Source organism: Hyla sarda, chromosome 8 (genome assembly GCF_029499605.1).
Source record: "Hyla sarda isolate aHylSar1 chromosome 8, aHylSar1.hap1, whole genome shotgun sequence".
Classification (NCBI taxonomy): Eukaryota; Metazoa; Chordata; class Amphibia; order Anura; family Hylidae; genus Hyla; species Hyla sarda.
The window spans coordinates 15,712,568-15,784,656 of NC_079196.1; the positions used below are offsets into that span (position 1 = coordinate 15,712,568).

The following is a 72,089-nucleotide window of genomic DNA, read 5'->3' on the forward strand; positions in this document are numbered from 1 at the left end:
TCTGAGGATCTCATCTCTGTACCTAATGGCAGTCAGGCTACCTCTGGCAAGTACATGGAGGGCTGTGCGGCCCCCCAAAGAAATGCCACCCCACACCATTACTGACCCACCGCCTGCTGGAGGATGTTGCAGGCAGCAGAACGTTCTCCACGGAGTCTCCAGACTCTGTCACATGTGCTCAGTGTGAACCTGCTTTCATCTGTGAAGAGCATGGGGCGCCAGTGGTGAATTTGCCAATCTTTGTGTTCTCTGGCAAATGCCAAACGTCCTGCACGGTGTTGGGCTGTAAGCACAACCCCCACCTGTGGACGTCGGGCCCTCATACCACCCTCATGGAGTCTGTTTCTGACCGTTTGAGTGTACTGGCCTGTCTCCTGATGCACTGGCCTGTCTCCTGGTAGCGCCTCCATGCTCTGGACACTACGCTGACAGACACAGCAAACCTTCTTACCACAGCTCGCATTGATGTGCCATCCTGGATGAGCTGCACTACCTGAGCCACTTGTGTGGGTTGTAGACTCCGTCTCATGCTACCACTAGAGTGAAAGCACCGCCAGCACTCAAAAGTGACCAAAACATCAGCCAGGAAGCATAGGAACTGAGGAGTGGTCTGTGGTCACCACCTGCTGTACCACTCCTTTATTGGGGGTGTCTTGCTAATTGTCTATAATTTCCACCTGTTGTCTGTAATTTGGAGTTACATTTTGGTGTTTAGGTGTTCCCTTTATTTTTTTGAGCAGTGTAGTTTTCTATGGGATCCTGCTGCACGGTGCACATGGTGCAAAACCCGATTCAATCCTCCTCAGAAACAATTGGCACGTTAATAATTTTGGCAGAACCTGCTTGTAAATGCGTTGCCATCCATGGTGGCGGCATCTTTTCTTTTTTTTTTTTTTTTTAAATGATCCGGTACCAGAAAGTTAAACAGTAACTTACTGCTATTTAAAAATATTAACCCTTCCAGTACTTATCAGCTGCTGTATACTACAGAGGAAGTTGTGTAGTTCTTTCCAGTCTGACCACACTGCTCTCTGCTGCCACCTCTGTCCATGTAAGGAACTGTCCAGAGCAGGAGAGGTTTGCTATGGGGATTTGCTCCTACTCTGGACAGTTCCTGACATGGACAGAGGTGGCAGCAGAGAGCACTGTGCTCAGACTGTAAAGAACTACACAACTTCCTGTGGAGCTTACAGGAAAAGGATTGAGATTTTTTTTTAGAAGTAATTTATAAATCTGTATAACTTTCTGGAGCCAGTTGATATGAAAAATGTGTTTTCCATCGGAGTACCCCTTTACATCGTCCTAAAGTTCTTCCAGTTCTTCTGCTTAACTTCAAGAAAGAAGATAATTAAGCGCTTTTAATTAACCCCGTACATCCCTCCGGCAGTACAAAGGTTAATAAGGAAGGGGTCAAGCAATGAGAACTGGTTTTTGGAGGAGGTTGCACAGGAACGTGTGGGTCCTGCACACATCAAAGTGAAGCTCCTGCGCCACAAGGCTTCGCCGCCTTTCATCAGGCCCCCCCATCCTCCACGTGCTGAGGGGGGGGGGGTGGGGGCTCACAATGGAAATTGGCTTTTTGTGAAAACTTGTGGCCTGTTGTGAGGGGCGAGGGCACGACTAAAGCGTAAATAAAATATGTCACCAGCAAATTGCTGAGGGGAAATGGATCAGAGGCCTCTCCTTTGATCAGGGGAACACAGGACGTGGAGGGTCACCGGCTATTTTTGGCTGGGTTCTTTGGTTCATTGCTGAACGGCTTTGACTTTGATCTGAGGGCCATGAATACAATAAAAACCGCCAGATGGGCCGGGGGGTACCAACTTTATCCCGTGTACCCCTGTAAAGTGAGAGCGCTGCTCCGGGGGGGCGAGTCAGGTGTGAAGGTGGGGAGTATGTCAGGTCAAGTGCGACACATGCGCAGCCAACGCGCTTCAGATCTCTGGAGGGTTCCACACGAGCGTATCGCAGACGCACGTCACGCTCTGACCGCGCTTCTGGTGACCCCAACTGACACGCAAAACACGGAAAGCAAATAGGTGTCCACGACAGGCCTGTGTGAGATCGGCCATAGACACGCTGTAAAAAAAAATAAAAGTGTCACAAGTGAGTAGATACACCTGTTAGGTATCACATCGGGCAAGCTTAGATACACCTGTGACAGTATCACTTGTGATAGGCTTAGTTACACCTTCCAATGCAGTGTTTCCCAACAGCCTCCAGCTGTTGCAAAACTACAACTTCCAGCATGCCCAAACAGTCTTTAGCAAAATGTCCCAACCAGGGTGTCTCCAGCTGTTGCAAAACTACAACTTCCAGCATGCCCAAACAGCCATTAGCCAAATCTCCCAACCAGGGTGTCTCCAGCTGTTGCAAAACTGCAACTTCCAGCATGCCCGAACAGTCTTTAGCAAAATGTCCCAACCAGGGTGCCTCCAGCTGTTGCAAAACTACAACTTCCAGCATGCCCAAACAGCCTTTAGCAAAATCTCCCAACCAGGGAGTCTCCAGCTGTTGCAAAACTACAACTTCCAGCATGCCCGAATACTCTTTAGCAAAATCTCCCAACCAGGGTGCCTCCAGCTGTTGCAAAACTACAACTCCCAGCATGTCCGAACACTCTTTAGCAAAATCTTCCAACCAGGGTGCCTCCAGCTGTTGCAAAACTACAACTCCCAGCATGCCCAAACAGTCTTTAGCAAAATGTCCCAACCAGGGTGCCTCCAGCTGTTGCAAAACTAAAATTCCAAGCATTCCTGAACAGCCTTTAGCTAAATATTCCAACCAGGGGTCCTCCAGCTGTTGCAAAACTACAACCCCCTGCATGCCCGGACAGCCGCTGGCTGTCCGGGCATGCTGGGAGTTGTAGTTTTGCAATTTGCAACACCTGGAGGCACCACTGTTTGGGAAACATTGACGTATACTGTATGCGACTATATAGTCCAACATGCTGGGAGTTGTAGTTTTGCCACAGCTGGAGGCACCCCTGGTTGGAAAACACTGACTTAGAAAAATAGTAAATTGCCCGGACAGCCTGTCTGATCAGGTGGTGTATCTAAGTTCATCATTTGCGATGCTACAAACAGACGTATCTAATCAGCCGGCGAAATTTATAATATTTTATACTGTATTAGAAGTATCCAGGTTTATAATGTGCAGTGTGATACTGTCTGATCAGCTTGTGTATCTAACTTAATTTTTTGTTGTTGTAATACTACAACAGGTGTATCTAATCAACCGATGACATTTAAAGGGGTTATCCAGGAAAAAACTTTTTTATATATATCAACTGGCTCCAGAAAGTTAAACAGATTAATAAATTACTTCTAATAAAAAATCTTAATCCTTTCAGTACTTATGAGCTGCTGAAGTTGAGTTGTTCTTTTCTGTCTAAGTGCTCTCTGATGACACGTGTCTCGGGAACTGTCCAGAGTAGAAGCAAATCCCCATAGCAAACTTCTTCTACTCTGTGCAGTTCCCGAGACAGACAGAGATGTCAGCAGAGAGCACTGTTGCCAGACAGAAAAGAACAACTCAACTTCAGCAGCTGATAATTGTTGAAAGGATTAAGATTTTTTAATAGAAGTAATTTACAAATCTGTTTAACTTTCTGGAGCCAATGATAGATCTAAATGTTCCATATATGATATTGTTTGAGTAAATCTGTGTTTTCCAAACAGGGTGCCTCCAGCTGTTGCAAAACTACAATTTCCGGCATGCTTGCATATGTAGTTTTGCAATAGCTGGAGGCACCCTGGTTGACAAACACTGCTCCGACCCATTGCTCTCCAGTTTGTCCGGGCATGCTGGGAGTTGTAGTTTTTCAACAGCTGGAGGCACACTTGTTGGGGAACATTGGGGTAAATAGACAATATTGCACATGATAGGCATAACGGGACAGAGTATATTATAGTCTTAGATACACAGGCTCAGATACTGATCTTAAAGGGGTACTCCGCCCCTAGACATTGCAGGGGTCCCGCCACTGGGGACCCCCCGTGATCTCGGCTGCGGCACCCCAGACATCTGGTGCACGGAGTGAACCTCGCTCCGTGCTGGATGACTGGCGATGTGGGTTGGAGGCTCATGACGTCACGGCCACACCCCCTCAATGCAAGTCTATGGGAGGGGGCGTGACAGCCGTCACGCACCCTCCCATAGACTTGCATTGAGGGGGCGTGGCCATGACGTTACAAGCGGGGAGTGACCATGACGTCACAAGCCTCCGGCGCTGCACCTGCACTCTAAATGAACGCCGGGTGCAGCAGGGAGATCATGAGGGTCTCCTTTGGATAGGGGATAAGATGTCTAGGGGCGGAGTACCCCTTTAAAGGGGTTTTCCAGGAAGAAAAAAAAAACAGAGCTGCTTTCTTCCAAAAACAGTGCCACACCTATCCTCAGGCTATGTGTTGTATTACAACTACATTCACTTCAACAGAACTGAGCTGCAATACTTCGCACAACCTGAGCAGAAGTGTGGAGCTGTTTCTGGTATAAGGCCTCTATGCGTTTCTACTCCTGGATAACCCCTTTAAAATGCATCAGACAAAATACAATAGCCTTAGATATATTTTCTCAACTGACGGTATTACGTATGATCAGTACGATGCAATATGTGGTGGTTTAGCGATGGCTAAATTCGCCATTATCGCCTAATACAGTATATAAAAAAAGAAGGTTGCAGCAGCACTCTTGGTCAAAAAATGGAGGTTCTTAGCGCTCTTTTTGATCAAAACGCGGAGGTGGCCTCTTGTCGGATGGGACCCTAACATGCTTAATGCACCTCCGCTGCTGCGACCTTCTTTTTTGTATACTTTGTATTCGCCACAGCAGCGTGCACCCATGTATTAACCCCTTAAGGACGCAGGACGTAAATGTACGTCCTGGTGAGGTGGTACTTAACGCACCAGGACGTACATTTATGTCCTATGCATAACCGCGGGCATCGGAGCGATGGCCGTGTCATGCGCGGCTGATCCCGGCTGCTGATCGCAGCCAGGGACCCGCCGGCAATGGCCGACGCCCGCGATCTCGCGGGCGTCCGCCATTAACCCCTCAGGTGCCGGGATCAATACAGATCCCGGCATCTGCGGCAGTTCGCGATTTGAATGAATGATCGGATCGCCCGCACCGCTGCTGCGGGGATCCGATCATTCATAACGCCGCACGGAGGTCCCCTCACCTTCCTCCGTGCGGCTCCCGGCGTCTCCTGCTCTGGTCTGAGATCGAGCAGACCAGAGCAGGAGATGACCGATAATACTGATCTGTTCTATGTCCTATACATAGAACAGATCAGTATTAGCAATCATGGTATTGCTATGAATAGTCCCCTATGGGGACTACTCAAGTGTAAAAAAAAATGTAAAAAAATGTAAAAGTAAAAGTAAAAAAAAAGTGAAAAATCCCCTTCCCCAATAAAAAAGTAAAACGTCCGTTTTTTCCTATTTTACCCCTAAAAAGCGTAAATTTTTTTTATAGACATATTTGGTATCGCCGCGTGCGTAAATGTCCGAACTATAAAAATAAAATGTTAATGATCCCGTACGGTGAACGGCGTGAACGAAAAAAAAAAAATCCAAAATTCCTACTTTTGTAATACATTTTATTAAAAAAAAAATTATAAAAAATTAATTAAAAGTTTTTCATATGCAAATGTGGTATCAAAAAAAAGTACAGATCATGGCGCAAAAAATGAGCCCCCATACCGCCACTTATACGGAAAAATAAAAAAGTTAGAGGTCATCAAAATAAAGGGATTATAAACGTACTAATTTGGTTAAAAAGTTTGTGATTTTTTTTAAGCGCAACAATAATATAAAAGTATGTAATAATGGGTATCATTTTAATCGTATTGACCCTCAGAATAAAGAACACATGTAATTTTTACCATAAATTGTACGGCGTGAAAACGAAACCTTTCAAAATTAGCAAAATTGCGTTTTTCGTTTTAATTTCCCCACAAAAATAGTGTTTTTTGGTTGCGCCATACATTTTATGATATCATGAGTGATGTCATTACAAAGGACGACTGGTCGCGCAAAAAACAAGCCCTCATACTAGTCTGTGGATGAAAATATAAAAGAGTTATGATTTTTAGAAGGCGAGGAGGAAAAAATGAAAACGTAAAAATTAAATTGTCTGAGTCCTTAAGGCCAAAATGGGCTGAGTCCTTAAGGGGTTAAAGGGGTACTCCGTTGGAAAACTTTTTTTTTTTTTTTTTTTAAATCAACTAGTTCTATTAAAAAAAATCTTAATCCTTCCACTACTTACTAGCTGATGAATACTACAGAGGAAATTATTTTCTTTTTGGAACAAAGTGCTCTCTGCTGACATATCTGTCCATTTTAAGAACTGTCCAGAGTAGGAGAAAATCCCCATATAAAACATATGCTGTTCTGGACAGTTCCTAAAATGGACAGAGATGTCAGCAGAGAGCACTGTGCTCGTGATGTCAGCAGAGATCTCTGTGTTCCAAAAGGAAAATAATTTAGTCTGTAGTATTCACAGCTAATAAGTACTGGAAGGATTAAGATTTTTTAATAGAAGTCATTTACAAATCTGTATACCTTTCTGGCACCAGTTGATTAAAAAAAAAAAAAAAAAAAAAAGTTTTCCACCGGAGTACCCCTTTAACGGCGCAGGACGTATATTTACGTCCTGCGCCGGCTCCCGCGATATGAAGCGGGATTGCGCCGTGATCCCGCATCATATCGCGTCGGTCCCGGCGCTCATCAACGGCCGGGACCCGCGGCTAATACCACACATCGCCGATCGCGGCGATGTGTGGTATTAACCCTTTAGAAGTGGCGGTCAAAGCTGACCGCCGCTTCTAAAGCGAAACTGAAAGTGACCCGGCTGCTCAGTCGGGCTGTTCGGGACCGCTGCGGTGAAATCGCGGCGTCCCGAACAGCTGACCGGACACCGGGAGGGCCCTTACCTGTCTCCTCGGTGTCCGATCGGCGAATGACTGCTCCGTGCCTGAGATCCAGGCAGGAGCAGTCAAGCGCCGATAATGCTGATCACAGGCGTGTTAATACACGCCAGTGATCAGCATAGGAGATCAGTGTGTGCAGTGTTATAGGTCCCTATGGGATAACAATGATCAGTATAAGAGATCAGTGTGTGCAGTGTTATAGGTCCCTATGGGATAACAATGATCAGTATAAGAGATCAGTGTGTGCAGTGTTATAGGTCCCTATGGGATAACAATGATCAGTATAAGAGATCAGTGTGTACAGTGTTATAGGTCCCTATGGGATAACAATGATCAGTGTGTGCAGTGTTATAGGTCCCTATGGGAGCTATAACACTGCAAAAAAAAAGTGAAAAAAAAGTGTTAATAAAGGTCATTTAACCCCTTCCCTAATAAAAGTTTGAATCACCCCCCTTTTCCCCCCAAAAAAATAAAACAGTTTAAAAAAAAATAAAAATAAACATATGTGGTATCGCCGGGTGCGTAAATGTCCGAACTATAAAAATATATCATTAATTAAACCTCACGGTCAATGGCGTGCGCGCAAAAAAATTCCAAAGTCAAAAAAGCGTATTTTGGTCACTTTTTATGCCATTAAAAAATGAATAAAAAGTGATCAAAAAGTCCAATCAAAACAAAAATCATACCGATAAAAACTTCAGATCACGACGCAAAAAATTAGTCCTCATACCGCCCTATACGTGGAAAAATAAAAAAGTTATAGGGGTCAGAAGATGACATTTTTAAACGTATAAATTTTACTGCATGTAGTTATGATTTTTTCCAGAAGTGCGACAAAATCACCTATATAAGTAGGGGATCATTTTAATCATATGGACCTACAGAATAATGATAAGGTGTTATTTTTACCGAAATATGCACTGCATAGAAACGGAAGCCCCCAAAACAATGATTTTTTTTTCCGTTTCGCCGTGCATTTTTGGGTAAAATGACTAATGTCACTGCAAAGTAGAATTGACGATGCAAAAAATAAGCCATAATATGGATTTTTAGGTGGAAAATTGAAAGGGTTATGATTTTTAAAAGGTAAGGAGGAAAAAACGAAAGTGCAAAAACTGAAAAACCCTGAGTCCTTAAAGGAGTAGTCCAGTGGTGATTCAGTGGTGAGCAACTTATCCCCTATCCTAAGCATAGGGGATAAGTTGCAGATCGCGGGGGGTCCGACCGCTGGGGCCCCGACCGCTGGGGCCCCCTGCGATCTCCTGTACGGAGCCCCGACAGCCCGCGGGAAGGGGGCGTGTCGACCTCCGCACGAGGCGGCGGCCGACACGCCCCCTCAATACAACTCTATGGCAGAGCCGAAGCGCTGCCTTCGGCAATCTCCGGCTCTGTCATTGAGATGTATTGAGGGGGCGTGTCGGCCGCGGCCTCGTGCGGGGGTCGACACCCGCTATCTCGGCGGAGAGCCGGGGCCCCGTACAGAGAGATCGCAGGGGGCCCCAGCGGTCGGACCCCCCGCGATCTCAAACTTATCCCCTATCCTTAGGATAGGGGATAAGTTTTTCACCACTGGACTACCCCTTTAAGGGATTAAGTAGTTGTGCTGGCCATTTTTTTTGTGCGTGTTTTTGCTGTGCAAGTTAGGGGGAATGGCACAGGAATGTTTCACAGGAGGTTTTTAAATTGATAGTGGATCCAGCATGTCACCCAGTCAGAGGCCATATGCCCAGCGTCACGCCCCCTCCCATAGACTTGCATAGCGGGGGCGGGGTGTGATGTCACACGGGGGCGGAGTCGTGACGTCACAATGCTCCGGCCCCTTGGTCGGCACCTGGCAGTTTGTGAGCTGGAAATGCGGCGTGCAGCTCATCAAAGAGGTGGATGCCGAATGCAAGATTGCGGAGGGGGGTCCCCAGCAGCGGGACCCCCGCGGTCAGACATCTTATCCCCTATCCTTTGGATAGGGGATAAGATGTCTAAGGGCTGGAGTACTCCTTTAAGCATGTTAGGGTCCCATCCGACAAGAGGCCACCTCTGCGTGGTGGATGGGGGACACATTTTGATCAAAAAGTGCGCTAAAAGCTTCAATTATTTGACCAAGAGTGCTGCTGCAACCTTCTTTTTTGTATACTTTGTATTTGCCACAGCAGCGTGCACCCATGTATTAGGCAGTAGTGCTGGCTATTTTTCTTTTTTCTGTTTTTGCTGTGCAAGTTATGGGGAGTGGCACCCTCTGTAGCTGTGCACCCCTCCTTGTTTCACAGGAGGTTTTTAAAGGGGTACTCCGCTGCCCTGCTTCCGGAGCTCCGCACCCCAGCATCCGGAAGTTTATTGTTCCGAACGCTGTGTGCAGGCTTCCGTGTTTAGGGCCTGCCCCATCATGACGTCACACCTGCCCCCTCAACGAAAGTCTATGGGAAGGGGGCAGGCATGATGTCACAAGGGGCGGCCCTGAACACGGAAGCCCGCACACAGCGTTCGGAACAATAAACTTCCGGACGCTGAGCAGCGGAGCTCAGGAAGCAGGACAGCGGAGTACCCCTTTAAATTGATAGTGGATCCAGCATGTCACCCAGTCAGAGGCCATATGCCCAGCAGAGGTGAGTGGATTAAGCATGTTAGGGTCCCATCCGACAAGAGGCCACCTCCGTGTGGTGGATGGGGGACACGTTTTGATCAAAAAGTGCGCTAAACCTTTTTTAGATGTACCCTTATGCTGACCTTTGTAAGCGTGAGCACCACTGAATATCTGCTGATTTTTTGACCAAAAGTGCTGCTGCAACCATCTTTTTTATATATTTTGTATTTGATTTGCCACAGCAGCGTGCACCCGTGTATTCGCTAGTTGTGCTGGCTATTTTTCCTTTTTGTGTTTTTTATTATCGCCTAATGCTGCCGTTCCTTGTTATGATTCTAAGGGAATTTTCTTGCAGATCTTCAGGAGACACAGATCAGTCACCGACAACCTTGAAAAGTATTTGAGAGGTTGCGTTAATAGCGGCGATTGTCCGGGGGGCACATCATTGCTGTCTATCCATCCCCGGCACCTGCGCCACTTCGCCATAACGTGTTGGGCACCCTTCAAGCCCGAGAATCCCGTCTGAAGCCGGCGTAATTATTTTTAATGGCGCAGAGACAGCACTTGTGAAGAACACACCTTGGGGCTGGTGTAGATAAAAGCCAGAGATGTCTGCACAATGTCAGGCAGGGACAGGTAAAGAAGCAAGATTGATATGAAATTTACTAAACATTCCAGGTAAGTAGGAGCTAAGATCACGAACGGCGAAATAAAGAGACAGCGCCTCTCATGTGACCTCATTCAGATCCCTGTATCTCCTCATTTGTTCACCCATCAATAGTGACTGGTACACAATGGGGCGATTCTTACCGCCAGGTGTTTGTGTTTAATACTGTCAGGTGAGACGGGCGTGCTTACCGCCATGGCCTGTCAATCACCGCCACGCTAAGCGCAGCTATATAAACTCATAATCCGGGCACTGCTCTATTCCTAACCCCCAACGTCTCCATTTTTTTTTATTCTAGATCATTGACCAATGAGATTCTGGGCCTGAAGATCCCACCAGAGCCGGTACTGAACGCCAACACGGTGTGCCTGACGTTACCGGGCTTGACCCGTCGCCAGATGGACGTCTGTATGCGACATCCAGATGTGGCGGCGTCGGCCATACAGGGGATACAGATCGCTATCCACGAATGTCAGCACCAGTTTCGGGATCACCGGTGGAATTGTTCCAGCCTGGAGACTAAGAATAAGATTCCGTATGAGAGCGCCGTGTTCAGCAGAGGTGAGGGCGATGTGTTTAACTACAACGCTAGGCTGCGGTTATCTACATGGCTACCATTGTCTTCAATACCTATGTCTATTATATTGGATAACTTTCCAGGATAAACTGTCCTATGTGTACATGAGGAGCGGCATTATGTAGACTAGTTGTTGACTATGTAGACAAGTTGTAGACTAGCTGCTATGATGTCTCCCATACACTGCACACACAGAGGAGGGAATCCTTCTAACCTGTTTCTCTATAGCACACACTCAGAAGCAGAAACAGCATGGATGATATTATAAAGCAGTACTGAGCAGTTTCAGCTGTTACTTTAGCACTTGGAGAGGTCTTATACTCATTTAAAGGGGTACTCTGGTGGAAAACCTTTTTTTTTTTTTTTTTATAAATCAACTGGTGCCAGAAAGTTAAACAGATTTGTTAATTACTTCTATTTAAAATTTTTAATTCTTCCAGTACTTATTAGCTGCTGAATACTACAGAGGAAATTCTTTTCTTTTTGGAACACAGAGCTCTCTGCTGAATCACGAGTACAGTGCTCTCTGCTGGCATCTCTGTCCATTTTAAGAACTGTCCAGAGTAGGAGAAAATCCCCATAGAAAACATATGCTGCTCTGGACAGTTCCTAAAATGGACAGAGAGGTCAGCAGAGAGCACTGATGCTTGTGATGTCAGCAGAGAGCTCTGTGTTCCAAAAAAATAACTTCTTCTGTAGTATTAAGTACCGGAAGGATTAAGATTTTTTAATAGAAGTAATTTACAAATCTGCTTACTTTTCTGGCACCTGTTGATTTAAAAATAAAATTAAAAAAAATAAAAAGGGTTTTCCACTGGAGTACCCCTTTAAGCTCATGTAGTATCTCTGTCTAGCCATCTGTCTGTTTGATTTTCTCTCTCCAGCCACTCCCCTCTCCGCCCCGTTCTTCTACTCCCTCACCATTGACTTCTAAGTGCATCATTTAACCTGATATCTCAGTGATCATCAGCTGATCATCTTGCATCCCAAGACTGACTAGAAGAGTTTTCAGAAAGAATTATAAGTCTAGTAGTGCAAGGAGAATGGGATGCAGGAGAGGAGACTGATAAGGGGAGGAAAGAGGCATTTGTTGAAATGACAGTGGCCATTTACGGCTATGTTCACACTGTATTTATTTGATTTGTTGGAAATATTAATCGGGAATGGTACATCCAAAAAGTTGAAAAAGAAAGACGCAGATCACTCACCACACTTCCAATGCTGCGTTCTTTATTCAAAAATGTTGAAGGTGGCTATACATAGACGGATGGAACGGCAGGGCAGTAGGTGGTAAGGAGCCCCGTCCGGAGCCGGACGGGGCTCCTTAACACCTACTGCACTGCCGTTCCATCCGTCTATGTATAGACACCTTCAACATTTTTGAATAAAGAACGCAGCATTGGAAGTGTGGTGAGTGATCCGCGTCTTTCTTTTTTTTACCTTTTTGGATGTACCGTTATGCTGACCTTTGTAAGTGTGAGCACCACTGAATATCTGCTGATGTGAATTAACGCTTAGCCTACTGACCGCATAAAGGAATTAATCAGCCATCCCCAGAGCAGTGCCAGGCATAATCAGCCATCCCAGAGCAGTGCCAGGCCTAATCAGCCGTTCCCAGAGCAGTGCCAGGCCTAATCAGCCGTCCCAGAGCAGTGCCAGGCCTAATCAGCCGTCCCCAGAGCAGTGCTAGGCCTAATCAGCCGTCCCCAGAGCAGTGCCAGGCCTAATCAGCCGTCCCCAGAGCAGTGCCAGGCCTAATCAGCCGTCCCCAGAGCAGTGCCAGGCCTAATCAGCCGTCTCCAGAGCAGTGCCAGGCCTAATCAGCCGTCCCAGAGCAATGCCAGGCCTAATCAGCCGTCCCAGAGCAGTGCCAGGCCTAATCAGCCGTCCCAGAGCAGTGCCAGGCCTAATCAGCCGTCCCAGAGCAGTGCCAGGCCTAATCAGCTGTCCCAGAGCAGTGCCAGGCCTAATCAGCCGTCCCCAGAGCAGTGCCAGGCCTAATCAGTCGTCCCCAGAGCAGTGCCAGGCCTAATCAGCCGTCCCCAGAGCAGTGCCAGGCCTAATCAGCCGTCCCCTGAGCAGTGCTAGGCCTAATCAGCCGTCCCAAAGCAGTGCCAGGCCTAATCAGCCGTCCCAGAGTAGTGCCAGGCCTAATCAGCCGTCCTAGAGCAGTGCCAGGCCTAATCAGCCGTCCCAGAGCAGTGCCAGGCCTAATCAGCCGTCCCAGAGCAGTGCCAGGCCTAATCAGCCGTCCCAGAGTAGTGCCAGGCCTAATCAGCCGTCCTAGAGCAGTGCCAGGCCTAATCAGCCGTCCCAGAGCAGTGCCAGGCCATTCTTCTTTTGTGTCTACATTAATCGGGAATGTTTCTCACCATAGTGAGTGCCAATCTATCAGATTGGAATTTGTTTACCGCGTGGCTTGAGCCACATAAGTCTTGATGGTTACACACAGGCGCGCGCACCTTTCGGGTACAATGACCGGTGAGTTGGTGGTTATGGTTTTGTATACTAGACTGTCTATAAGAAAAACTTTCTTTCTTGTCCATAGCAACCAGCCAATGCTTTCACTTTACCACAGCAGATTGAGAAAGTATAGCAGCGCTGTGATTGGTTGCTATGGGCAACAATATTGATAAGTGAGGCCCAGTCTGTATGTCATGTATGTATGTCATCCACCGCTCCTTTCTGACCGCATCTCTCTCCCACATGGCGCTACCATCACAGCCGCGGCCCTCTGAGCCGGCATCAGTGTCAGCGACTTCATTCTCTGCAGCAACAAGGTACTGGCTGGATGTCCCCTTCATGTCTGATGCTCCCTAGTCAGTGTCTTCTGTCACATAAGGGGAGATTTATCAAAACCTGACTAGAGGAAAAGTGGTGCAGTAACCAATAGCAACCAATCAGATCTCTGCTTTCATTTTTAACAAGGCCTGTGAAAAATGAAAGCAGCGATCTGATTGGTTGCTATGGGCAACTGGTGAACTTTTCCTCTGCACAGGTTTTGATAAATCTGGCAGCATGGTGCCAAGGACTAGAGGCCTGCATTGGGATTGGGATCCCCCGGGACCCTCCAACCCAAAACGTGCAGGCACGGGCGGTCAGGAGGTCCCGCAAATCCCGCAAAATCCAGCACCAGTCTCAATAGAACTCAAAATGAGACAGTGTACTACAGACTAGGCTGCAATGCTCTGCACATACCCCCACCTGTATAGGAATGTACACACACACACACACTGCTATACACATTGGGGTTATGTGCAGACTGCAGAGCATTGCACCCTAGGGTCTTCTACAGACCCTAGAGTGCAATGCTCTGCAGTCTGCACATACCCTATCGGAGCTCCTATGGGAGCTATAACAAAAAGTTAGAAAAAAGTGTAAAAAAAATTAACCCCTTCTCTAAGAAAAGCTTGAATCCCCCGATCCTTTCCCATTTTTTACATAAAATGTGGTGGCCCAGTACAGGAGTTGCACCCCTGCACCCTAGCTGCCCTGTCGGGCAGCCTCCATACAGTGACCCCTGGGCCCTCCCTGCACCTGTTCCTTTGTATATCTGCTTCTTTGCTTGTTATATAGAGTATTGTATCTAAAATGTGTTATGCCTTTAAGACCTGTTGTCATGTGATTGTAACCCAGTGAGGTACCAGTGACCATGTGACCGAAGGGACCTATGGGACCCACATTTTTTTTTTTAAGTCTTTGCTGAGTTGCAGTAAGTTCAAGTCTTAGGTGTGTGTCTGGAGTCCTAAAGAGGCCTAAAGTCTACCACACAGCCACGGATTCTAAAGTCCATTGCCCCACAGGTCAAGTCAAAGCCTGGTAAGCTACAGAAGGGGTAAAGTCAGTCACAGACTGTCATAGTCAAGTCAGTCCAAGTCAATCTGTCTTCAGTCAGCGTGGCTCTGCAGAAAATTGTCCCAGCAAGCCCTAAGGTCTCTGAAGTCACTGGTCACCTCCGTGGGCCCAGCCAAGCTGTATAGACTGTTACACCTGTCTGACTCAGTAAAGCTGCCGCTGTTCCTTAACTTGGCATCAGAGTCATTATTTGCCCCTGTGCCTAGCCCAGGATCCAGCGGTATTCCTTCAGGTGGTGTAGAGGATAAACCACGCCCTGGCGTCCCGAACACAAGGGGTTAATGCCATCTGCCCCTAGGGTTATTCTATGTGCCCTCATCACACCCTCAAAACAAAAATAATGTGAAAAAGATAAATAAATAAACGTATGTGGTATCACCACATGCACAATGTTACAGTGGGGATCAAAAGTTTGGGCACCCCAGGTAAAAATTTGTATTAATGTGCATAAAAAAGCCAAGGAAAGATGGAAAAATCTCCAAAAGGCATCAAATTACAGATTAGACATTCTTATTATATGTCAACAAAAGTTAGATTTTATTTCCATCATTTACACTTTCAAAATAACAGAAAACAAAAAAAATAGTGTCTGCAGAATTCATAGCATGCACTGCCCCCTTTACAAAGCTGAGACCTGCCAGTGTCATGGATTGTTCTCAATCATCATCTGGGAAGACCAGGTGATGTCAATCTCAAAGGTTTTAAATGCCCAGACTCATCTGACCTTGCCCCAACAATCAGCACCATGGGTTCTTCTAAGCAGTTGTCTAGAAATCTGAAACTGAAAATAGTTGACGCTCATAAAGCTGGAGAAGGCTATAAGAAGATAGCAAAACGTTTTCAGATGTCAATATCCTCTGTTCGGAATGTAATTAAGAAATGGCAGTCATCAGGAACAGTAGAAGTTAAAGCAAGATCTGGAAGACCAAGAAAAATATCAGACAGAAGAGCTTGCAGGATTGTGAGAAAAACAATTCAAAACCCACGTTTGTCTGCACAATCCCTCCAGAAAGATCTGGCAGACACTGAAGTTGTGGTACACTATTCCACTATAAAGAGATACTTGTACAAATATGGTCTTCATGGAAGAGTCATCAGAAGAAAACCTCTTCTACGTCCTCACCACAAAAATCTGCGTTTGAACTTTGCAAATGAACATATAGACAAGCCTGACGCATTTTGGAAACAAGTTCTGTGGACCGATGAGGTTAAAATTGAACTTTTTGGCCGGAATGAGCAAAGGTACGTTTGGAGAAGAAGGGGAACAGAATTTAATGAAAAGAACCTCTGTCCAACTGTTAAGCATGGGGGTGGATCAATCATGCTTTGGGGTTGTATTGCAGCCAGTGGCACAGGGAACATCTCACGAGTAGAAGGAAAAATGGATTCAATAAAATTTCAGCAAATTTTGGGTGCTAACTTGATGCCATCTGTGAAGAAGCTAAAGTTAAAGAGAGGATGCCTTCTACAAATGGATAATGATCCTAAACACACCTCGAAATCCACGGGGGATTACATCAAGAGACGTAAACTGAAGGTTTTGCCATGGCCTTCACAATCTCCTGACCTCAACATAATTGAAAATCTATGGATAGACCTTAAAAGAGCAGCGCATGACAGACAGCCCAGAAATCTCAAAGAACTGGAAGACTTTTGTAAGGAAGAATGGGCAAAGATACCTCAAACAAGAATTGAAAGGCTCTTGGCTGGCTACGAAAAGCGTTTACAAGCTGTGATACCTGCCAAAGGGGGCAGTAAAAGATATTAACTCTGCAGGGTGCACAAACTTTTGCAGATGCAATTTTTTTGTTTTCTGTTATTTTGAAAGTGTAAATGATGGAAATAAAATCTAACTTTTGTTGACATATTATAAGAATGTCTAATCTGTAATTTGATTAGTGTTGAGCGGCATAGGCCATATTCGAATTCGCGAATATTCGCGAATATATGGACGAATATTCGTCATATATTCACGAATATTCGTGTTTTATTTTCGCATATGCAAATATTCGTGTCTGCGAAAATTAACATATGCGAAAATTTGCATATAAAAAAACCTGTGCACGCAAAATTTCGCATATGCGAACATTAGCATATGCAAATTTTCGCATATGCGAAAATGTGTGCACCAGTCTCACACAGTAGTATTAGAGCCCTCTTTACACCACACAAGCTGGAAGCAGAGAGGGATGATCACTGTGATGTGTACTGTGAAAAAAAAAAAAAAATACGAATATTCGTAATTACGAATATATAGTGCCATATTCGTGGATATTCGCGAATAAAATTCGTATTGCGGATATTCGCGAGCAACACTAAATTTGATGCCTTTTGGAGATTTTTCTATATTTCCTTGGCTTCTTTATGCACATTAATACAAATTGTTACCTGAGGTGCCCAATCTTTTGATCCCCACTGTAATTAAATTGCACGGTCGATGGTGTACACATATAAAAATACTAAAGTGCAAAATTGCGCATTTTTATATGCCATAACAATATAATAAAAAGCAATCAAAAAGTCCCATCAAAACAAAAATGGTACCAATAAAGACTACAGACCACGGCGCAAAAAATTAGCCCTCACACACACTGTATACGGAAAAATAAAAAAGTTATAGGGGTCAGAAGAGGACCATTTTAAGTACACAAATTTTGGTGCATGTAGTTAGAAATTTTTTTAAAGTAGTAAACTAAGATAAAACCAATATAAATTGCACACTGCTATACATAGGGAGTATGTGCAGAGCATTGCACCCTAGTGTCTGTACATTCCTATGTTAGCGGGAGCGGGCGGGATTGGACACAAATGTTGTGGGAGTGGGCGGGAGTAGAGAAAACACCCTATGGGCGAGGGCAGGATTGGTCAAAAACATCATCGGGAGTGGGATTGAAAAACCAGTCCCGCGCATGGCTCTACCAAGGACTGCACGTCCCTGCAGCCAAGCTGTGTAACGCTCCACCGCCAACCGTAGTGAAAGCAGCAAAAATTGGTCTACAGGCGGTCTCTCTTGTCCATAGCAACTAATCACAGAGCCGAATATGAAATGAAAGTGTTTGGTTGCTATGGGCAACAGAGACCGTCCTTATTTTTGAACTTTTTCCTAAATATCCTCTTGTTGCGGTAAGGGTATGTTCACACTGAGGAAAACAACCAGGAAAATGTACTCGTTGAAATCTTCAGAATATTCTGTGTGTGAATGTACTTGCCGAAATCCTATTAAAACCAGTGGGTGTCAGAATGATGGCAGAATCAACGTAGAATTTAATGTAGTATAGGCGTCAGATTCCGTATGGATTCCTCCTCAGATTACTCAGTGTGAACAGACCCTAACTCTACCAAAAAACATCACATACTCATCAGTCTCACAGCGCGCACAGCACACCCGTCACATTATAGAGAATCCCTGCAGATTTCCTCAGCGCACCCATATGTGATGTCCCAGTACGGGATATAGTCCTGTACAGTACTTAGGCCCTGTCAGGTTGAGTCCCTCTGTGTCCTAGGGGCCCTCCTGCAGTGTCTCCCCCCATAGTAATATATATTATGTATAGTGTTATGTGTGTTATGTATTAAGGACCTTTGAGTTAGTCACATGATAATGTGTTCACATGATGTGTTTGTTACCCAGAGAGCACCAGCTAACCAGGTGACCTGCAGCTTGACCTATGGGCTTCTGGCTCATCCCCCCCTTTATAAGAGGGGCAGCCATTACAATCTCTCTCTTACCACACGCTTCCTGCTGAGGAACAGTAAAGACCAGACGTCTCAGGGTCAGTGTCCAGCACATCTGGAGGCCTCAAGCCTAACCTACAGCCACATGTCAGTAAGTCGTCATCTATGTCTGCTGTCACTACCTACAGTCAAGACAAGTCTATAGTCAAGTCTTTTATAGTCAGTGTGGCTGTCCTAAAGTCTATCAAAGTCACTACAAGTCCCAGCAAGCTGCGAGGTCCTTCTGTGTTACCGGCCACCTCTCTGGGATTCTGGCCTAGTGTAAAGACTATTTCCATCTGTCTACCTCAGTAAAGCTACCGTTAACCCTAACCTGGCCTTGGACTATTATTGCCCTGCCTAACCTTGGGATAGCGGTGCTACAATTTGGCTGGTTACCGGGAAAACCACGCCCTGGCGTCACGAACATTTAGGGGTTAATAACATCTGCCCCTGGGCTACAAGATCTGCCCCACTCACCTCATCTTCACACCCCGCCACCACACATCTATTTCAATGGGTTTTGCGGCATTTACACAGAGGACGTTTCGCAACTTCTCATGAGGAATTAGGCTTCTGGAGAAATATGAAATATGTTCAATCTTCTGGCGGAATCCTCCGGGAAGTTCCATTTTTCACTGGGATTGCGCTCGTGTCTGAGGCAAATTGCCGCGTACATGAGCGATTCTGGATTATTTCTTCTCCATATTTCCTCAGTATGAACAGACCCTATAACTCTGTAAATGACAAAAGTGCCCGAAACCCTGAGGCTATGATCACATGACGGAATGTCTCGGTGCGGACACTCCGGACAATGCGGGGCTCCGGCATAATATGCTGGTGCTAAAACTTCACAGGAATGCGCCATCTCATCGGCGGCTATGCATTCCGTGCGGACTCCATGCGCACAAAGTATGAACGTGTTCATTCGTTGTGCGGACTCGGAAAATTTTATTTCTGTGCTGGAAACATCTGGCACGGAAATTCCGCCTTGTGCACAGAGCCGCAGAATCCCGTGGAATTCAATGGGACTCTGCTGCACGGAATCTCCATGCCAGATTCCAATACAGAATCCTGCAGAAAAATTCCGCTGTGTGAACATGACCTTTAGGGTATGTTCACAAGGCGGAATTTCCGTACGGAACAATTCAGCTCAGAATTTTTTTTTTACAGGAAGTTAAAGGGGTACTCCGCCGCTCAGCGTTTGGAAGAAACTGTTCCGAATGCTGGAGCCGGCGCCGGGAGCTCGTGATGTCATAGCCCCGCCCCCTCATGACGTCACACCTGCCCCCTCAATGCAAGTCTATGGGAGGGGGCGTCACGCCCCCTCCCATAAACTTGTATTGAGGGGGCAGGGCTATGACATCACGAGCTCCCTGCACCGCCTCCAGCGTTCGGAACAGTTTGTTCCAAGCGCTGAGCAGCGGAGTACCCCTTTAACATTGGGGTGAATGGAATTTCCGCTGTCCCGCTCACACGCGAGATTTTTGACTGCAAAAATTCTGCATTCCTCCAGATTTCGCAAAAAGAATCAACATGTCAATTCTTTTTTTGCGGAATTCCGCAGCATAGTCCCTTTCCCATCTGGAATCTGTGTGTTCGGCGCAAGAAATTCTGCATAAATTCCGCATAATTCCATGCACGTTCTGCGTGGAATCCACAAAACTGCAAAAAATCTGCTGCCAGCTTGGCAGAACGGAATCTAACCAGAAGCATGGAAATGATGACGTATGAACCCAGCCTAGTGGCCCATGCGCACTGCAGAATTTCCAAACCGAAATCTGCTAAAAAAATTCCCGTGCAGCAGCCACCCATTCTGCTGCACTGTTCACATTGCAGAATTTCTCCGCTGTGGAAATTCCGTACCTACCAAAAGAATGAACGTGTTTATTGTTTCGGCAGAGTCCGATCGGAAATGCATTGGCGTCTTTAGAGATGGTGGATGTCTGAGCGGTCCTGATTCAGTCGGTCGTCCGCACCAGATGGACTCTCTGCCCGGAATAACTCCAGGTGGAGATTCTGTAGTGCGAATTGACGCGTAACAAATTATACGTTTGTTGCAGCCCAAAATCGCTGTATGGCGCTGATGGCATTGCAGCTAATCAAAGAAATTGTGGTCTGTGTTGCGAACAACTAGTCGCAGCGACGTGACCTGATATTCGCCAGAAATGGATCTATGATGGATTTCTGGTTGCGGTCACAGAAACTTTTTCCCCCCCCCCAATGACTGTGATGTAGGCGGTGCAAAATGGCGATTTTGGGTGGCAGTGGAGCATGTATATACCCCCATATACAGTATGGGGGAGATATATCAAAACCTGTGGAGAGGTAAAGTTGCTCAATTGCCCATAGCAACCAATCAGATCGCTACTTTCATTTTTAACAAGGCCTCTGCAAAATGAAAGAAGCGATCTGATTGGTTGCTATGGGCAACTTTGCCTCTCCACAGGTTTTGATAAATTTCCCCCTATTTTGTATCTCCAAGTGTCGGCTGCAACATAACTGTGGCCCCGGGCCTGAGATTGGACGTTTCCCAACGATTTACATGGACGGCGCAAATCACTTCCCGCACTCGTAACGGTTTTCGTCAATGTAAATGTTGCAGGATGACGCAGCTCCCTGAGGAGGATGGAGTCATTCCAGGACAAAGACCTGTGACATGCCGGAGTGGTAGGCGACTACAAAGAGCGTCGTTCTTTGTGGACCCAATTCCAAAACTACAACTCCTAGCATGCCTGGACAGCCGTTGGCTGTCCGGGCATGCTGGTAGTTATAGTTTTGCAACAACTGGAGGTCCACAGTTTGGAGACCACTGTATAAAATTAACTTAGTGGGACGTAAGAGTGGGGAAGTAGCTGAATATAGCAACGGCCCCTGGGCACAAGGGCCCCCAGCATTATATAGGGTAGGTGGGGGTCCCATTATATAGGTGGGGGTCCCATTATATAGGGTAGGTGGGGGTCCCATTATATAGGTGGGGGTCCCATTATATAGGGTAGGTGGGGGTCCAATTATATAGGGTAGATGGGGTCCCATTATATAGGTGGGGGTCCCATTATATAGGGTTGGTGGGGGTTCCATTATATAGGGTAGGTGGGGTCCCATTATATAGGGTAGGTGGGGGTCCCATTATATAGGTGGGGTCTCATTATATAGGATAGGTGGGGGTCCCATTATATAGGTGGGGGTCCCATTATATAGGGTAGGTGGGGGGTCCCATTATATAGGGTATGTGGGGGTCCCATTATATAGGGTAGGTGGGGGTCCCATTATATAGGATAGGTGGGGGTCCCATTATATAGGGTAGGTGGGGGTCCCATTATATAGGTGGGGACTCATTATATAGGGTAGGTGGGGGTCCCATTATATAGGTGGCGGTCCCATTATATAGAGTAGGTGGGGGTCCCATTATATAGGGTAGGTGGGGTCCCATTATATATAGTAGGTGGGGGCCCATTATATAGGTGGTGGTCCCATTATATAGGGTAGGTGGGGTCCCATCATATAGAGTAGGTGGCGGTCCCATTATATAGGTGGCGGTCCCATTATATAGGGTAGGTTGGGGTCCCATTATATAGGGTAGGTGGGTCCCATTATATATAGTAGGTGGGGGTCCCATTATATAGGTGGGGGTCACAACATTATATAGGGTAGGTGGGGTCCCATCATATAGAGTAGGTGGGGGTCCCATTATATAGGTGGAGGTCCCATTATATAGGGTAGGTGGGGGTCCCATTATATAGGTGGGGGTCTCATTATATAGGGTAGGTGGGGGTCCCATTATATAGGGTAGGTGGGGGTCCCATTATATAGGTGGCAGTCCGATTATATAGAGTAGGTGGGGGTCCCATTATATAGGGTATGTGGGGGTCCCATTATATAGGTGGGGGTCCCATTATATAGGGTAGGTGGGGTCCCATTATATAGGTGGGGTCCCATAATATAGGTGGAGGTCCCATTATATAGAGTAGGTGGGGTCCCATTATATAGGTGGGGGTCTCATTATATAGGGTAGGTGGGGTCCCATTATATAGGGTAGGGGGGGTCCCATTATATAGGGTAGGTGGGTCCCATTATATATAGTAGGTGGGGGTCCCATTATATAGGTGGGGGTCACAACATTATATAGGGTAGGTGGGGTCCCATCATATAGAGTAGGTGGGGGGCCCATTATATAGGTGGAGGTACCATTATATAGGGTAGGTGGGGTCCCATTATATAGGTGGGGGTCTCATTATATAGGGTAGGTGGGGATCCCATTATATAGGGTAGGTGGGGGTCCCATTATATAGGTGGCAGTCCCATTATATAGGGTAGGTGAGGGTCCCATTATATAGGGTATGTGGGGGTCCCATTATATAGGTGGGGGTCCCATTATATAGGTGGTGGTCCCATTATATAGGGTAGGTGGGGTTCCGATTATATAGGTGGGGGTCCCATAATATAGGTGGAGGTCCCATTATATAGAGTAGGTGGGGTCCCATTATATAGGTGGGGGTGTCATTATATAGGGTAGGTGGGGGTCCTATTATATAGGTGGGGTCTCATTATATAGGGTAGGTGGGGGTCCCATTATATAGGGTAGGTGGGGGTCCCATTATATAGGTGGGGTACCATTATATAGGGTAGGTGGGGGTCCCATTATATAGGTGGGGTCCTATTATATAGGGTAGGTGGGGGTCCCATTATATAGGTGGGGTACCATTATATAGGGTAGGTGGGGGTCCCATTATATAGGTGGGGTCCTATTATATAGGGTAGGTGGGGGTACCATTATATAGGTGGGTTACCATTATATAGGGTAGGTGGGGGTCCCATTATATAGGTGGAGGTCCCATTATATAGGGTAGGTGGGGTCCCATTATATAGGTGGGGTACCTTTAAATAGGGTAGGTGGGGGTCCCATTATATAGGGTAGGTGGGGGTCCCATTATATAGGTGGGGTACCATTATGTAGGGTAGGTGGGGGTCCCATTATATAGGGTAGGTGGGGGTCCCATTATATCGGTGGGGTACCATTATATAGGGTAGGTGGGGGTCCCATTATATAGGGTAGGTGGGTGTCCCATTATATAGGTGGGGTACCATTATATAGGGTAGGTGGGGGTCCCAGTATATAGGTGGGGGTCCCATTATATAGGATATGTGGGGGTCCCATTATATAGGGTAGGTGGGGGTCCCATTATATAGGGTAGGTGGGGGTACCATTATATAGGTGGGTTACCATTATATAGGGTAGGTGGGGGGCCCATTAAATAGGTGGGGTACCATTATATAGGGTAGGTGGGCGTCCCATTATATAGGTGGGTCCCATTATATAGGGTAGGTGGGTGTCCCATTATATAGGTGGGGTACCATTATATAGGGTAGGTGGGGTCCCAGTATATAGGTGGGGGTCCCATTATATAGGATATGTGGGGGTCCCATTATATAGGGTAGGTGGGGGTCCCAGTATATAGGTGGGGGTCCCATTATATAGGATATGTGGGGGTACCATTATATGGGTGGGTTACCATTATATAGGGTAGGTGGGGGGCCCATTAAATAGGTGGGGTACCATTATATAGGGTAGGTGGGGTCCCATTATCTAGGTGGGGTACCATTATATAGGGTAGGTGGGGTCCCATTATATAGGTGGGGTACCATTATATAGGGTAGGTGGGGGTCCCAGTATAGATTTTTCCGAGTGTTCCTGGCCGGACAGCGGACACATTCCTGTGTGGCAGACACACCTCTCACTTATGACCTGCGGCTCCCCATTCCTGGATGACAGCAGATCTGTGTCTCGGGCGTCTGATCGCTCTTGTCTCCTAATCTGATCTCTGCTCACTTTACTATGGAGGAGAAACAAAGATGTCTGCCCCCAGATAAAGACCACACGACGCTCCCTCATGTCCTGTGTGACCCCCAGGATAACCCTCACCCCCCACATTATAGTTCTCTGTCTATTAGAAGAGCTCCAGGTTACTCTGACGTCATAAGTATATGAGCCGGGCTAGACAGGACAGAGCCGGGGGGCCATGGGGGCCCCCCAGGAGAGGACAGGCCGAGATACTGAGCTGTTATTATCCTGGACCAAAGTATCAGCGTGTCATTATCCTGTACCCCAAGTGTCATCATCCTGCACCCCAAGTGTTATCATCCTGTACCCCAAGTGTCATCATCCTGTACCCCAAGTGTCATTATCCTGTACCCCAAGTGTCATCATCCTGCACCCCAAGTGTTATCATCCTGGACCCCAAGTGTCATTATCCTGTACCCCAAGTGTCATCATCCTGTACCCCAAGTGTCATCATCCTGTACCCCAAGTGTCATCATCCTGTACCCCAAGTGTCATTATCCTGTACCCCAAGTGTCATCATCCTGTACCCCAAGTGTCATTATCCTGTACCCCAAGTGTCATCATCCTGTACCCCAAGTGTTATTATCCTGTACCCCAAGTGTTATTGTCCTGTACCCCAAGTGTCATTATCCTGTACCCCAAGTGTCATCATCCTGTACCCCAAGTGTCATTATCCCGTACCCCAAGTGTCATCATCCTGTACCCCAAGTGTCATTATCCTGTACCCCAAGTGTCATCATCCTGTACCCCAAGTGTCATTATCCTGTACCCCAAGTGTCATCATCCTGTACCCCAAGTGTCATCATCCTGTACCCCAAGTGTCATCATCCTGTACCCCAAGTGTCATTATCCTGTACCCCAAGTGTCATTATCCCGTACCCCAAGTGTTATTATCCCGTACCCCAAGTGTTATTATCCTGTACCCCAAGTGTTATCATCCTGTACTCCAAGTGTCATTATCCTGTACCCCAAGTGTCATCATCCTGTACCCCAAGTGTCATCATCCTGTACCCCAAGTGTCCTTATCCTGTACCCCAAGTGTCATCATCCTGTACCCCAAGTGTCCTTATCCTGTACCCCAAGTGTTATCATCCTGTACCTCAAGTGTTATCATCCTGTACCCCAAGTGTTATCATCCTGTACCCCAAGTGTTATCATCCCGTACCCCAAGTGTTATCATCCTGTACCACAAGTGTCAACATCCGGTACCCCAAGTGTCATCATCCTGTACCCCAAGTGTTATCATCCTGTACCCCAAGTGTTATTATCCTGTACCCCAAGTGTTATCATCCTGTACCTCAAGTGTCATTATCCTGTACCCCAAGTGTTATTATCCTGTACCTCAAGTGTCATTATTCTGTACCCCAAGTGTTATCATCCTGTACCCCAAGTATTATTATCTTGTACCCCAAGTGTTATCATCCTGTACCTCAAGTGCCATTATTCTGTACCCCAAGTGTTATCATCCTGTACCCCAAGTGTTATTATCCTGTACCCCAAGTGTTATCATCCTGTACCTCAAGAGCCATTATTCTGTACCCCAAGTGTTATCATCCTGTACCCCAAGTGTTATTATCCTGTACCCCAAGTGTTATCATCCTGTACCCCAAGTGTTATCATCCTGTACCCCAAGTGTTATTATCCTGTACCCCAAGTGTTATCATCCTGTACCCCAAGTGTCATTATCCTGTACCTCAAGTGTCATCATCCTGTACCCCAAGTGTTATCATTCTGTACCCCAAGTGTCATTCTCCTGTACCCCAAGTGTTATTATCCTGTACCTCAAATGTTATCATCCTGTACCCCAAGTGTCATCATCCTGTACCCCAAGTGTTATCATCCTGTACCCCAAGTGTCATCATCCTGTACCCCAAGTGTTATCATCCTGTACCTCAAGTGTTATTATACTGTACCCCAAGTGTTATCATCCTGTACCCCAAGTGTCATCATCCTGTACCCCAAGTGTTATCATCCTGTACCCCAAGTGTTATTATCCTGTACCCCAAGTGTTATCATCCTGTACCCCAAGTGTCATTATCCTGTACCCCAAGTGTCATTATCCTGTACCCCAAGTGTCATTATCCTGTACCCCAAGTGTTATCATCCTGTACCCCAAGTGTTATCATCCTGTACCCCAAGTGTCATTATCCTGTACCCCAAGTGTTATCATCCTGTACCCCAAGTGTTATCATCCTGTACCCCAAGTGTCATTATCCTGTACCCCAAGTGTTATCATCCTGTACCCCAAGTGTCATTATCCTGTACCCCAAGTGTCAGAGTGTCCTTCTCCTGTATCCTAAGGGTCGTTCCTAAGTGTATCCATCAAGCTCAGTCTCTATTCTGTGGATATGAAGTGATTTGTGCAGTGAGAGCGCTGCTCCGGAGGTGTCACTTCTGTATATGACTCTCGGGATATTTGTCTTTGCTGCCCTCAGTTTCCTGTCAAATTGTTGGTTTTCTTACAAATCTATTTTGTAGCTACTATAAATCCACCACCTTCTAGTTTACAAGGCGCAGCACTACATGGTTCAGTCTTGGAAAGTTTTACCCTTTAGCCAATGCCGTAAAAGTTGTTTTACAAATAGAGGTGGGCGCTTGGTTCACGGGAAGGTGAGATGTGGAGTAATATAAAGCTGGCCAAAGTGGCTGCAATAACTCATATACCATCTAGTCGAATGGTAGGAAATAGATTGCCATAGATCCTGGTCTCCTGGAAGTCTGTCCTATAATATAATTACATTTGGGAACATACAATCAATGTAAGGCAGTATTTCCCTATCAGGTTTGGTGTCAAAACTACAACTCTCAGCATGCCCGGGCAGAAATAGTAGTTTTTCAACAGCTGGAGGCACACTGGTTGGGAAACACTGACTCACACTATAGAGTCTCAGTGTATTCCTATGAGATGCAGCTTCAATCTTTCTCCCAGGTTTCTCCCATTTTACTACCTTTGTAAGCTGCATCATATAGGACACGGTAGATCTCCAAACTTTGGACCTCCAGCTGTTGCAAAGCTACAACTCCCAGCATGCCCGGACAGCAGTTGTAGAAACACTGACTCACACTATAGAGTCTCAATGTATTCCTATGAGATGCAGCTTCAATCTGTCTCCATGTTTCTCCTTTTCTCTAAACTCTTGTTAGCTGCATCTCATAGGACACAGTAGACCAGTGGTCTCCAAACTATGGACCTCCAGCTGTTTCAAAGCTACAACTCTCCCCATGCCAGGGCAGTAGTTTATATATTTTCAACAGCTGGAAGCAGACTGATTGGGAAACACTCACAATTTAGAGTCTCAGTGTATTTCTATGAGATGCAGCTTCAATCTGTCTCCTAGGTTTCTCCTTTACTCCAAGCTTTTGTAAAGCTGCATCTCATAGGACACAGTAGACCAGTGGTCCCCAAACTGTGGACTTCCAGGTATTCCAAAGCTACAACTCTCACCATGCCCGGGCAGTAGTTTTCATTTTTCAACAGCTGGAGACACACTGGTTGGGAAACACTGACTCACACTATTTAGTCTCAGTGTATTCCTAAGAGCTGCAGCTTCAATCTGTCTCCTAGGTTTCTTCCATTTTACAACCTTTGTAAGCTGCATCTTATAGGACACGATAGATCAGTGGTCTCCAAACTGTAGACCTCCAGCTGTTGCAAAGCTACAACTCTCAGCATGCCTGGGCAGTAGTTGTTATTCTTCAGCTGCTGGAGGCACACTGGTTGGGAAACACTGACTCACACTATAGAGTCTCAGTGTATTCCTATGAGATGCAGCTTCAATCTGTCTCCTAGGTTTCTTCCATTTTACAACCTTTGTAAGCTGCATCTTATAGGACACGATAGATCTGTGGTCTCCAAACTGTAGACCTCCAGCTGTTGCAAAGCTACAACTCTCAGCATGCCTGGGCAGTAGTTGTTATTCTTCAGCTGCTGGAGGCACACTGGTTGGGAAACACAGACTCACACTATAGAGTCTCTGTGTATTCCTATGAGATGCAGCTTCAATCTGTCTCCTAGGTTTCTTCCATTTTACAACCTTCGTAAGCTGCATCTTATAGGACACGATAGATCAGTGGTCTCCAAACTGTAGACCTCCAGCTGTTGCAAAGCTACAACTCTCAGCATGCCTGGGCAGTAGTTGTTGTTCTTCAGCTGCTGGAGGCACACTGGTTGGGAAACACTGACTCACACTATAGAGTCTCAGTGTATTCCTATGAGATGCAGCTTCAATCTGTCTCCTAGGTTTCTTAAACTTTTACAAACTTTGTAAGCTGCATCTTATAGGACACGGTAGATCAGTGGGCTCCAATCTGTGGCCCTCCATCTGTTTCAAAACTACAACTCCCAGCATGCCCGGACAGCCAATGGCTGTCCGGGCATGCTGGGAGTTGTAGTTTTGCAACATCTATGTTGCTATGCATCTGCGGTGTATATGTTTGTGGAGCCTTGTGAGGAGGTCAGTGGAGGAGAGGCACAGAGGTGTGAACAGAGTCACCGTTTGGCTTTAGCCGCCTGCTCACACTTGTCCTCGGTAATGGCTCCGCGCTCCTCTGGGGGACGCTGGTTTTTGTACAGAATGTGCCGGTGAATCATCCGTCCAGATTAGAAGTGACAGGTCCCATCTATATTTCATCCTTTTTCCCACTTCCTCACCATCAGCCCATTGGTGCGTGCTCCTCGCTGCTAAATAATTTGTGGCCTCGGATATTTATACACACGGAGGAGAGTGATTCCTTCACGTTCTGCGTATAAGATCGCCTCGTGGGCGGGGGGGGGGCATCACCCGGAACGCGGAGACGAGCTCCCTGACCACATATAATGGCCAACTCTACATTACGTACAACTCAATGGATTTCCACCGTGTATCTCTGTTTTAGGGAGGGTTCCCAGTTTTATCTAAACAAGGATGTAAAGGAGTTATATAGGTTAAGGAAAACAGTGCCACACTTGTCATTAGGTTGTGTGTGGTATTACAACTTGGCTCCCATTACTTCAATAAAACTGAGCTGCAATACCACACACAACCTGAAGACAGGTGTGGTGCTGTTTTTTTTTATTTTATTTTTTTTTAAAGCCGCAATGATTTTCTAATCCTGATTAAAACCCAGGAACTTTCTAAAAGCCTTATCTATCAATTTCCAAAAAATTTCAAGATCTCTGCTTTCCGTCAATGAATGAGATCATTCTCTGCTTTATATCCAGAGGCTGAATACCTAATTCCCCCTCAGGCTACGTTCATGCAGCAGAATATTTGTAGAATGTTAGTGGAATGTCCGCTTGGAAAACACGGGCGGACATTTTGCAAATAGCCGGCTCTAGGTCCGTTTGTAAATGTGCCATCTTCATAGACGGCAATGCAGTTCAGAGCGGATTCCGTAGAAAGAAATGACTTGTTCATTCTTTTGGTCGGGGTTGAAATCTCCATTTCTGCCCCAGATGTTTCTGCCGCGGAAATTTTGCCGTGTGCACGGTGCAGCAGAATCCCATTGAATACTGTTGGAGGCTGTTGCACCATAATTTCCGAAGTTTAGAAGTTCCTCCTTCCCCGGTTTGCCAGTTTTCTGATTTTATGGTGCTCTGTGAGATGTTCAAAGTTTGAGATTTTTTTTTTTTTATAACCTAACCCTGCTTTATACTTCTCCACAACTTTATCCCTGACCTGTTAGGTGAGCTCCTTGGTCTTCATGCTGCTGTTTGTTCAGTAATGCTCTCTAACAAACTCTGAGGCCTTCACAGAACAGGTGTATTTGTGCTGAGATTAAATTTGCAGACAGGTGGAGCCTATTTACTAATCATGTGATGTGTGAAGGCAATTGGTCACACCAGATGTTTGATAAAGGGGTACTCCGCCCTTAGACATCTTATCCCCTGCGATCTCTGTGCAGCACCCGGGGTTCATTTAGAACACTTGGTGCGGGCGGGTGGGGTCGTGCCCCTCGTGACATCACACCATGCCCCTCGTGACATCACACCACGCCCCCTCAATGCGGGTTTATGGGAGGGGGTGTGGCGGCAGTCACGACCCCTCCCATAAACCTGCATCGAGGGGGCGGGGCGTGATGTCACAAGGAGCATGACCGTGATGTCACGACCCCACTGCCCGCTCCAAGCGTTCAGAACAAAATGTTCCAAACGCTGGGGCAGCAGAGTACCCCTTTAAAGGGGTTATCCAGGAAAAAACTTTTTTTTATATATATATCAACTGGCTCCAGAAAGTTAAACAGATTTGTAAATTACTTCTATCAAAAAAAGAAAATCTTAATCCTTTCAGTACTTATGAGCTGCTGAAGTTGAGTTTTTCTTTTCTGCCTAAGTGCTCTCTGATGACACCTGTCTCGGGAACTGTTTAGAGTAGAAGAAAATGCCCATAGCAAACCTCTTCTACTCTGTGCAGTTCCCGAGACAGACAGAGATGTCAGCTGAGAGCACTGTTGACACACAGAAAAGAACAACTCAACTTCATCAGCTGATAATTATTGGAAGGATTAAGATTTTTTAATAGAAGTAATTTACAAATCTGTTTAACTTTCTGGAGCCAGTTGATATATATAAAAAAACGTTTTTCCCTGGAATACCCCTTTAATGATTTCACAGTAAAGGGGATAAATACATAGGCACTCAGCACTATTGAGATTTTTATTTCATTTAATATTTCCCTCTGCTTCCAAATGATAGACTATTCTATGTTCGTCCATTACATTAAATCCCAATGAAATAAATTGAATCTACGATTATACCGTGAAAGAATGTAAAAAAGTCCAGGGGGTGAATACTTACTGGACTATGCACATCCCCTTTAGTAGACCCCTCAGACATGGATGTGTACAAATTCCACAGTCTCTTTTCTCTTTATACCCATCACACACCCGGGTATTTTTTTTCTTTACAGAGACAGAAGGTGTTTGGATGAATTGCGACAAGTTGGGATACGTGGTTGGTTTTCAGCCGAGGCAGGTTCACCCTCAGTTTAGGAGGAGTTTGCATGGAAGAAGGGGGGGGGGGGGTATGTGTTGGTTTGATAGGGGAGACATGTTCGGGCCGGTAGCCTGGGGAAGCATGTGGAAGGACGGCCCTGGCTCCATCTTCAACCACTTTGCACAGGAAGGTTGGTAAACAGAAGAGTCGATAAAGGGGATTAATGTAAAGAATGTATTGTAAGGAGCTGCCAAAACCTGAAGAAAAAACACATACCGCCGCGCCGACTGTCACGTGGCAAAACGATATGTGGAACGACCACCAGAGTCTATTATATCTAATATCATTACAGGAGTATAAACATCTCACACATACAACATGGAGACACATTGGAGATGATCTGCTCCAACATGAGCATCGACTGATAAAATCTAAGAGTCGGCCGGCAGCGGCGTATCTGAGGGAGCGCACACGGGCTGACAGCTGTTAATATAATGTCACGGGAAGGAATTCACATGTATTCTTATTAACACCTCGGGCACATTCACTGTGTACAGGCCCCGCTATTACTCCATGACCTGCGATAGTCATCAACTCCAGGGGCTCTGGTTGGGGCAGATACACTGGTCACTATATTAGATTCCCCCCCCCCCCCCCCCATGTTGACCCTCCTTCGGCCTCCAATACCGCAGCAATTTTCCGTGGCACTAGGTGATAAAATTGTTCTGCAGGAATATTTATTATTTACCCATGTGGACAGGATCACTACTCCCAGCATGGAGGTCCTGACAAGCTCTACAGCCTTTTTTACCCCATCCCAGAGATGTCTATAGATTGAGAACTGGGGACTGCGAAGGACGTCATGTCCCTAGAAACAACCCATGACTATAAGACCTGTGTGGATGGCGAATTGTCCTACTGACAGTCTCATTTCTCATAGAGAAAACAGCTGCCTTGAAGGGGTGAACTTAGTTGGCCACAATGCATAGATAAGCCCTACAGTCCAAACATCACTCCACAGGTATCAGAGGAGTCGGGGTGCACCTAGAAAACATTCCCTCCACCATGCCACCTTCTCCACCAGCCTGAACTGCAGAAGGTCAAAAATTCATGCTGTTTGTACCAACCAGATCTTGCCTCTTCCATCAGCATGATCTAGAACAATCTGAACAGGCCATGTTTCTCAACAGAGATCTGGATCCATCTGACCAGGCCATGTTTCTCTATAGATCTGGATCCATCTGACCAGGCCATGTTTCTCCATAGAGATCTGCATCCATCTGACCAGACCATGTTTCTCCACAGAGATCTGGATCCATCTGACCAGGCCATGTTTCTCTATAGAGATCTGGATCCATCAGACCAGGCCATGTTTCTCTATAGAGATCTGGATCCATCTGACCAGGCCATGTTTCTCTATAGAGATCTGGATCCATCTGACCAGGCCATGTTTCTTTACAGAGATCTGGATCCATCTGACCAGGCCATGTTTCTCTATAGCGATCTGGATCCATCTGACCAGGCCATGTTTCTCTATAGAGATCTGGATCCATCTGACTAGGCCATGTTTCTCTATAGATCTGGATCCATCTGACCAGGACATGTTTCTCTATAGAGATCTGGATCCATCTGACCAGACCATGTTTCTCTATAGATCTGGATCCATCTGACCAGGTCATGTTTCTCCACAGAGACCTGGATCCATCTGATCAGGCCATGTTTCTCTATAGAGATCTGGATCCATCTGATCAGGTCATGTTTCTCTATAGAGATCTGGATCCATCTGACCAGGCCATGTTTCTCTATAGAGATCTGGATCCATCTGATCAGGCCATGTTTCTCTATAGAGATCTGGATCCATCTGACCAGGCCATGTTTCTCTACAGAGATCTGGATCCATCTGACCAGGCCATGTTTCTCCATAGAGATCTGGATCCATCTGACCAGGCCATGTTTCTCTATAGAGATCTGGATCCATCTGACCAGGCCATGTTTCTCTATAGAGATCTGGATCCATCTGATCAGGCCATGTTTCTCTACAGAGATCTGGATCCATATGACCAGGCCATGTTTCTCTACAGAGATCTGGATCCATCTGACCAGGACATGTTTCTCTATAGAGATCTGGATCCATCTGACCAGGACATGTTTCTCCATAGAGATCTGGATCCAACTGACCAGGCCATGTTTCTCCTCAGATCTGGACCCATCTGACCAGGCCATGTTTCTCCATAGAGATCTGGACCCATCTGACCAGGCCACGTTTCTCTATATAGATCTGGACCCATCTGACCAGGACATGTTTCTCTACAGAGATCTGGATCCATCTGACCAGGCCACATTTTTCTATAGAGATCTGGATCCATCTGACCAGACCATGTTTCTCCACTGCTCAGTAATACAATTTTAGATTTTTTGATCCCTGAAGTTTTGCCTTCCTGTTTACACAATGGTGGCAGAGCTGGTCATTTGCTGTTATAGCCACTGTATGCTAAGGATCAATGAGTTGTGGGTTTGGACATGTTTGTATTTGGCTGCAGTTTACTGACGGTGCTCCGCCTGTTCCTTTAGACTGATTCCTGAAATCCTCCTTTGATCATTTTCAGCAACAACTTGTATGAGAGAGGAAGGGTTTAAATGATCACTGCACTTTGCATAAATCAATAGAACAAGCAAACCTCAGAAACTTTGTAATATATCTTATCAGAGAATATGACCTATTCCTCCTTTTATCAGGCTACATTCCTGCTCCCTATTCATTCTAAACTCATCATAACTGTGAAAAACTTGCTCATGTCAGTCTGAAGACAGATCAGCTCAGCTGCCCATAGAAGTCTATGGAAGGGGGAAAAGGGATCTGCAGAATGAGACAGAGTAAGGAAGACAGTGAAGCTTCTGAAAGTGTTATCTCTGTGATGAGCCATGGTGAATGGCGGGATCACGGGGTGTAGTGGTGTAGGTGGATGGGGCAGATGGTATTAACCCCAGGGGCAAGGTGTTATTAACCCCTAATGTTCGTGACGCCAGAGTGGTTTTCGGGTATCGGGAACCACCCAAACAATATCTCCGCTATTCCAATGGCTAGGCAGTGAAATGAGAGTCCACGACCAGGTTTTGGTTTAACGGAGGCTTTACTGAGGTTAGACAGTTGATGAAGTTTTTACAGCTCGGCCAGAATCCCAGAGAGGTGGCCAGTAACACGGAAAGGGCCGTGCAGCTTGCTGGGACTTGCAGTACTTTTGCAATACAGCCCTCTGACTATAATTGACTTGACTTTGGTGGAGACAGCAGACATAGATGAGTTGACTTACTGACAATGTGGCTGGTGTGCAGGCTTTATGGCCTCCAGGTGTACTGGACACAGGATCTGTGATGTCTGTGCTTTGCAGTTCCTCAGCAGAAAGAGAGAGATTGTAATGGCTGCCCCTTTATATAGAGGGAGGCTGAGCAAGAAGCCCATAGGTCAAGCTGCAGGTCATGTGTTTAACTGGTGCTCTCTGGGTAACATGTGATAACATAAACATAACATGTGACATCTCAAAGGTCCTTTACACAATTACATTAGTCCTCCAAAGGTCCTTTATACTGTCTATACATTAGCATACTGACTATATACCTATTACAACAAATAACATTGTACTAACAGCAGGGGAGACACTGCAGGAGAGCCCCAGGTCCCTGAGGGATTCAACCTGACAGGACCTAAGTGTAGTGCAGGACTATGTTCTGTACTGGGACATTACATAACTTACCTGGTGTTGGGTTTGCAGCTTATGGTGCTTAGTACTGCTCTATAATGTCCTTCATGGTGCTTCAGCATCTGAGGGTGTGCTATAGAGATAGAAGCAAAAGGGATTTCCTTTTTTGTGTATGGAAAAATCATAGAAGCTAGATTACACCCGTAAGCTAAAGGACAAGTGAAAAGTACTGATGGAACAAATGTTAAAAGATAAATTATATCTTAAATACAGGGATAATCACAGGGACCTGAACTATTCTACACATCCCCTGTGAAATGAAAAGTTCTGCAAATGTTTAGTATAGTTTGTGCATCAGCCTTCATCGTTTTACCGCTTTCTGCCTGCTCCCGGTAAATCCAGATTCTAAAACCCGGTAGATCTAATACTTCTGACAGTTTGCTACAATTATATCCATTTTACTGATCTCTCTTTTTTCCTCCAGGCTTCAGAGAAAGTGCCTACGCTTATGCCATCGCTGCTGCCGGGGTGGTGCACGCCGTCTCCAACGCTTGTTCCATGGGTAAATTAAAATCCTGCGGCTGTGATGAGAAGAGGAGAGGAGACGAGGAAGCCTTCAGAGCCAAATTACACAGACTGCAAATGGAGGCAATGAACCGAGGGAAGGGCATGGTACACGGGGTAATGGAGAACATGCCAGCAGAGGCCCCCGGGCCCCAGGACTCTTGGGAGTGGGGAGGATGCAGTCCCGATGTGGATTATGGAGAAAGGTTCTCCAGGGACTTCTTGGATTCTCGGGAACTTTACAGGGACATTCACGCCCGTATGAGGCTGCACAACAACAGGGCAGGCCGGCAGGTGAGTTTTTGTACCATTATTACTACTTCCATGGATATAAGGTACCAAGGCATATGGAACAAGCAGTACATTCCTGAGTCATACTGGATCCTGCAGCTGCACATCCCTGAGTCATACTGGATCCTGCAGCTGCACATCCCTGAGTCAAACAGGATCCTGCAGCTGCACATCCCCGAGTCAAACTGGATCCTGCAGCTGCACATCCCCGAGTCATACTGGATCCTGCAGCTGCACATCCCCGAGTCATACTGGATCCTGCAGCTGCACATCCCCGAGTCATAGTGGATCCTGCAGCTGCACATCCCCGAGTCATACTGGATCCTGCAGCTGCACATCCCCGAGTCATACTGGATCCTGCAGCTGCACATCCCCGAGTCATACTGGATCCTGCAGCTGCACATCCCCGAGTCATACTGGATCCTGCAGCTGCACATCCCCGAGTCATACTGGATCCTGCAGCTGCACATCCCCGAGTCATACTGGATCCTGCAGCTGCACATCCCCGAGTCATACTGGATCCTGCAGCTGCACATCCCTGAGTCATACTGGATCCTGCAGCTGTACAGTCACATAACAGAGATCCTGAAAGTGAAGTCTACCAGAAGCCGGACATTAATAGGTCCAATGTTCTATGCTGATAGAGTATAACAGAATTGTATTATGATCATGTCTAGTGGTCGGCCATGTTGAGGGTTGTAGTGTTGTATGTATAGAGCATACCCAAAGTGTTTTATGATTATCATGTCCAATGATCGGGTTGTTTCAGATTTTAGCTTTCAGCAAAAGCATCAACCCTGACATTATGGGACAATTAACTGGTATTTCCTTGACACATGCGGCAGCCATTATCTTTATCATGGGGGATATGTTGACTTCAGTTGTCTCACAGTGGACTCAGCTTTCCTTTCTCCTATTTATTCCTATGATGTTATGATATTCCTATTATTCCTATGATGTCTCATGCAGTTGTCACTTTATCTGACAATGATTTCTTCTTCACTCCGCACGTGTCTGGCAGAATATAGACAAATGCTCTGCAACCAGAACCTCTCCTGTGTTCTACAGGTGAAACTCAAAATGTTTTAATATCGTGCAAAAGTCTATTGTATTTCATTTATGCAACTTAAAGGGGTATTCCGGGTTTATACATCTTATCCCCTATCCATAGGACATGAATGGAGTGGGCGTGGCGTGACGTCACAGAATTCCGGGGGCTGTACCGAGATCGCGAGGGTCCTCAGCGGCGGGACCCCTGCGATCATACATCTTATCCCCTATCCTTTGGAAAGGGGATAAGATGCATAAACCCGGAATACCCCTTTAAAAGAAGAGGAAGCATGAAGTGCTCCAAAATCTCCTGGTAGATGGATGCGTTGACCCCGGACTTAATGAAGCACAGTGACCAATACCAGTAGATGACATGGCTCCCCAAATCATAGTAATTTGGGGGGGGGGGCTTTCAGGTTTTTATGAGCTGTAAGCCATAATCATCACAATTATGACAAATCACAGCTTGAACTATCTTGCTTTGCATGTAATGAGCCTCTCTCATATATTAGTTTCACCTTTTAAGTTGCATTACTGAAATAAATTAACTATGCACAATATTCTAATTTTTCAAGTTTCACCTGTATACTTGTCTTCTTATTGTGCACAGTATAAGATTTTCTCCTCTGTTCTGTATAAGAGGCTGTTTGTAAGTACGGTAGGTGTCATTGTTGCTTCAACCCTTCATATTTCATCTAGTGCTATGCATCCTGCTATGCATGGAACTTTAGATGTTCTATCTATAGTTCACTGAGCAGTGGAGATACATGGCCTGGTCAGATGGATCCAGATCTCTATAGGGAAACATGGCCTGGTCAGATGGATCCAGATCTCTATAGAGAAACATGGCCTGGTCAGATGGATCCAGATCTCTATAGGGAAACATGGCCTGGTCAGATGGATCCAGATCTCTATAGAGAAACATGGCCTGGTCAGATGGATCAGATCTCTATAGAGAAACATGGCCTGGTCAGATGGATCCAGATCTCTGTGGAGAAACATGGCCTGGTCAGATGGATCCAGATCTCTGAGGAGAAACATGGCCTGGTCAGATGGATCCAGATCTCTATAGGGAAACGTGGCCTGGTCAGATGGATCCAGATCTCTTTGGAGAAACATGGCCTGGTCAGATGGATTCAGATCTCTGTGGAGAAACATGGCCTGGTCAGATGGATCCATATCTCTATAGAGAAACATGGCCTGGTGAGATGGATCCAGATCTCTTTGGAGAAACATGGCCTGGTCAGATGGATCCAGATCTCTGTAGAGAAACATGGCCTGGTCAGATGGATCCAGATCTCTGAGGAGAAACATGGCCTGATCAGATGGATCCAGATCTCTGAGGAGAAACATGGCCTGGTCAGATGGATCCAGATCTCTATAGGGAAACATGGCCTGGTCAGATGGATCCAGATCTCTATAGAGAAACATGGCCTGGTCAGATGGATCCAGATCTCTATAGAGAAACATGGCCTGGTCAGATGGATCCAGATCTCTATAGAGAAACATTCAGATGGATACAGATCTCTATGGAGAAACATGGTCTGGTCAGAGGTATCCAGATCTCTATAGAGAAACATGGCCCAGTCAGATGGATCCAGATCTCTGTGGAGAAACATGGCCTGGTTAGATGGGTCCAGATCTCTGTGAAGAAACATGGCCTGGTCAGATGGATCCAGATCTCTATAGAGAAACATGACCTGGTAAGATGGATCCATATCTCTATAGAGAAACATGGCCTGGTCAGATGGATCCAGATCTCTATAGAGAAACATGACCTGGTCAGATGGATCCATATCTCTATAGAGAAACATGGCCTGGTCAGATGGATCCAGATCTCTGTAGAGAAACATGGCCTGGTCAGATGGATCCAGATCTCTGTAGGGAAACATGGCCTGGTCAGATGGATCCAGATCTCTGTGGAGAAACATGGCCTGGTCAGATGGATCCAGATGTCTATAGAGAAACATGGCCTGGTCAGATGGATCCAGATCTCTGCGGAGAAACATGACCTGGTCAGATGGATCCAGATCTCTGTAGAGAAACATGGCCTGGTCAGATGGTTCCATATCTCTGTGGAGAAACATGACCTGGTCAGATGGATCCAGTTCTCTGTGGAGAAACATGGCCTGGTCAGATGGATCCAGATCTCTGTGGAGAAACATGACCTGGTCAGATGGATCCAGTTCTCTGTGGAGAAACATGGCCTGGTCAGATGGATCCAGATCTCTGTGGAGAAACTTAGCCTGGTCAGATGGATCCAGATCTGAGGAGAAACATGGCCTGGTCAGATGAATCTAGATCTCTATAGAGAAACATGACCTGGTCAGATGGATCCAGATGTCTGTGGAGAAACATGACCTGGCCAAATGGATCCAGATCTCTGTAGAGAAACATGACCTGGTCAGATGTCTGTGGAGAAACATGGTCTGGTCAGATGGATCCAGATGTCTGTGGAGAAACATGGTCTGGTCAGATTGATCCATATCTCTATAGGGAAACATGGCCTGGTCAGATGGATCCAGATCTCTTTGGAGAAACATGGCCTGGTCAGATGGATCCAGATCTCTGTAGGGAAACATGTCCTGGTCAGATGGATCCAGATCTCTGTGGAGAAACATGACCTTGTCAGATGGATCCAGATCTCTGTGGAGAAACATGGCCTGGTCAGATGGATCCAGATCTCTGTAGAGAAACATAGCCTGGTCAGATGGATCCAGATCTCTATAGAGAAACATGGCCTGGTCAGATGGATCCAGATCTCTGTAGAGAAACATAGCCTGGTCAGATGGATCCAGATCTCTGTGGAGAAACTTGGCCTGGTCAGATGGATCCAGATGTCTGTGGAGAAACATGTTTTAGTCAGATGGATCCAGATGTCTGTGGAGAAACATGACCTGGTCAGATGGATCCAGATCTGAGGAGAAACATGGCCTGGTCAGATGAATCCAGATCTCTATAGAGAAACATGACCTTGTCAGATGGATCCAGATGTCTGTGGAAAAACATGAATGGTATGTAAAAGAAAGTAGTACGCACTCACCGCTAGGCGCTAGCCTCCGAGTGCTCCTAGAAGACGCCGACTTCACCCATGTCCCCGAACTCCACGGACTAACGACCGAAGCCTAGCGGTGAGTGCATACTACTTTCTTTTACATACCATTCATGATACTGCAACCTTCTTAATATGCACCCCGCAGGTGGTCGCTATATCAGGACACCCGGACCGCCATATGTAGAGGTATATCAGACCTTCATATCCCAGCTCAATTAGAAGCGTTACATTGTATTAACCCCATGAGTGCCCCCACTCTTTCTCCTACTAATACTGTGGAGAAATATGGCCTGGTCAGATGGATCCAGATCTCTGTAGAGAAACATGGTCTGGTCAGATGGATCCAAATCTCTGTGGAGAAACATGACCTGGTAAGATGGATCCAGATCTCTATAGAGAAACATGGCCTGGTCAGATGGATCCAGATCTCTATAGAGAAACATGACCTGGTCAGATGGATCCAGATCTCTATAGAGAAACATGGCCTGGTCAGATGGATCCAGATCTCTGTAGAGAAACATGGCCTGGTCAGATGGATCCAGATCTCTGTGGAGAAACTTGGCCTAGTCAGATGGATCCAGATGTCTGTGGAGAAACATGTCTTAGTCAGATAGATCCAGATGTCTGTGGAGAAACATGACCTGATCAGATGGATCCCGCTCTGAGGAGAAACATGGCCTGGTCAGATTAATCCAGATCTCTATAGAGAAACATGACCTGGTCAGATGGATCCAGATCTCTGTGGAGAAACATGGCCTGGTTAGATGGGTCCAGATCTCTGTGAAGAAACATGGCCTGGTCAGATGGATCCAGATCTCTATAGAGAAACATGACCTGGTAAGATGGATCCATATCTCTATAGAGAAACATGGCCTGGTCAGATGGATCCAGATCTCTATAGAGAAACATGACCTGGTCAGATGGATCCATATCTCTATAGAGAAACATGGCCAGGTCAGATGGATCCAGATCTCTGTAGAGAAACATGGCCTGGTCAGATGGATCCAGATCTCTGTAGGGAAACATGGCCTGGTCAGATGGATCCAGATCTCTGTGGAGAAACATGGCCTGGTCAGATGGATCCAGATGTCTATAGAGAAACATGGCCTGGTCAGATGGATCCAGATCTCTGCGGAGAAACATGACCTGGTCAGATGGATCCAGATCTCTGTAGAGAAACATGGCCTGGTCAGATGGTTCCATATCTCTGTGGAGAAACATGACCTGGTCAGATGGATCCAGTTCTCTGTGGAGAAACATGGCCTGGTCAGATGGATCCAGATCTCTGTGGAGAAACATGACCTGGTCAGATGGATCCAGTTCTCTGTGGAGAAACATGGCCTGGTCAGATGGATCCAGATCTCTGTGGAGAAACTTAGCCTGGTCAGATGGATCCAGATCTGAGGAGAAACATGGCCTGGTCAGATGAATCTAGATCTCTATAGAGAAACATGACCTGGTCAGATGGATCCAGATGTCTGTGGAGAAACATGGCCTGGCCAAATGGATCCAGATCTCTGTAGAGAAACATGACCTGGTCAGATGTCTGTGGAGAAACATGGTCTGGTCAGATGGATCCAGATGTCTGTGGAGAAACATGGTCTGGTCAGATTGATCCATATCTCTATAGGGAAACATGGCCTGGTCAGATGGATCCAGATCTCTATAGGGAAACATGGCCTGGTCAGATGGATCCAGATCTCTATAGAGAAACATGGCCTGGTCAGATGGATCCAGATCTCTATAGGGAAACATGGCCTGGTCAGATGGATCCAGATCTCTATAGAGAAACATGGCCTGGTCAGATGGATCAGATCTCTATAGAGAAACATGGCCTGGTCATATGGATCCAGATCTATATAGAGAAACATGGCCTGGTCAGATGGATCCAGATCTCTGAGGAGAAACATGGCCTGGTCAGATGGATCCAGATCTCTGAGGAGAAACATGGCCTGGTCAGATGGATCCAGATCTCTATAGGGAAACGTGGCCTGGTCAGATGGATCCAGATCTCTTTGGAGAAACATGGCCTGGCCAGATGGATTCAGATCTCTGTGGAGAAACATGGCCTGGTCAGATGGATCCATATCTCTATAGAGAAACATGGCCTGGTGAGATGGATCCAGATCTCTTTGGAGAAACATGGCCTGGTCAGATGGATCCAGATCTCTGTAGAGAAACATGGCCTGGTCAGATGGATCCAGATCTCTGAGGAGAAACATGGCCTGATCAGATGGATCCAGATCTCTGAGGAGAAACATGGCCTGGTCAGATGGATCCAGATCTCTATAAGGAAACATGGCCTGGTCAGATGGATCCAGATCTCTATAGAGAAACATTGCCTGGTCAGATGGATCCAGATCTCTGTGGAGAAACATGACCTTGTCAGATGGATCCAGATCTCTGTGGAGAAACATGGCCTGGTCAGATGGATCCAGATCTCTGTAGAGAAACATAGCCTGGTCAGATGGATCCAGATCTCTATAGAGAAACATGGCCTGGTCAGATGGATCCAGATCTCTGTAGAGAAACATAGCCTGGTCAGATGGATCCAGATCTCTGTGGAGAAACTTGGCCTGGTCAGATGGATCCAGATGTCTGTGGAGAAACATGTTTTAGTCAGATGGATCCAGATGTCTGTGGAGAAACATGACCTGGTCAGATGGATCCAGATCTGAGGAGAAACATGGCCTGGTCAGATGAATCCAGATCTCTATAGAGAAACATGACCTTGTCAGATGGATCCAGATGTCTGTGGAAAAACATGAATGGTATGTAAAAGAAAGTAGTACGCACTCACCGCTAGGCGCTAGCCTCCGAGTGCTCCTAGAAGACGCCGACTTCACCCATGTCCCCGAACTCCACGGACTAACGACCGAAGCCTAGCGGTGAGTGCATACTACTTTCTTTTACATACCATTCATGATACTGCAACCTTCTTAATATGCACCCCGCAGGTGGTCGCTATATCAGGGCACTCGGACCGCCATATGTAGAGGTATATCAGACCTTCATATCCCAGCTCAATTAGAAGCGTTACATTGTATTAACCCCATGAGTGCCCCCACTCTTTCTCCTACTAATACTGTGGAGAAATATGGCCTGGTCAGATGGATCCAGATCTCTGTAGAGAAACATGGTCTGGTCAGATGGATCCAAATCTCTGTGGAGAAACATGACCTGGTAAGATGGATCCATATCTCTATAGAGAAACATGGCCTGGTCAGATGGATCCAGATCTCTATAGAGAAACATGACCTGGTCAGATGGATCCAGATCTCTATAGAGAAACATGGCCTGGTCAGATGGATCCAGATCTCTGTAGAGAAACATGGCCTGGTCAGATGGATCCAGATCTCTGTGGAGAAACTTGGCCTAGTCAGATGGATCCAGATGTCTGTGGAGAAACATGGCCTGGTCAGATGGATCCAGATGTCTGTGGAGAAACATGTCTTAGTCAGATAGATCCAGATGTCTGTGGAGAAACATGACCTGATCAGATGGATCCCGCTCTGAGGAGAAACATGGCCTGGTCAGATTAATCCAGATCTCTATAGAGAAACATGACCTGGTCAGATGGATCCAGATCTCTGTGGAGAAACATGGCCTGGTCAGATGGAACCAGATCTCTATAGAGAAACATGACCTGGTCAGATGGGTCCAGATGTCTGTGGAGAAACATGGCCTGGTCAGATGGATCCAGATCTATAGAGAAACATGGCCTGGTCAGATGGATCCAGATCTCTATAGAGAAACATGGCCTGGTAAGATGGATCCAGATCTCTATAGAGAAACATGGCCTGGTCAGATGGATCCAGATCTCTATAGAGAAACATGTCCTGGTCAGATGGATCCAGATCTCTATAGAGAAACATGTCCTGGTCAGATGGATCCAGATCTCTATAGAGAAACATGTCCTGGTCAGATGGATCCAGATCTCTATAGAGAAACATGGCCTGGTCAGATGGATCCAGATCTCTATAGAGAAACATGTCCTGGTCAGATGGATCCAGATCTCTATAGAGAAACATGACCTGGTCAGATGGATGCAGATCTCTATAGAGAAACATGTCCTGGTCAGATGGATACAGATCTATAGAGAAACATGACCTGGTCAGATGGATGCAGATCTCTATAGAGAAACATGTCCTGGTCAGATGGATACAGATCTATAGAGAAACATGGCCTGGTCAGATGGATACAGATTTTTGTGGATAAACATGGCCTGGTCTGATGGATCCTGATGTCTTAGTAGAAATCTGGCCTGATAACATGCGGCTGATTTCATGCCATGTGATCTGCCGCAAAATGAAACTATAATGTGCGCACAAAGAGCCGTTGTCCTATTCCTGGTGAGTGTGCAGAAGCGTCATGACTGACCCTGATGGAGAATAAACCGCTGGGGGTTGTAGTGTTTTATGTATAGAGAGTTTATTGGAAATATATTGGTTGTAGTGTTCTTTCTATATAGTGTAACAGAATTGTATTATGGTCATGTCCAGTGGTAGATCATGTTGGGGGTTGTAGCTTTATATGAACAGAGTCAAATGGAATGATATTATGATGATATCCGATGATCATCCATGTTAGGGTTGTAGTCTTCTATGTATAATAGAATTCTATCATAGTCAGGTGTGACTATGTGGTCAGGTGATATTGGGGGTTGTAGTGTTCTATGTATAGAGAATATTAGAAGTGTTTATGGTTATGTCTGGTGATATTGGGGGTTGTAGTTTTCTATATATAGTGTATACCATAATTGTATTATGGTAACGTCGGGTGATATTGGGGGTTGTAGTCTTCTATGTATGGTATATAATTGTTTCATTGTAATGACTGGTGGTCGGTGATATTGGGGGTTGTAGTCTTCTATGTATAGCGTATAATAGAATTGTATCATGGACATGTCAGGTGATATTGGGGGTTGTAGTTTTCTATGTATAGCGTATAATAGAATTGTATCATGGTCATGTCAGGTGATATTGGGGGTTGTAGTCGTCTATGTGTAGTGTATAATATATTTGTATCATGGTCATGTCTGGGGTCAGGTGATATTGGGGGTTGTAGTCTTCTATGTTTAGTGTATAACAGAATTGTATCATGGTCATTTCAGATGATATTGGGGGTTGTAGTTTTCAATGTGTAGTGTATAATAGAATAGTATCATGGTGGTTGTGTGGTGCAGGGCAGATGTTGTTACTCTAAGGGCAGATGGCAACACCCCTTGTATTCGTGACACCAGGGCGTGGTTTATCCTATAGCCACCTGTAGGTATACCGCTGGATCCTGGGCTAGGCACGGGGGCAGTAAAGACTCAGATGCCAACTTACGGACAACAGCAGCTTTACTGAGGGTAGACAGGTGGTAAAGTCTATACAGTTCAGCCAGGGCCCAAGGAGGTGACCAGTGACGCAGAGACATTAAGGACTTGCTGGGACTTGTAGTAGGACTGGACAATTGAATGCAGACCACGCTGACTTGACAGATGACAGGGACTGACTTGGCTCATAAAGCTGTGACTTTATCTTACTTGACTTGATGGCGGCTGCAGGACTGGACTTTGAGGTCTCCAAAACTCTGGACACACAGACTAGACAAGACTGCACTGGACCTCAGCAGAAGAGAGAGAAGCTCCACCCAGGGCTTATATGGGGGAAACCAGCAGGGAGCCCATAGGTCACTCTTGTGGTCACCTGGTCACTGGTACCTCCTGGGTAACAATCACATGACATAACTCTTAAAGATACAAGACATTTTATAATACAATACACTGCAGAACATATGTACAGGGGGGAAACAGGTACAAGGGGCCCTGGGGACACTGAAGGAAGCTGCCTGGCAGGACAGCAAGGGTACGGGGTAACATCTCCTGTACTGGGCCACCACACTTGTGGTGGAGGGGTGTGTGGTGCAGGGCAGATATTGTTATCCTAGGGGCAGATGGCATTAACCCCCTGTATTTGTGACGCCAGGGCGCAGTTTAGCCTATAACCACCTGTAGGTACACCACTAGATCCTGGGCTAGGCACAGGGGCAATAATGACTCAGATGCCAAGTTACGGACAGCGGAAGCTTTACTGAGGGTAGACAGATGGTAAAGTCTATACAGATCAGCCAGGGCCCAAGGAGGTGACCAGTGACGCAGAGACCTTAAGGGCTTGCTTGGACTTGTAGTAGGACTGGACAATTGAATGCAGACCCCGCTGACTTGACAGATGACAGGGACTGACTTGACTCATAAAGCTGTGACTTTATCTTACTTGACTTGATGGCGGCTGCAGGACTGGACTTTGAGGTTTTCAAAACTCTGGACACACACACTAGACAAGACTACACTGGACCTCAGCAAAAAAGAGAGAAGCTCCACCCAGGGCTTATAACACTTTACATGGTAAAACATATTTACAATGGGGAAACAAGTGCAGGGGGCCTTGGGGACACTGAAGGAAGCTGCCTGACAGGACATCAGAAGCACGGGGTAACACCTCCCGTACTGGGACACCACAGTTGGGTTCTTCCTAGACATGTGCAGAACCAAAAATGTTGTTTTTTTCGTTTTCGTTTTTTTAAATTTTTTGGTTCTGTGAATATTCGTAATGCTTTGCATTCGTCATATTCGGTTTTCGGATGCATCCGCGAATTTTTTTTTTTTTCGTTTTCGGATGCATTCGTTTAAAAAACGGATGCATTCGTTAAAAACAACTAATGCATTCGTTAATTCTGATTTTTGGTTCTGCACATGTCTAGTAATCCCTCAACATACGATGGTAATTCGTATGTTGAGGGATTCGTGCAATGTAAAAAAGTAAAGTCCTACTCACCTGTCGCCGCTGCTCCCGATGGTGTCCCCCGGGCCTCCGCTGGACTCTCCCAGTCCTCTTCGGTACTCCGCTGGGCTCTGCTGGGCTCTCCTGGTCTTCTCCGGTCCTCCGCTGTCTCCCGCAAGGCCTTACTGGGCCTACGTAGCTCCGTATCACGTCGCTGCCGCACGCCGTTCCTATTGGATGACGGGACGGCGTGCGCGACGGCGTCATAACGACGTCAGAGGGAGACCCGTATGAAGGCCCCGGACCAGCCCAGGACCCACCGGAGGAAGGCCCAGAGCAGCGCGGAATGGTGAGTGAACCTGCCCGGGCCGCTTCAACTGCTATCCGGCAGCGGCTTAAGCATTATGCGCTGCCGGATAGCAGTTGATGCATGGCCCCGACCTTCGGTATACTGATAATGAATGCATTCGTTAACTGTATATTCCTTATTCGTATGCTTTTTCGGGATTTTGTGATTTTTTTTTTCGTGCATTCTTTTCGTAACGATCATCCGAAAATGGGAAAATTCGTTTCGTTCCGTGTTCGTTACGAAACGAATTGCACATGTCTAGTTCTTCCATCCTCTCATGGGCTCCAGTCCCGGTGGGGAGCGTCTCCTGGGATCCGACGGTGTCATCGTCCTCTGTTCTTTTCTCGTGTTTGATGTTGATCCTCATCTTCTGTAATTATCTCAGTCACCTGCACAGACTGTGATCTCCGCACAGACTGAGGATCTGAGGGGGGCACGTAAGTGGACAAAATGGCTTCAAAGTGCAATAGTAGTGTGCCCCAAACAGCATAGTCCGAGGGGTTACAATCACTGTAGGATGCCAATGTATGAATGACACTTAGGCCACATAAATACAAAGTCACAGGCAGACAGGACAGAGAGGTGATGACATCATTCTGTCTGCATAATGATGTCATCAAGCTTCACAAAGTGACTATTTTACTCATAATATATATATATATATATATATATATATATCGATGGTCTCCAGACTTTGGAGCTCAAGATGTTGAAAAACTACAACTCCCAGCATGCCCGGACAGCCAACGGCTGTCCGGGCATGCTGGGAGTTGTAGTTTTGCAACAGCTGGAGACACCCTGTTTGGGAAACACAGGATTAGTATCTTATTGTGGCCTTCCCCTGTGGATAGGGGATAAGTTTATTTTTGCTGCAGTACATTACGTTTACAACATCAAAGATAAAAAAAATCCTTTGCCACACCATATTCTGACCCGAATAACTTGGCAAAAGCAAAATTTTAGTGCTGTAAGCTGTATATATATATATATATATATATATATATATATATATATAAATATACATTTTTATTACATATTATATTTATATTATTTTATATGAGGGGAGGGGGGGGGGAAATAATATTAAAATAATATAAAAATATATTAAATATTAAAATATTCTAAGAGGGCAGAGAGTGTGCTCCCCATCCTCTACCGAACATCCTAGATGCCTTAGTCACTATTGACCGTAGAATCTAAGAGGTTAAATAGTCAGGATCAGCAATATCTCCGATCTCGGACTCTGGGTACCAGCTGGAGTGTTAAACTCTCTCTCTTTTTTGTTTTTTTTTGTTTTACGGCCATCATTCTGACAGGGCGCAACGGGCACAAGCGGGTCCCGATGGACCCCATTATAGTCAATGGGGTCCGTCGGGTGCTGCTGTTTTTCACCGGGAGTAGCGGGAGAAAAAGATGGCACAAGCAGTATTTTTTCTCCTGCTATTCTCCCCGGCGGCCCCGATATCTGTCACACACTACCGTGTGAATGGGGCCTTAATCCAAAATAGATTTCATTAAAGTGTACCTCTCATCAAAAAAAACTTTTGATGTATTATAGATTAATGTATGCAGAATAACTTTACAATTGCATGTTATTAAAAAAATATGCTTCTTTCTATTTAATTTTCCACTTTGAAGAAATGACCACTAGGGGTCTCCCTACCAGTCCTGGCAGCAAGCATTTCAGACTCATGCTGGTGTCCTAAACACTACGAGCTGCCAGTCTGCTTTGTTCACAAAGGAGAAACACTCAGAGCTGCCAGCCTGCTTTGTTCACAGCCTGTTTGGCTGTGAACAAAGCAGGCTGGCAGCTCTGAGTGTTTAGGACTCCAGCACGAGTCAGAAATGCTTGCTGACAGGACTGATCGGGAAAAATACAATAGAAAGAAGCATATTTTTTCATTAACATGCTATTGGAAAGTTATTCAATATTCATTAATCTAAAATATATCAAAAGTTTATTTGATGAGAGGTAACCCTTTAATTATCTCTGACCGTTTTGTGTATACAGCCCCTATGTGTCTCCATGGTAACAGACTACAACCAAACCTGCTGTCATATTTTCTTATATTTCCTCTCTTGCTTCATGATAATGTAGAATAGTACAGATGCAGCACCTGCCAACATATGGCTAAATGATGGTGCCGCAGCATTCCTTTGCTTTAGCCCTCGCACCCTCGTGTCACCTTTCAGTGAGTGTAATCCGGACAAGGGTATGTGAGTGATGATGGACACACCGTACTGTATACATTGCTGCTCACTCTACACTCACCGGGCTGGGCCGCAAACTGTGTGCATCGCTGCTCACTGCCTACAGGAGCAGGGAGTCTAGCAAGAGATAGGAGTCCCTGCTCCTGTACGTACTCTCTCTCACTCACCACCAAAACAGAGCAGCGGCACGTGCCGCCCATGTCTTTACCAGACGCTAGGTTAGACAGAAGAGGGAGGGGAACATGGAAGAACATGACTGCACAATCAGACTACCAGGGTTTTGTTTGTGGTCTGTTACCATGGAGACACATAGATCTGCTCAGGAGCTGTGTACACCAAATGCTAAGAGACTTTAAAATAAAACCCTTTTTTTTTCATAGTTTCTTTACTTTTCATTTTAGATGCATAGAAGATATCGGTCGTGAAGGTGAATACAGCCTTTAAAGGAGTAGTGCAGTGAAAAATAACTTATCCCCTATCCAAAGGATAGGGGATAAGTTATAGATTGCGGGGGGTCCGACTGCTGGGACCCCTCATGATCTCCTGAACAGGGCCCGGCAGTCTGCTGGAAGTGGCCGTTCTGACCCCTGCAGAAAGCCACGGCCGGCTCGCCCCCACAATGTATCTCTATGGCATACATGGAGGGGGTGTGTTGGCCACCGCTCCGGGGGGTTGGCAGGCCCACTTCCAGCAGACTGCCGGGCCCTGTTCAGGAGACCACGAGGGATCCCAGCAGTCAGACCCCCGTGATCTATAACTTATCCCCTATCCAAAGGATAGGGGATACCGTATATACTCGAGTATAAGCCGACCCGAATATAAGCCGAGGCCCTTAATTTCACCCCAAAAACCCAGGAAAAGTTATGGACTCGACTATAAGCCTAGGGTGGGAAATACATCATCCCCCCATGTTATCATCAACTCCCCGTCATCATCACCGCCTGTCAATCCCTTCTCAGTGGTCTTCAACCTGCGGACCTCCAGATGTTGCAAAACTACAACTCCCAGCATGCCCGGACAGCCATCGGCTGTCCGGGCATGCTGGGAGTTGTAGTTTTGCAACATCGGGAGGTCCGCAGGTTGAAGACCACTGAGAAGGGATTGACAGGCGGAGATGGGCGGCCGGGACCATCCCCTCACAGCTAAAGCCAGAAAAGTTTTTTTTTTTGTTCACTCGAGTATAAGCCGAGGGGGGGAGTTTTCAGCACGAAAAATCCTGCTGAAAAACTAGGCTTATACTCGAGTATATACGGTAAGTTATATTTCACTACACTACTCCTTTAAAGGGACACTCTGGTGGAAAACTTTATTTTAATTTTTTTTAAATGAACTGGTGCCAGAATGTTAAACAGATTTGTAAATGAATTATTTCAGTACTGTTTAGCAGCTGTATGCTGCAGAGGAAATTCTTTTCTTTTTGAATTTCTTTTTTGTCTTGTCCACAGTGCTCTCTGCTGACACCTCTGTCCCTGTCAGGAACTGTCCAGAGCAGCATAGGTTTGCTATGGGGATTTTCTCCTGCTCTGGACAGTTCCTGATACAAGCATCAGGTGTCAGCAGAGAGCACTGTGGACAAGACAAAAAAGAAATTAAAAAAGAACAGAATTTCCTCTGTAGCATACAGCAGCTAATAAGTACTGGAAGGGTAAAGATTTTTTTTTTTTTATAGAAGTAATTTACAAATCTGTTTCATAAACGCAAATCAGAAATGATTCTCCCAGTACATCTGGTTCATTCTCCGTCGCTGACTATCCCTTCCTGATTTTCCAAAATGGCAGCATCCCCTTCGCGTTACAGAACGTTCTTTGATCTTCTAATTGGCTCCAGGACATGACAGGCGCATCCAGTGTTGTGTAAACACGGAGAACAATGAGCGTCCGCCGCGTTCAGGACGGATCGGCAGGAAGTGGAAGTTTGTGCAGAGATCAGAACTGTGGACAAACTGTCCTGACACACGGAGGGGATCTCCATGCAGCACCCGGTGTTCTAAACATAATGTTTAGGACGATGGGTTCCCGCGGCGGGGGTTGTGACGTCACGCCCCATTTGTTACCTCACGCCACGCCCCCTTGTTTACTTCACGCCACGTCCCCTTGTTACGTCACGCCACACCCCCTCCATTCATGTCTATGGGAGGGGGCATGACGGCCATCACGCCCCCCCCCCCCATAGACATGAATGGAGGGGGTGTAGCGTGACATCATGAAGGGGGCAAAGTGTGACGTCACGATCCCCACCGTGGGAACCCAGCATTCTAAACATACTGTTTAAAACACCGGGTTCTGAACAGAGAAATGCGGAATCTGTTGTGAAATGCATTGCCGTCTATGGAGATGGCGCATTTCCGAGTGGTCCCAGCACCAACATTTTCTGCCAATTCCTTCTACCTGCGGAACGTCTGCCCAGAAAACTTCCAGGCATACATTCCCCCATGTAAACATAGCCTCATTGTGTCAAAAATACAACATACATAGCCAAAATTCTGACACGTTTCGGGTGCATTTGACCCTTAGTTATGACATGACCAAGGGTCAGAGGGACCCGAAACATGTCGGCTACGTTCACACAGTGTAGATAGAGCTGTATTTTTATTTTTGCAGCCTGCGGAAGGTCCAGCCAGTGTGAATGGCGCCTCAGAGCTTACAGTTTTTGGTTTTCCCTTCATGCTATTACATTACACGGTATTACATTTTGCCAAGGAAATAGGTATTGATTCTAAAGGGAATTGAAATTAGAATTTTTTTTTGCCAAATTCCGTAGTGTGTGCTTCCCTCTACAGTTTTTGACCTCTTCTCTTTAGGCCTCGTTCACATTGCTGTTCGCATCCGACCCGTTGAGGGACCCTAAAAGAGGTCAGATGCAAATGGCTACTATCGGGTTCTAATGGACCCCATTCACTTGCATAGGGCCCGTCGGTGATCCGGTAATTTTACAGGAATTTGGCGGAGAAAAAAAATTTCTCTGCTAAACTCCCGTCCTTCTGGCCGAATAGCAGAGTCCGACGGCAATGTGAACGGGGCCTTAGCTATATTATGTTTTGGGTTATCTGTTTATAATTGTAATAACTTTAAAGGGGTACTCCGTCCCTAAGACATCTTATCCCCTGTCCAAAGGATAGGGGATAAGATGTCTGACCGCAGGGGTCCCCGCAATCTTGCATTCGGCTCTTTTGAGCTGCACGCCGCGTTGCCAGCTCACAAACTGCCCGGTGACGGCCACTGGCCCCCGCTATGCAAGTCTATGGGAGGGGGCGTGACAGCCATCACGCCCCCTCCCATAGACTTGCATAACGGGGGGTGGGACGTGACATTACACGGGGGAGGAGTGGTGACGTCACGATACTCCGGCCCCGTGGTCGGCACCCAGCAGTTTATGAGCTGGCAGCGCAGTGTGCAGCTCAAAGAGGTGGGTGCCGAATGCAAGATTGCGGGGGGTCTAAACAAAATATTGTTTAGAATAACAAACAATAATAATCTATAGGAACACGTGGTGCGGTGTGCCGGGCGGCGGTGCCAGGTGCGGTGTGCCGGGCGGCAGTGCCAGGTGCGGTGTGACGGGCGGCGGTGCCAGGTGCGGTGTGCCGGGCGGCGGTGCCAGGTGCGGTGTGCCGGGCGGCGGTGCCAGGTGCGGTGTGACGGGCGGCGGTGCCAGGTGCGGTGTGCCGGGCGGCGGTGCCAGGTGCGGTGTGTGTCACCATCTGCCTATATGTAACAGTTTGGATGATAATTGTTGTTTATCCAAGAGAATCAGTAGATGATGTAGTGTAGTGTAAGCCCACCTAAAGCTGCATTCACACCTCGTTTTCACAGTACGGGTGCCGGATCCGGCTGGGGGAGGGGTAAACCGGGCTCTCCTGTAGCCCAGCCGGACCAGCGCTGAAATCCATTTACTTTAATGAGCCAAGCGGAGTCAAATGGTGACTCCAGTTGGCTCATTTTTTACCCGTATCCGGTTTCCTGACCGGAGCTAAAGCCGGATCCTGCTGGGGGGGGTAACCGGGCGCTCCCGTACCCCAGCCGGATCCGCCACCCGTACAGTGAAAATGAGGTGTGAATGCAGCCAGGAATGAACTAGATGGCTATACATTCCGTGCAGTGTCCGCAGAAACACGTTCATTCTTACTCCAGACGTGGAAAACAGAGTTTCTGTGCCGGAAACATCAGGTATGGAAATTCCGCCGTGTGCACAGCGCAGCAGAATCCCATTGAATTCAACAGGACTCAACGGCAGAGAAATCTCTGAGCCGTATTCCAATGCCTAAAAGTGACTGGGGGGCACTCCTGGGTATTACAAGGGGGTGGGATTCCTGGGTATTCCAAGGGGGTGGGATTCCTGGGTATTCCAAGGGGTGGGATTCCTGCGTAGTCTTGGGATGGGGCTTAAATATCCTTTAGAAATGTTGTTAAAGTGTAGCTCCCACCATCCTTTTTTTTTCTGTCCCTGCTATTGCCCATCTATCCCTAACCCCCTCCCTGCCTTAATTTTTTTTTTTACTATTTTAGAAATGCCTTTTTGTCTGCCTGGTAGTGTGCTCACTTACCAGGCAGACTTCCCCAGCAGGCACGATGTCACTGATGCCTGCTGGGGCCGACTTCCACCCTTAGTTCACCTATACAGGGTGCCTTCAGCTGTTTCACCACTACAACTCCCAGCTTGCCCTGACATCTATTGGCTGTCAGGGCATGCTGGGAGTTGTAGTGGTAAAACAACTGGAGGCACCCTGTGGTGAAAACAATAACTTTGTTATGGCCGTGGCGTTACCCCCGCCCCGCTGAAAACAATACATTTGTTATAACCGCAGCGCTACCCCCCGTGCTGAAGGCAATACACTTCTTATGGCGACAGCGCTAATATCACCCCCACCCAAAACAGACATACCCAAGTGCTGTGCAGAGTCCTTCCTGAGGCAGCAGCAGCGGCGTATGCCGGGAGGCGGGGCCGGCGTGTGAGGCCAGGGAGCCAATGCGCTCTTAGTGCCTTCTCCCGCCTGTCTTATTGACAGGCAGGGAGCGAGCGCAGGCTGAATGAATTAGGACCGATGCCCAGCCGGCATATGTCCGAATTCAGGCGTGACGTCACGTCAGGCTGCAGCCGGCCACTCGGAGGGAGACCCCTAGTGGCCGGTTTTCAAGGGAGACCCCTAGTATCCGAATCAACGGGAAGTCTCCATGACCACTTGACAGAAATCAGAAGGGGACATGTTTTTATCAAGTTGTCTAAGTAGTGCATCCTCAGGTTTAGATCCCTTTGCCTAGATCTCTGCACAGGTCACGAAGCATGCAAACAACACTCTAATACACCTCCTCGCCCTCACTGCACACTCACCTCTACACATAAATGACAATATAAAATGCAGTTCACCTTCTCCCCTTACTACACACAAAGCTCTACACATGCCCAGAGCATGCCCACAAAACTCTCCCATAGAAGTGAATATAAGACATAGTTCACCTCCTCCCCCTCACTACACACTGACCTATACACAGGTCCAGAGCATGCACACAAAACTCTACCATAGAAGTCTGTATAAGATTTATACAACTTACCTCCGCAATACACATCTACACAGGTCCATAGCATGCCCACATAACTCTCTCACAATAATATAAAATCTATTCAGCTTACCTCTTTCCCCTCACTATACACCAACCTCTACACAGGTCTAGAGCATTCCCACAAAAGTCAATATAAGATACATCTACCCCCCCCCCCATACAGATGTCTACACAGGTTTAGAGCATTCCCACAAAACTCTCCTATAGAAATCAATTTGAGATACAGTTCACCTCTTCCCCCTCGCTACACACTAAGCTCTACACATGCCCAGAGCATATCCACAAAACTCTCTCATAGAAGTCTATGCAGGATGTATACAACTTACCTCCTCCTCCTCACTACACATCTACACAGGTCCATAGCATGCCCACAAAACTCTCCCATAGAAGTCAATATGATATACAGTTCACCTCATCCCCCTCACTACACAATGACCTTTTAACAGGTCCATTGCATTCCCACAAAACTCTCCCATATCCACAATATAAGATGTTTTCAGCTAACCTCTTTCCTCTCACTACACACCAACCTCTACACAGGTCTAGAGAATTCCTACAAAAGTCAATATAAGAAGACTCCCATAGAAGTCAATATAAGATACATCTTACCTGCTCCTATATACAGGCGTCTACATAGGTTCTGAGCATTCCCACAAAACTCTCCCATAGAAGTCAACACCTCATCCCCCTCACTACATACTGACCTCTTCACAGGTCCAGAGCATGCCCACAAAACTCTCCCATAGAAGTCAACATGAGATACAGCTTCCCTATACCCCCCTGCACAGTGACCTTACTACAGGTCACAGAGCATGCTCGCTACACTCCTATAGTAGTCAGTACATCATCTCCAGACTACAGCTTCCTATGGACCATGTGGCTGCTGTAAAGCAAATCACTAATTGCTGTTAATAACAGCTCAGACGAGATGGCCGCCACATAATCATATAAAGAAAATACAATTTAAGAAAATTTAGAGAAAGAAATCAGAGAGAGCGATGTGGCGCATACCGTTACATTTGCGGTCACGTTCCATTTGCGGTCACGTTCCATCGTGCATTTAATGCTCATCAATGACGCAAGACGTTCGCCGTGCCCCAGAGCTAGCGACTCCAAGCAGATCTCAGGTGTGACCTTTAACCCTTCTCCTACTTGACCTCCCCGTGACCTCCACCATCACCTGCAGGGCGCCTACGGCTTTTACAGCTTGTCAGGGGAGCTTTCAGCTTTCAAACCAATTTGCTCCAGGCTTGTTTCCATAAATCTTTAAGCCTTTCCTTTTATTCGCCAGATCCTTTATATTGACAGCGGAAAAAAAATAAAAACTTCTATTAACTCTTTACGGCCCAAAAGTTGCGACGGAATCTTGCTCCGAAGCGTTGTCTTATCTTACTCTTTGCATATTGGAGAAACGCTGTCATATACTTCCTCATATACTTTGTGTCGCTGTCAAGACCTCTGCTTGCTGTCAACGCATGAAAAAAATTGTAGATGTGTCTGATTTTTAGATGTCTATTGCAGATATAGGGCCCCCACAATTTACTAATTCAGTTGTTTTCCAACCAGGGGTGCCTCCAGCTGTTGCAAAACTACAACTTCCAGCATGCCCGGACAGCCAAAGGCTGTCCGTGCATGCTGGGAGTTGTAGTTTTGCTACAGCTGGAGGTCCACAGCTTGGAGACCACTGGTCTAGCATGTCCTATGAGATGCAGCTTCACAAAAGCTTGTAAAAGGGAAAACCCTAGGATACAGGTTGAAGCTGCATCTCACAGGAATACACTGAGACTCTATAGTGTGAGGCGGTTGGCTCGTCGAGCATGCTGGGAGTTGTAGTTTTGCCACAGTTGGAGGTCCACAGTTTGGAGACCACTGGTCTCGTGTGTCCTACGAGATGCAGCTTACAAAAGATTGTAAAAGGGAGAAACATAGGAAGCAAACTGAAGCTGCATCTCATAGGAATACACTGAGACTCTATAGTGTAAGGCGGTTGGCTGTCCAGGTATGCTGGGAGTTGTAGTTTTGCAATGGTTGGAGGTCCACAGTTTGGAGACCACTGGTCTTGTGTGTCCTATGAGATGCAGCTTACAAAAGATAGTAAAAGGGAGAAACATAGGAGGCAAATTGAAGCTGCATCTCATAGGAATACACTGAGACTCTATAGTGTGAGTCCGGACGGCCAACGGGCATGCTGAGAGTTGCGGTTTTGCAGCATCTGGAGGTCCACAGTTTGAAGACCACAGTTCAGACTCCGGGTTCATAAATTATTTACCTGCACTGCTACATTGTAACAATCAGGATCAGAGAGAAAGGTTTGTGCTGCTCATGTGCTTAGCTCAGGGATGATATTGTAGACCGGATACATTGTAACAAACCCTCAGTTGTATGACGTTTAGGATGTATTCACTCACTGACAGCAAGCATGTGCCCCACAGTACGGTAGTGATGGATTTCTTCTGCTCCTTCCCCAGGTTGTGATGGAGAACATGAAGAGAAAGTGTAAATGCCACGGCACGTCCGGCAGCTGCCAGCTGAAGACCTGTTGGCAGGTAACGCCTGAATTCCGTCTGATCGGCGCCCTCCTGAAGGAGCGGTTTGCGCTGGCCACCATGATCCGGCCCCATAATCGTAATAACGGACAACTGGGTCAGCTGGACCAGACTCACGCCCCCTACAGGAGACGAGCCGGGATCACGGACTTGGTCTATTTCGAGAAGTCGCCGGATTTCTGCGAGCAGGAGCTCCACCTGGACTCGGCAGGGACGCAGGGGCGGATCTGCAACAAAACTAGCCCGGGGATGGACAACTGCGAGAGCCTGTGCTGCGGCCGCGGACACAACATCCTGCGCCAGACGCGGAGTGAGCGCTGCAACTGCAAATTCCACTGGTGCTGCTACGTGGTGTGCGAGGAGTGCCAGATCACCGAGTGGGTGAGCGTGTGCAAGTGAAGGGAACCAGAGAAATAAAAAAAATTAAAAAAACACGCCGCCACCTATGCGCTCGCCGCCGGAGGTACAGGAAACATGCCATAGTCCACACTCGGCCGACCACGGGACACGGAACTGACACGTCCGTGATGGGATTTGCTGCAAAGACTGAGATCGTTACGGCTAAGTGTAACAAATATAAGGGAGAAGCCATGTTTTATAAGGGTTAATCCTGTGCTTCCCGAACAGGGTGTCTCCAGCTGTTGCAAAACTACAACTCCCAGCATGCCCGGACAGCCAACGGCTGTCCGGGCATGCTGGGAATTGTAGTTTTGCTACAGCTGGAGGCACCCTGGTCGGGAAGTATTGGTTTAATCTGTCCAATTGCTGGATGGCGGCACATGTCCACAATACGTACCGCCATCTGGTGCTCCAACATTCATGCTATAAATACCTCTGTAACACAGCTTCTTATGCAACCAGTTTTATTTTTTTCCTGTCTGATCCCAGTGATCTCCAGAATGGGGCCCTGTCACGTCCTGTGCATGGAGCAACGTGGCGGCACTAGAGAATAGCGAACTTACAGTAAATTCGATTCGTCACGAACTTCTCGGCTCGGCTGTTGATGACTTTTCCTGCATAAATTAGTTCAGCCTTCAGGTGCTCCGGTGGGCTGGAAAAGGTGGATACAGTCATAGGAAAGAGTCTCCTAGGACAGTATCCACCTTTTCCAGCCCACCGGAGCACCGGAAAACTGAACTAATTTATGCAGGATAAGACATCAACTGCCGAGCCGAGAAGTTCGTGACGAATCGAATTTACTGTAAGTTCGCTCATCTCTAGTCGGCACTATAGGTTCCCATGTACAGCACTGGTGTATCTCCGGAGCCTCCATAGAGAATGCATGGGGCGCATGCTGGCACGGAGGATAGACAGGGCCCCGTTCTGGATAGTACCCCCCCCCCCATTGGACCCCCGGGATCAGACTTTTATCAGTGAGGAGTAGGAAAGGAGACGAGAAACACCTTTACTTTGGCCGTCCATGCTTTAATCTGGTTATAAAATGCTGCAATAAAGGGGTACTCCACAGGAAAACATTTTTTTTTTTAAATCGACTGGTGCCAGAAAGTTAAACAGATTTGTAAATTACTTCTATTAAAAAAATAAAAATCTTAATCCTTTCAGTACTTATCAGCTGCTGTTATGATCCACAGGAAGTTCTTTTCTTTTTGAATTTCCTTTCATTCTGACCACAGTGCTCTTTGCTGACATCTCTGTCCATTTTAGGAACTGTCCAGAGTAGGAGAGGTTTTCTATGGGGATTTACTCTTGCTCGGGACATCGGTGTCAGGAGAGAGCACTGTGGCCAGACAGAAAGGAAATTCAAAAAGAAAAGAACTTCATGTGGATCATAACAGCAGCTGATAAGTACTGGTAGAATTAAGATTTTTTTTTTTATAGAAGTAATTTACAAATCAGTTAAATTTTCTGGCACCAGTTAATAAAAAAAAAAAGTTTTCCAGTGGAGTACCCCTTTAAAGTGTCAAAGAGGCGTGGCCTGGGGGACTGCAGTGCCCTCTGGCTGCAAGGCCTCTCCGTTATTTTTTCCGCCCCCCCCCCCGGCCTGTTTGATGGACAGACAAGCACGATCTCTCTTTCAAGCAGTAGCGTCATCGGCCCTCTGTCTCGCTGGGCGGGTGGCGCAATCTGCAACCATGGCACATGTGCAGGATTTAACCAGGGCTCGGCGCTGGGAGCCGAGCCCTGTTTATTAAATATACAAATTGCGGGGTATCAGGGCGGTGTTACAGCCTGAGGGCACTTCAGCCCCTCAGGCCACGCCTCTATGACACTTCCAACCAGCATATTAGAGCTTTTTCCCACTGACAGCAAACCTGAGGGTATTTCTCATCTCCTTTCCTTAAAGGGGTACTCCACTGCCCCAGTGTTCAGAACATTTGGTTCCAAAAGCCCATTTAGTTCCACCACGCCCACTCAATGCAAGTCTATGGGAGGGGGCAAACGCCCCCTCCCATAGACTTGCATTGAGGTGGTGTGGTCGTGACATCACGACCACGCACCGAGCTTTGGGAACTAAATGGTCTGAAAGCTCGGGCAGTGGAGTACCCCTTTAAGAGGCCTGTGACATCGGACTGTATCAATTAGGCTGGGTTCACACAGTGCGTCTTTTGGGATTTTATCGTGTTTTGAAGGTCTTTTTATATTAAAGTGACTGTATAAGATAAGATCATGGCAGTTTTTTTTCCCAGAAACAGCGCCACTCTTATATATAGGTTGAGTCTGGTATTGCAGCTTATTAACAATCAATATTGTAATACCAGACGCAACCTGCAGGTAGGTGTTGGCGCTGTGTCTGTAAAAGCTGCCATGTTTTTTCTAACTTATACTACCTCTTTAAAGAGTATAGCCAGAGTTTCTTGTCGGCACGATTCTGCTGGTGCCGAGACAATCGTACGGCGCCCAACATGGTCTGCGCATCCCCACATTGGGGCTGAAATTCTAAATGTACGTTTAGGAGTTAACCAGGATAAGAAAAAAAAAATAGCTACTTTTTTCCAGAATAGGTGCCACTCCTGTCCTCAGGTTGTGTGGGGTATTGCAGCCCAGCCGTTGGCTTTCCGGGCATGCTGGAAGTTGTAGTTTTGCAACAGCTGGAGGTACACAGTTTAGAGATCACTGGCTTACTGTGCCCTATGAGATGCAGTTTACAAAAGCTTGTAAAGGGGAGAAACCTAGGAGACAAATTGAAGCTGCATCTTATAGGAATACATGAAACTCAGTGATTTTCAACAAGGGTGCCTCCAGCTGTTGCAAAGCTAAAACTCCCAGAATGCCCGGACAGTCACTGGCTGCTTTGGGGACCACTGGTCTAGTGTGTCCTATGAGGTGCAGCTTAAAAAAAAGCTTGTAAAAGGGAGAAACCTAGAAGACAGATTGAAGCTGCATCTCATAGGAATACACTCAGTGTTTCCCAACCAGGGGGACTTCAGATGTGGCAAAACTGCAACTCCCAGCATGCCCGGACAGTAGTTTTGCAACATCTGGAAATCCACACTTTGGAGACCACTCATATAGACTCGTCTATATAGCGTCTGGGTGCAGCAAAAGGTTAAGTGCGGAGTCTGGCGCCATCATGTACACCCTGATAAGACGATTTCTCCAGGTGACAGCTAGAACCTTCTACAGATACTTCCAGCTCATTACATGTAAAACCTGAGATTAAATTATAAAAAAAACTCACACCTGCTAGAATACCCCGAGGACTGGTGTATCCATTGCTGGATCTTCCTGCAGGATGGGGGGGGGGGTGGGGGGGGGGGTGACACATCGCCGCATACCACAAATATTTCCACACACTAATGTTTGTCTATAGGTGACGGTTTTATTTATTCTACCGTATAAGCATGTGACTTCCCAGCTGTTGCTGTTCAGCAGCGGGCATGCTGAGACTTGTAGTGCGAGCCGTAGAGTCACAACTTGCCCCCCCTATTGGCCCCTGGCAGTGGTCTGTGCAGGCACGAGATATCGGAAAACAACACAGGGTTTTTGTACCAAAGATAAAAAAATGTTTTACATCTCACCGTTAGAACACTGTTTCCCAACCAGAGTGGCTCCAGCTGTTGCAAAACTACAACTCCCAGCATGCTGGGAGTTGTAGTTTTGCAACAGCTGGAGGCACCCTGGTCGGGAAACATTGACTTAGAATCATAGTAAATTGAGGTAGAATTAGATGTGTCCCTTTTAGGCGGAGGACACCTTTATCCCCATGAGCCAATGCCGATGATCTGGAAGTAAAGAACAATCGGTGTCATTGTAATCCCGGGGGGCGCCACACGTTAGTGCAGATCGCGGCACAACGCACAATCCTTCATGTCCCAATAAACCGGAGGTAAACAATAATGAATATTTCATCTACAGAGTCCAGGACCGGGAGAAGGAGAACCTCCCACATACTCCCCGCTCCATCTATGTATATTAGACAGTCATGGCCGTAAATGTTGGCACCCCTGAAAGGATTGCAGTAACACATGTTTTGCTATATACACGTTTATTCCCTTTGTGTGTATTGGAACTAAACCAAAAAAGGGAGGGAAAAAAGCAAATTGGACATAATGTCACCAAACTCCAAAAATGGTCTGGACAAAATTATTGGCACTCTTAACTTAATATTTGGTTGCACACCCTTTGGGAAAAATAATTGAAATCAGTGTCTTCCTATAACCATCAATAAGCTTCTTACACCTCTCAGCCGGAATGTTGGACCACTCTTCCTTTACAAACTGCTCCCGGTCTCTCTTATTGGAAGTCGCCTTTTCCCAACAGTAATTATAAGATCTCTCCACAGGTGATCAATGGGATTTAGATCTGGACTCATTGCTGACACTTCAGAACTCTCCAGCGCTTTGTTGTCTCCATTTCTGGGGCTTTTTGACGTATGTTTGGGGTCATTGTCCTGCTGGAAGACCCAAGATCTCGGACGCAAACCCAGCTTTCTGACACTGGGCTGTACAGTGCGACCCAAAATCCGTTGGTAATCCTCAGATTTCATGATGCCTCGTACACATTCAAGGCCCCCAGTGCCAGAGGCAGCAAAACAACCCAAAACATCACTGACCTCCCCCATATGTCACTGTAGGTTCTGTGTTCTTTTCTTTCTAGGCCTCATTCCATTTTCGGTAAACAGTAGAATGATGAGTTTTACCAAAAAGCTTTATCTTGGTCTCATCTGTCCTCAAGACGTTTTCCCAGAAGGATTTTGGCAAAATGTAGTCTTGCTTTTTTATGTCTCTGTGTCAGCAGTGGGGTCCTCCTGGGTCTCCTCCATAGTGGGGTCCTCCTGGGTCTCCTCCATAGTGGGGTCCTCCTGGGTCTCCTCCATAGTGGGGTCCTCCTGGGTCTCCTCCATAGTGGGGTCCTCCTGGGTCTCCTCCATAGTGGGGTCCTCCTGGGTCTCCTCCATAGTGGGGTCCTCCTGGGTCTCCTCCATAGTGGGGTCCTCCTGGGTCTCCTCCATAGTGGGGTCCTCCTGGGTCTCCTCCATAGTGGGGTCCTCCCGGGTCTCCTCCATAGTGGGGTCCTCCTGGGTCTCCTCCATAGTGGGGTCCTCCTGGGTCTCCTCCATAGTGGGGTCCTCCCGGGTCTCCTCCATAGTGGGGTCCTCCCGGGTCTCCTCCATAGTGGGGTCCTCCCGGGTCTCCTCCATAGTGGGGTCCTCCTGGGTCTCCTCCATAGTGGGGTCCTCCTGGGTCTCCTCCATAGTGGGGTCTTCCTGGGTCTCCTGCAGGACAGCTTGAATATCTTTGGAACTTGTTTGGGGCTGCTTATCCACCATCCGGACTATCCTGCATTGACACCTTTCATCAATTTTTCTCTTCCGCCCACACCCAGGGAGATTAGCTACAGTTCCATGGGTTGTAAACTTCTTGATAATGTTGCGCACTGTGGACAAAGCCAAATCTAGATCTCTGGAGATGGACTTGTAACCTTGAGATTGTTGATATTTTTCCACAATTTTAGTTCTCAAGTCCTCAGACAGTTCTCTTCTCCTCTTTCTGTTGTCCATGCTTAGTGTGGCACACAGACACGCAATGCAAAGACCAAGTGAACTTCTCTCCTTTTTATCTGCTTTCAGGTGTGATATTTATATTGCCCACACCTGTTACTTGACCCAGGTGAGTATAAAGCAGCATCACATGCTCGAAACAATCTTATTTTTCCACAATTTTGAAAGGGTGCCAATAATTCTGTCCAGACCATTTTTGGAGTTTGGTGACATTATGTCCAATTAGCTTTTTTTCCTCCTTTTTTTGGTTTAGTTCCAATACACGGAAAGGGAATAAACGTGTGTATAGCAAAACATGTGTTAGGCTGGGTTCACACTACGTTTTGTACTTACGGTTCCCGTATACGGCTGGGAGGAGGGGGGCGGGGCTCAGCCGTATAGGGGAACCGTATTTAATGCATGTCTATGAGCCAACCGAAGTGAACCGCAGCCTCCGGTCGGCTGCTTTTTCGGACGTATGCGGTTTCCCGACCGCAGGCAAAAACGTGGTCGACCGCGTTTTTGCCTACGGTCGGGAAACCGCATACGGCCAAAAACGTGCCGCGATTAAGCCCCTCCCCCTCCTCCCAGCCGTATACGGGAACCGTAAGTACAAAACGTAGTGTGAACCCAGCCTTACTGCAATCCTTTTCTGTGAGAAATACTTCATTTTCTAGAAAAATATCAGGGGTGCCAACATTTACGGCCATGACGGTAGATAAGAGCGACAGAGCTGTAATATGTTATAGTCACCGGCGTTCTGGCGCCATATGTTGTATATATTCCCTGACTGTGCTGTTTGTACATGTAGATATAATAAACTATTATATTGTAAGTTATTTTCTTGTGAAAAGTCGAAAAAAAAATAAACTTTGGTTTGGAAGCGACATTGGTGTGAAATGGGTCATTTTGGGTTACTGTTATCTTATATAGGGAGGAGCAATGAGGAAACATAATAAAATGTAATATAGAATCAACATATACAGAAGCAGATATATATATATATATATATATATATATGTATATGTATGTAGTATGCCTTGGGGGGGGGGGGTGTATGGTAGTTGGGGTGTTGTGATAGATGAGGGGTTAATGTTAACCCTATAGTTCGTGACGCCAGGCTGAGGGCTAGTATGCTGAGGTAATTCTCCGGCCTATCGCCGCCCTTCCCAGTAACCATAGGTGCATAAAATGACTGAAGGTCCACAAGGTACTTGAACTTGGATAACTTTACTGAAAGGCTTGCGGTACATCCAATGCACAATAACAGTCTCCAGAATACAGTCTCTATATAGTGCAATGACTGACAGTTGTTGCGGACCTTGACTTTAGATACAGTCTCTGAATTTAGGGTAATTATTGCAGATCCGTCCGGATTTAGGGGATAGATAAGGTCCGGTGATCATGCAGAGTGCTTAGGGATTGATACACTCTCAATTTAGAATCGATCAGCCGTTCCTGCAAGGCTCGGGCCTAACTCACTGCGGGATTTAGCTGTATAGATCCTTCCTCGTCAGGAGCGCAGGAGCAAAGAGAGCGAACAATGGCCGCCGCTCCCTTATATGGGCAGGGCCGCTTTTACTGGTCCAATTAACTGTCACTCACCGTTACAAGGAGTGATGGGAGATATACGTCATAGGGACCTCCAAAGGTCCTGAAGCACAAAACCATAGAGTTTACCTGACCACGTGACCCGCAGGTCCTGCTACGCTATGGACAGGTAATTAACTATTTATTTACATTTATACAATCCTATAGATATAAATCCCAAATGGTTACTGGACAACTACTATCTGGATGAGAGGTGACTAGGGGTGAACTAAACAATAAGGACCCCGACGTCCTAGGGACTCTGGCTAAGGGGACCTATATACACAGGTACCGGATAGGATACGGTACCGGGACACCACATATATATATATATATATATATATATATATATTTTTTTTTTTTTTTTTTCCTCCAGACATGATGCTGCCCCCACCATGATCACTGTAGGGATGGTATTGGGCAGGTGATGGGCAGTGCCTGGTTTCCTCCAGACATGATGCTGCCCCCACCATGATCACTGTAGGGTTTGGCATTGGGCAGGTGATGGACAGTACCTGGTCTCCTCCAGACATGATGATGCCCCCACCATGATCACTGTAGGGATGGTATTGGGCAGGTGATGGGCAGTGCCTGGTTTCCCCCAGACATGATGCTGCCCCCACCATGATCACTGTAGGGATGGTATTGGGCAGGTGATGGGCAGTGCCTGGTTTCTCCCAGACATGATGCTGCCCCCACCATGATCACTGTAGGGTTTGGTATTGGGCAGGTGATGGACAGTACCTGGTTTCCTCCAGACATGATGCTGCCCCCACCATGATCACTGTAGAGATGGTATTGGGCAGGTGATGGGCAGTGCCTGGTTTCCCCCAGACATGATGCTGCCCCCACCATGATCACTGTAGGGATGGTATTGGGCAGGTGATGGGCAGTGCCTGGTTTCCTCTATACATGATGCTGCCCCCACCATGATCACTGTAGGGATGGTATTGGGCAGGTGATGGGCAGTACCTGGTTTCCTCCAGACATGATGCTGCCCCCACCATGATCACTGTAGGGATGGTATTGGGCAGGTGATGGGCAGTGCCTGGTTTCCTCTATACATGATGCTGCCCCCACCATGATCACTGTAGGGATGGTATTGGGCAGGTGATGGGCAGTGCCTGGTTTCCTCCAGACATGATGCTGCCCCCACCATGATCACTGTAGGGATGGTATTGGGCAGGTGATGGGCAGTGCCTGGTTTCTCCCAGACATGATGCTGCCCCCACCATGATCACTGTAGGGTTTGGTATTGGGCAGGTGATGGACAGTACCTGGTTTCCTCCAGACATGATGCTGCCCCCACCATGATCACTGTAGGGATGGTATTGGGCAGGTGATGGACAGTACCTGGTTTCCTCCAGACATGATGCTGCCCCCACCATGATCACTGTAGGGTTTGGTATTGGGCAGGTGATGGGCAGTGCCTGGTTTCCACCAGACATGATGTTGCCCCCACCATGATCACTGTAGGGATGGTATTGGGCAGGTGATGGGCAGTGCCTGGTTTCCCCCAGACATGATGCTGCCCCCACCATGATCACTGTAGGGATGGTATTGGGCAGGTGATGGACAGTACCTGGTTTCCTCCAGACATGATGCTGCCCCCACCATGATCACTGTAGGGATGGTATTGGGCAGGTGATGGGCAGTGCCTGGTTTCCTCTATACATGATGCTGCCCCCACCATGATCACTGTAGAGATGGTATTGGGCAGGTGATGGGCAGTGCCTGGTTTCCCCCAGACATGATGCTGCCCCCACCATGATCACTGTAGGGATGGTATTGGGCAGGTGATGGGCAGTGCCTGGTTTCCCCCAGACATGATGCTGCCCCCACTATGATCACTGTAGGGATGGTATTGGGCAGGTGATGGGCAGTGCCTGGTTTCCCCCAGACATGATGCTGCCCCCACCATGATCACTGTAGGGATGGTATTGGGCAGGTGATGGGCAGTACCTGGTTTCCCCTAGACATGATGCTGCCCCACCATGCCTGTCTCTGAGCTCTACAGGCAGTTCTTTCAGCCTCATGGCTTGGTGTTTGCTCTCATATACATTGTCAGCTGTGAGACCTTCATATAGACAGGTCTTTGTCTTGTCCAATCAGATGAATTGACCTCAGGTGACTCCAACCAAGGTGGAGAAACATCTCAGAGATGATCACGAGAAATGGGAGGAGCCAGAGCTAAATATCAAGTGTCACAGCAAAGGGTCTGAATACTTATGGCCATTAAAAGTTTAGTTTTCAATCCTTTATGGACTAGGTGTCCAGCTTGTGGCCCCCACAGCTGTAACCAAACTACAACTCCCGCATTATCTGACGACTGAAGGCTGTCCGGGCATGTTGGGAGTTGTAATATGGCAACAGCTGGGGGCCCCCTTGTTGGGAAACACCACTTTATGGTCTACAGTGCTGGGTGATGCACCTATTAAGGGGCAGTGGTGGCACCAGGGGCCCATGCCCGGGTTCTTTGCTCAGGGCCCTCTTGGTACCTGCCATAACAACATTGTTGTGAACTCGCCTCCTCTCCCTTGGGGCCCCCGGTATCTTCTGAGCACCCATCCCCCTACACATGTAGGATCCTGGCGTCACTTCAGCCATAAAGTGGCGTAACCAATATGCCTCATCCACCATGGATAATGCTGGCATCTCCTGACATGGCAGAGGGGCCCCGGCCGTAGCTCGGTCTCGTGTTCACACTGGTAATGATGCACGTAGCGTTGACTTCTGTCCATACAGATAAGGATCTGACCATAGAGGTAATAGATTACAGATTATCCGCTCGTAAAACGCCCGCCATCATGTGACCGCGATGTGGTTCCCCTCCGTGTCCTGGACTTCTATTAAGCTCATCATGTTATCTTTCTGCCATTTTCCCATATGAGGCGCTGAGGGATCCACATAACAGTGTCGGGATTGTTATGAGAGTCACGTATAGTATACAGTAGTGTTGTACAATGAAGAAACCTTCCGGAACTGAACCGGCTCCTAATACTGTAAAACTCTAATGACGCGTTCACACGGCGGAAATCAGGGGAAAAATTCAGCTTGAAAATTCCATTGCAGCAGAGTCCTATTGTTTTCAATGGGATTCTGCTGCACCGCGTACACACGGCGGAAACATCTGCCATGAAAATTCTGATTCCAGCCTGTGCGGAAAGAACTGACATGTCAATTCTTTCAGCGCAATCCATTCGGAAATGCATTGCCGTCTATGGAGATTCGACATTTCTGTGTGGTCCTAGCGCCGGCACTCGTCGTCTGTGGAATGTCTGCCGGAAATTTTCCAGTCAGACATTCTTAAAGTTAAAGCCCGTAGACTTCTATGGGATTCCACACTCCCATTTAGGCTAGGTTCCGTTCACAAATTCACACTTCAGAATTTGTCAAGCGGAATTTGTAAATGGAAAATCTGCTGGAAAATTTCCGCCTGAAGAAGGGCGTTGCTCATTCTTCAGGCGGAAATACTGGCGGAACACATTGCAGTCTATTAGAGACTGCAGTGTCCGCGTGGTCCTAGCGCCGACTGATTCAGTCGGCGCTGGCCGCACTCGGTATCTCCGGGCAGAAATTTTCTGCCCCGGAAATTCTGCAGCGTGAGCCTAGCCTTACCCTGGGTTCACACTGTGGAATTTCTGGGCAGAATTTCGGCCGGAGAATTCCGCCTCAAATTAAAGCCCATAGACTCTATGGGATTCTGCACTCTCATTCACACTTATGAATTTCCACTTGCGGAATTCCGCCAGCAGAATTCCGCAAGTGGAAATGCAGAAGTGTGAATGGGAGTGCAGAATCCCTTAGAAGTCCATGGGCTTTAATTTGAGGCGGAATTCCACAAGCAGAAATTCAGAAGTGTAAGGCTAGGTTCACACTACGGAATCTCCAGGCAGAAAGTTTCCGCCCGGAGATTCCGAATGTGGCCCTCGGAATCACCTCACACTTCTTCCACCTCCTTTCCACACTGCAGCTCACATGGAGCTCTGCACACAGCACATTAGCCTGGAGCTAGGCCAGAACTAGACTGAATAACTCCTCCCCTCCCTACACATGTAATTACCTTACTACTGGAGTGACACACTGTAACAAACCTCCTCCTCATGTAATTACCTTACTACTGGGGTGACACACTGTAACAAACCTCCTCCTCATGTAATCTCCTTACTACTGGGGTGACACACTGTAACAAACCTACTCCTCATGTAATCTCCTTACTACTGGAGTGACACACTGTAACAAACCCCCTCCTAATGTAATCTCCTTACTACTGGGGTGACACACTGTAACAAACCTCCTACCCATGTAATCTCCTTACTACTGGGGTGACACACTGTAACAAACCTCCTCCTCATGTAATTAGCTTACTACTGGGGTGACACACTGTAACAAACCTCCTCCTCATGTAATCTCCTTACTACTGGGGTGACACACTGTAACAAACCTTCTCCTCATTAATCTCCTTACTACTGGGGTGACACACTGTAACAAACCTCCTCCTCATGTAATCTCCTTACTACTGGGGTGACACACTGTAACAAACCCCCTTCTCATGTAATCACCTTACTACTGGGGTGACACACTGTAACAACCCCCTCCTCATGTAATCACCTTACTACTGGGCTGACACACTGTAACAAACCTCCTCCTCATGTAATCACCTTACTACTGGGCTGACACACTGTAACAAACCCCCTCCTCATGTAATCTCCTTACTACTTGGGTGACACACTGTAACAAACCCCCTCCTCATGTAATCTCCTTACTACTGGGGTGACACACTGTAACAAACCTCCTCCTCATGTAATCTCCTTACTACTGGGGTGACACACTGTAACAAACCTCCTCCTCATGTAATCTCCTTACTACTGCGGTAACACACTGTAACAAACCCCCTCCTCATGTAATCCCCTTACTACTGCGGTGACACACTGTAACAAACCCCTTCCTCATGTAATCCCCTTACTACTGGACTGACACACTGTAACAAACCTCCTCCTCATGTAATCTCCTTACTACTGGGGTGACACACTGTAACAAACCTCCTCCTCATGAAATAACCTTACTACTTGGTTAACACACTGTAACAAACCTCCTCCTCATGTAATCCCCTTACTACTGGGGTGACACACTGTAACAAACCTCCTCCTCATGTTATCTCCTTACTACTGGGGTGACACACTGTAACAAACCTCCTCCTCATGTAATCTCCTTACTACTGGGGTGACACACTGTAACAAACCTCCTCCTCATGAAATAACCTTACTACTTGGTTAACACACTGTAACAAACCTCCTCCTCATATAATCTCCTTACTACTGGGGTGACACACTGTAACAAACCTCCTCCTCATGAAATAACCTTACTACTTGGTTAACACACTGTAACAAACCCCCTCCTCATGTAATCTCCTTACTACTGGGGTGACACACTGTAACAAACCTCCTCCTCATGTAATCTCCTTACTACTGGGGTGACACACTGTAACAAACCTCCTCCTCATGTAATCTCCTTACTACTGGGGTGACACACTGTAACAAACCTCCTCCTCATGTTATCTCCTTACTACTGGGGTGACACACTGTAACAAACCTCCTCCTCATGTAATTAGCTTACTACTGGGGTGACACACTGTAACAAACCTCCTCCTCATGTAATTAGCTTACTACTGGGGTGACACACTGTAACAAACCTCCTCCTCATGTAATCTCCTTACTACTGGGGTGACACACTGTAACAAACCTCCTCCTCATGTAATCCCCTTACTACTGGGGTGACACACTGTAACAAACCTCCTCCTCATGTTATCTCCTTACTACTGGGGTGACACACTGTAACAAACCTCCTCCTCATGTAATCCCCTTACTACTGGGGTGACACACTGTAACAAACCTTCTCCCCTCATGTTATCTCCTTACTACTGGGGTGACATACTGTAACAAACCTCCTCCTCATGCTGCTGGCTGAGCTAGTGGTTCGAATGCTGGTTGTTTAGCTTTCTTGCAGTAGGCAGAGCGGCGCCCCCCCCCCCCCCATCAAGAGGGCGCTCTAGGCAGCTGCCTATTTTGCCTATAGGCAGAGCCGGCCCTGGACGCAACTGTGACAAACTCCTCAGCTGTGAGAAGTATCCAAAATGTTTCCAGGAATGAAAGCCGATTGATGTTCAGTCACAGGAGGGCGGCGCCTTTTCTTACCACTATACATGTGATGGCCCGGACCACGTCCCTTGTATTAGGGGTGGGAGCCATTTCACAGGACTCTGTTACATCAAACAGTAATTAACTCCTTCAAAGCAGCCGGTGATTAACCCCCCCACCCAGGGGCCTTTCTTCTCCCCCATGATAATCAGCTGCTGTTTACAGTCAAGCACCTGGCGTTCTGCTCTCGCAGGTCGGGCCGGTCCCTCAGATCCTCCACGTTCCATGCACCTGCCCATTGATCTGCGCACACCGCTCATTTACCCGTCTGCCCTCCCTCCTGTCCTGCAGGGCGATGCGCCTCGCGTCCGATCTTCTGAAGACGCAGCGGAGGTTGGGAAACACTGCTCCGGCTGTTGTAAAACTACAACTCCTAGCATGCTCGGAATCCTGGGGCAACTTTAGTGCAGGGTCACACGGGGCGCATCCGCATGGTGTTTGTCACTGCAGATACGCCCAATGACAGTCACAAGAGGACTGCACAGCGAGCTCCCAGCTGCGGCATGGCCGCAGCTGGGAGCTCGCTGTGCAATCCTCTTGTGACTGTCATCGGGGCGTGAAACACGCTGTGGATCCGCTCCCTGTGTGACCAAAAACGCCCCCAAACAGAGACACGAACACTGCGGCCAGATGTTAGCTGAAAGTCCATAGGGACCTATGAAATGCCGAACCCATTTGCCATTTATTCCTTTTTAGCTGTGTTTTTCTGCAGTTTTTGGCTCTGGGGCAGTTTTCGATAATCGCAGCATGTTGAGACTATGGCGTTTTTATGGGACAAAATCTTGGCGTTTCTCTCCCATAGAAGTCTATGGGAGAAAAAAAAAAACACCATAGAAGATGCCTTATGGGTTTGGCGTTAGTGTTTTTTCCTGCCTTTTCTTCCCCATTTCTTCAATAGAAATTCCCAAGTCACATGATGAAAGAATCACATGACTTGCCAAGATAAAAATGCGGGGGGGGGGATGCCAAGACTTTCCCCATGTGACTCAAGGGATGATTTAATTAAAGTATTGGGGATACAGCATACACGCACAAATGGATTATTTTTTTCTCTCTCTGGCATTTCTATGGTAGGAAAAATTACACAATTTCTCGGAGAAAGCATGCCGCCATTCTGATAAAAAAAAACGCCACTGAGCCTAAAAACGCCACTAAGGCAAACACCGCTGCCAGATGATGAAAGTCAATACGTACG

General features: G+C 46.9%; 1 protein-coding gene across 1 annotated transcript; it reads left to right on the plus strand.

Annotated features, from left to right (window-relative positions):
• Nucleotides 1-10,167: 10,167 nt before the first annotated feature.
• WNT10A (Wnt family member 10A) lies at nucleotides 10,168-57,783 on the plus strand. The gene is made up of 4 exons (XM_056536611.1): nucleotides 10,168-10,190; nucleotides 10,478-10,740; nucleotides 35,263-35,636; nucleotides 57,089-57,783. The coding sequence occupies exons 1-4, from the start codon at nucleotides 10,168-10,170 to the stop codon at nucleotides 57,563-57,565; spliced, it is 1,137 nt and encodes a 378-aa protein (XP_056392586.1). The 3' UTR covers nucleotides 57,566-57,783.
• Nucleotides 57,784-72,089: the final 14,306 nt, after the last annotated feature.

What these genes read in the sequence shown, in the direction of transcription:
- WNT10A (XM_056536611.1), top strand. Translation starts at nt 10,168, where the DNA reads ATGAAATTTACTAAACATTCCAG. An exon ending in AAATTTACTAAACATTCCAG is followed by an intron (nt 10,191 to 10,477) that starts GTAAGTAGGAGC and finishes TTTTTATTCTAG; the next exon opens with ATCATTGACCAATGAGATTC. An exon ending in ACAACAGGGCAGGCCGGCAG is followed by an intron (nt 35,637 to 57,088) that starts GTGAGTTTTTGT and finishes CTCCTTCCCCAG; the next exon opens with GTTGTGATGGAGAACATGAA.